The sequence below is a fragment of the Zophobas morio genome, unplaced genomic scaffold (genome assembly GCF_036711695.1).
Source record: "Zophobas morio isolate AGI-343-1 ecotype UQ-CSIRO unplaced genomic scaffold, CSIRO_AGI_Zmor_V1 ptg000014l, whole genome shotgun sequence".
Lineage (NCBI taxonomy): Eukaryota > Metazoa > Arthropoda > Insecta > Coleoptera > Tenebrionidae > Zophobas > Zophobas morio.
In genome coordinates, this window is record NW_026972119.1 from 17,611,459 (window position 1) to 17,683,547 (window position 72,089).

General features: G+C 32.2%; 1 protein-coding gene across 2 annotated transcripts; it reads left to right on the top strand.

Moving 5' to 3' along the window:
- Positions 1 to 5,762: 5,762 nt before the first annotated feature.
- Positions 5,763 to 52,992, top strand: LOC135128585 (uncharacterized protein). Of its 2 annotated transcripts, none has more exons than XM_064055480.1 (2): positions 5,763 to 6,110; positions 50,273 to 52,992. In XM_064055480.1, the coding sequence occupies exons 1-2, from the start codon at positions 5,940 to 5,942 to the stop codon at positions 51,545 to 51,547; spliced, it is 1,446 nt and encodes a 481-aa protein (XP_063911550.1). In that variant the 5' UTR covers positions 5,763 to 5,939; the 3' UTR covers positions 51,548 to 52,992. The 2 variants fall into 2 exon arrangements, with proteins under 2 accessions (XP_063911550.1, XP_063911551.1); XM_064055481.1 differs by lacking the exon at positions 5,763 to 6,110 and adding an exon at positions 48,485 to 48,541.
- Positions 52,993 to 72,089: the final 19,097 nt, after the last annotated feature.

Consider the following 72,089-nt stretch of genomic DNA (forward strand, 5'->3'; position numbering starts at 1 on the left):
TATAACCTTCACCTTGCTTTTTTTACATAAGCCTGTGTAATCTTAAAGCAGCCGCTTAATATCTAATAACAATTTACTATTAGCATGTTTAAGGAGTATTAGTGTCATATTTCTATCACACTATTTATTTCGTTGTCACATTGTAGTAGTGGACGGACAAACAGACACACAGACGGAAAGGGAAACACAGCAATGACAATCAAATGCGTGTGATATTTATTTGAAATATATTTTATCGTGGGTGTGCTTGAACGCAGCATAGCGCATTATCCGTTTTCCTGCTGCAACTTAATATAGCAGGAACACGCCAACAAAACCGAACAAAGTTCTCTTGTGATATTTCAGTCTGTTCGTCGCAACCACAGCGGTGCGGTCCACAAGCAACAAGTCAGTTTGGAACCTAAATAGAGCCATGACAACGGGGAAATTTTCCACAGAAGTGTGTTATTATTGGAGCTAAAGAGATTTTTCACAAATGTATATATATCTATATGGCCGAAATTTGATTTTATTTTGATAACTTTTATAAGCTGAAATAAAGAATAAGGACGAGGATATCAATTTGGATAGGTGTAGTGAAATATTAAAGAAAACAGAGGATTGTTAACAGCTCCTCTGCTATTGACGACTCGATTGCGCATTGACACAAACGCATTATTCTAAGAAACCATAGACTCAGAACATAAAAATTGTTTCGGCTTGTTTGACAATTTGCCTAATTTTTTAAATGCACAAAACTATTTCTTAGCATTTTGTAATTAAAGAAAAAACGAGATTTTCTTGACACAAAAATTGGTCCAATGTTATTTTCAGGGGACTGCGAAATTCTTTCAAATTACTTGAAAAACAAGACACATGGATCCCTCGAGATTTTTTCTAATTACATACTTCAAAAAGAAGACAAGTGTTCTCTGAAATTGTTTCAAATTACTTCAAAACCAAAACGAAAGGAGTCGAGGTTGTTTCAGACTACTTCAAGAACAAAACCAAAGGGGTCCTCCAGATTTTTTCAAAATACTTACAAAATACACATTAAAAAAACACAAGGAAACCCAAATTACTTCAAAGACAAGACAATGGATTCCCAACAATCTTTCAAACTACTTCAAATATGAAACAAAAATAATCCCCGAGAACCTCTACTACTGCAAAACCAGGCAAAAGATGTCCCCGAGATTCTCTAAAACTACTTCAAAAATAAAACAAAAAGGGTTCCCAAGATTCTTTCAAAATACTTTCAAAATTTCAAACTACTTCAAAACCAAGTCGTAAGTGGTCCAGGAATTTTTTTCAATTTGCCTTAAAAACAATACATACACAGAAAGATCCCCGACATTCTTTCAAACTACCTCAGAAACAAAACATAAAGGACTCCACAAATTCTTTCAAACTACTTCAAAAACCAGACACAAGTAGTTCTCTTGATTATTTCAAACTACTGCAAAACCAAGCAATGGTGTCCCGAAGATTCAAGCGAAAGGGGTCCCCGAGATTCTTTCCACCTACTTCAAAAACCAGACAAAAGTGTTCCTCGAGATTCTTTCAAACCACTTCAAAAACAAAACACAAGTGATCCCCGAGATTCTTACAAAGTACTTTCAAAATCCAGACACAAGGGGTATGCGAGATTCTTTCAAACTACTTCAAAAACAAGACGTAAGTGGTTCAGGACATTTTTTCAAATTGCCTCAAAAATAATAAACAGAAAGATCCCCGATATTCCTTCCCACTACTTCAAAAAAAAAAAAAAACAAAACAAAAGGGTCTCCAACATTCTTTCAAATTACTTCAAAAACAAGACATATGTGATCCCAGAGATTCTTTCAAAGTGCTTAAAAACAATCAATACACACAGAGATTCCCGAAACTACACCAAAAACGAAACAAAGGGTTCCCCGAGATTCTTTCAAACTACTTCAAAAACCAGGCACAAGTAGTCCTCGAGATTCTTTCAAACTACTTTTAAAACCAGATACAAATTTCCCCAACATTCTTTCAAACTACTTCAAAAACCAGACACAAGGGATCCTCGAGATTCTTTCTAACTACTTTAAAAACACAACACAAGTGGCCCCCAAAATTCTTACAAAATACTTTCAAAACCCCGACACAAGGAGTATGCGAGATTCTTTAAAATACTTCAAAAACCAAACATAGGAGGTCCCCGAGATTCTTTCAAACTACTTCAAAAACAAGAAGTAAGTGATCGAGAAGATTTTTTTCAAGTTGCCTTAAAAGCGATATACAGAAAGATCTCAGACGTTCTTTCAAACTACTTCAAAAACAAAACACAAGGGGTGTCCAACATTTTTTCAAATTACTTCAAAAACAAGACAATTGTGGGCCCAGAGAATATTTCAAATTGCTTAAAAACAATACACAGGGAGATCTTCGACATTCTTTCAAACTAGGTACTTCAAAAACAAAACACAAGGGATTCCAGAGATTCTTTCAAAATACTTCAAAATCAAAGCAAGAGGTACCCCGAGATTCTTTTAAACTACTTCAAAAACCAGACACAAGTAGTCCTCGAGATTCTTTCCAACTACTTCAAAAACCAGATCCATTATAATTAAATAAATAAATATAAATAAATAAAGAAATATATTATTAATATCCAACAGACCTTAGTGTCTAACAGGATTAATGTAAGAGTTATATAAATACAAAATATCAATATAGAAGACATATATAAATATAAAGAAGAATTAGCAAATAGTAACACATAAAACTACAAACTAACAACCAATGACGCTTTTACATTGTGAACAAAATTTTTTAATATCGTACGTAAATACAAGGGGTTCCCGGGATTCTCTCAAACTACTTCAAAAACAAAACACTTGTGGTCTACAAGTTTTTTTCAAATTACTTAAAACACACGAAATCCTGGTCCCGGAGATCTTTTCACATTGCTTTAAAAATAATACAAAGAAAGATTCTCTCAAACTACTTCAAAAACCAGACACAAGTAGTCTCGGACATTCTTTCAAACTGCTTCAAACCCAGACACAAGTGGTGGCCGAGATTCTTTCAAACTACTTCAAAAACCAGATACAAGTGGTTCCTGAGGTTCTCTCAAGCTTCTTAAGAAACAAAACACTTATGGTCTACGAGATTCTTTCAAATTACTTCAAAAACACATCAAAAGTGGGCCCCGAGAATCTTCAAACTACTTTAAAAACAGGATACAAGTGTTCCCCAAGATTCTTTCAAATTACTTCAAACACCAGACACAAAACAGACACAAAAAATCTCAGGGGTCCCTGAGATTTTTTCAAAATACTGCAAAATCGAACCAAAGGTGGTCACCGAGATTCTTTCCACCTGCTTCAAAAACCAGACAGAAGTAGTCATCGAGATTCTTTCAAACTACTTCAAAAACCAGACATAGGTGGTCCAAGAGATTTTTTTCAAATTGCCTTAAAACAATACACAGAAAGATCCCAGATATTCTTTCATGCAACTTCAAAAACAAAGCACAGGGGGTCTTCAACATTCTTTCAAATTAGGTACTTCAAAAACAAAACACTAGTGGTCTACGAGATTCTTTCAAACTTCTTCGAATACAAACACAAGAAATTCCCGAGATTCTTTCAAATTACGTCAAGCTAGACAGAAGGGATCTCCGAAATGTTTCCAATTACTTACTTCAAAAACAAGACAGGAGATCCCCAACATTCTTTTAAGCTAATTACTTCAAAAACACATTTAAAGTGGTCCCCGACATTCTTCAAACTATATAAGTGTTCCCCTAAATTCTTCCAAACTACTTCAAAAACAAATCAAAAGTGTTTCCCGAGATACTTCAAACTACTTTAAAAACAATATACAAGTGTTCCCCAAGATTCTTTCAAATTACTTCAAAATCAAAGCAAAGGTTGTCACCGAGATTCTTTCCACCTGCTTCAAAAACTAGACAGAAGTGGTCATCGAGATTCTTTCAAACTACTTCAAAAACAAGACGTAAGTGGTCCAGGAGATTTTTTCAAATTGCTTTAAAAACAATACACAGAAAGATCCCGGATATTCTTTCATACAGCTTCAAAAACAAAGCACGGGGAGTCTTCAACATTCTTTCAAATTACTTCAAAAACAAGACATTTGTAGCCCCAGAGAGTTTTTCAAATTGCTTAAAAACAATACACGGAAAGATTCCTGACATTCTTTCAAACTACTTCAAAAACAAAACACAATGGATTCCCGAGATTCTTTCAAAATACTTCAAAATCAAAGCAAAGGCAACTCCGAAATTCTTGCGAACTACTCCAAAAACCAGACAAAGGTGGTCCCCGAGATTCTTTGAAACTACTTCAAAACCCAGACGCAAGTGGTGTCCGAGATTCTTTCAAACTACCTACTTCAAGTATAAACACAAGAAATTCCCGAGATTCTTTCAAATTACGTCAAGGCAGAGACACAAGGTATCTCCGAAATTCTTTCCAATTACTTCAAAAACACATCAAAAGTGGTCCCCGAGATCCTTCAAACCTTCAAATTGCTTTAAAAAAATACACGGAAAGATTCAAAATCAAAGCACAACATTCTTTCAAATTATTTAAAAAATAAGACACTTGTGTTATAAATAACATACTCTTTTTATGTTATGTACGCCAACTAATATCATATTCCATAGGGTGTGGATATGTGGCACTAAAGTTTTCCGGAATTTTCATTTTCTTTCCAACTTACATTTTATATTCAGAGTATTATTTTTGATTTTGGAAAATTTTAGTTCGTCTATAATACTCTCTATACCTTAAAAAATATAGATAATGCCAGTCACACTGTAAAACAAAAAAAAGGACTCATGAGGAAATCGAACGGGCGACCTCCGGGTACTTTACGTTATTAACTCAAGGCGGATTCATAAACTACAAGTACAGGAGGAGTATAGTATAGTATAACACAGACATAAAACAATCGCTCCGCAAACGCCAGAGAAACGGACACGGAAGACTTATTTTTTTGTACTGTAAAGGCCACGAAACGTCATTAGGGTGTCATTAAAAAAATAGTCGACTGTTGTAAATAAAAACAAATGAAAAATTATTATAATAAAGTATTAAAATGACTTAAAACGACGTAACACATAATGCTGTACTCGGAGTAAGTATATCGTGTAGTACACATGATACAAATATTTAACGTGCTTTGATTCTCTTGGAAAATACATAAATAAACATTTCTTTGTTTTTTAATGAGAGGCAGACACGTAATGAACACATTACCCAATCAATGCTACACGAAGTACTTAAACATTAACGCACCAATCGCTTTCCTGCTGGAACTAAACTGAAATTTGAAAACACTGCAGAAAATTGAATTTTCCATACTTTTTAGCGCCACTGTATATGTTTTAATTTACGTTACGAAAAATGGAAACAGCTGTTCCGCAGATTAGAACGCACACCAAGGAACCAAATTTGGCCATTCACCGACTCCATGCCGTAACAATCCGCTTCTTTCGCCCTCCCTTGCGCCTACCTGCCACCCAACCCAGCCCGTTCCTGCTGCGCTGCAGGAACGCGCCAACAAAAACCCCGTTCTCTTGACCCTCTCGCGTCGTTTTTGTCCGTCCCGTGCACGAGCAACAAGTCAATCGCGTCCGAAAACTCGCAAAAGGGCATCGCGCCGCCATCGCCGCCGCCGTCCCTGGAAAAGCGAAAAAAGCGCGCCTTTCCAGCGCAGCTCGCGAATATTCTCGAGTACGCGGTACCGGCGCGAGTGCGCAGCCGCCCAGGTTCGGTCGTATCGCGAGTTGTCCGTTCTTCGGTGCTCTTCCCAGTGCGGCGTGTGGTAGCGAAACGTGTGGTAGGCCACGGTGAAGTCATCAGCTACAATCTTGCATTCTCATCAAGCGTGAAATTGTGCAGTGCCGTCCGCAACCTACATTCCTGCAGTGCCGACCGCCGGTGACCAGTTCAGTTATTGTGAGCATGGGCACAGAATTCAAGGATGTCGACGTGAACATGGAAGACTCCGGCAACAGCTGCGGAAGCAGCGTCGTCTCGGACTACAGCGGACCGTCGGACCACACCGACTTCGACGGAGATGGCGTCCAGGTCTCCGACCTGGAGGGCGACGCCGACGAGCTGCGGCTCCCACAGGTTCGTACGGGACTTTTTGCGCTTTGCACCAGGAGGCCGTCTTCACGTGCGGAGGCTTTCACGTGAGCGGGACGCGAACGCTGCGGTGCGGACGAGTCGAATTTCGTGTCATTGTGTCAAGGATCGGAAACGACACGAAATCCTGCTATCGGGGAAATTTTCGCGGGGCGATCAATCATCTCGGGCTTGAATTGTTCCAGACGGGTTAGGGTTTTCTGGGACGTTGCAGGAATTGTCCGTTACAACCTTTGCGTTCCACTTGCACTTTCATCATTAATTTTATACGTGACGAACACTTGGTGGGCCAAAATTTCGACACAACATCCATGTAAGTCCAAAAAATTCCAAAACCACTCAAGTCGCGTTTTGGGGACCCATTTTTTCAACCAATTTATCTTAAACAAAGATGTGAAAATACGGAAAGAAAAACTTCAACACACTTTTTATAGCCCATATTTATCATCTAATTTTGCTTTGCTTGGAAATTCCCCACGACAAGCATTTACACGCACCTTAAAATAATCAACAAGTGGCAAATTTGTTTGAAACAAAGGACTGTCTGTGCCTTTGAAAATGGGAAATGGTGGCAAAACCCCTTCACACCCCTTTGTCTTCCACAATCTTGTAATTTATTCATAACTAAAGCATACACACCAAGATGACTTCTAATTTCGTAAATTCAAATTTTTGACCAGCAGGACTTGGATCAAAATAATCAACAAATTTACTCAAAAACGGTCTTGAACCTTAATCTTCCAAATCAAAATTTTTGACCACCCGACTTCCATCTACTTTGGCATTTTTCTATCGATACCAGGAACTGAAGAGTGAAAATATCACCAGCCGGAATTGTCACACGCTTTCAGTTAACAATATTTCATGCATTCCAAGCATGCACCTCAGGAACTGAGCGATGATTGATTATTAGCACGCAGTCGTTGCAGTCCAGAACCAACAAAGTGAAAATAAATTTGAATCGTCTTCGAATTTCCAGTTTGTTTATTGTTACCAGGAGTTTATTTACGCTAAACCAAAAATAATACGTAAACAGGATGCGGTTTCCTAATAAAATCAGGTCGGAAATGGTCAAAAATAAGTTAGTTGCTGTTTTTGAGTATTTGTTTGATTTTTGGACAACAATAGGGGACACTCGAGTGAATTGGTTCATTTTTGAGTGGATAGCTATGAAGTGCTTGGAGTTATCTGAAGTTTGAAAAATTAAAAATAACAAGTGGAAAAGTTCAGTGTTTTTAGACACAGTTGAGCACCATTTATTTACTACTTGTCATTATTTTATGTCAACTGCTAAGGATAATTTGATAACGTAATCAAAAATGTTGATACGGATTATCAAAGTTACAACTCAATTATTACTTATTCAATTGTAAAATACAAAGTGTGAAATTACTGGTAACAATTTTTGACCGATCTTCTAACCTAACCTAGTACCTAGTATGATTAATTTCATTTTTCGCAGGGATCTCTGCGTATATACGAAATTGGTTGCCAACCATATCACCATATTTAAATGGTCTACAGTTGTCTACGGGTTTAAAACCCATAATTTTATGATAGTAACGCACCAAAGGTGATATTACACAAATAACCATACTCGTACTATTTTTTATCATTAGTCCATATTTTTCGCGGTTATTTTCGTTTTTATCAATACTTATAGAACACAATAAAAAAATCATGCCATGTTTAATTACACCTCGTTTATTTTCATAAGATGCGTTTCGCTAGTTGAAAACGCTCGAGTTTTTGCCATTTCATTACATTGATACAATCGGTGTCAAAAGAGTAGATTCTATTGATAGGCGGTCAAGATATTTTGATATATCAATTCTTGAAAGACATACCCATGCGATTCGTAGTGATAGCAAACAGGTGATGTACGATTTAAATCTTTCACTTATCTTATAATCTCTTATGATTGCTTTATTTTTGGCCAAGAACGCAGAACACAACATAAACAAATATGCGCATCGTCCCGACTCGAATTTTTTGTCGAGCTGCTGGTGTCAAATATGCGCAGATAATTCCAATGATGAATCATTTTTATCTTCTGTTCTCGTGGACATTGCTGCAGATAACACATCGACAAACAAATTTTTATTAGTCGGTATTTGGAAGATCTAGCTAAAAAATGAGGACAGATGTTTTTCGATGCAGATCAACTCAATAGCGACTGATTGCATTTATGAGTTGACCTACATTTATTATTTCCGACAAGTCATGGTTTTTGGTCAATTGATTCACACAATGGCGCCCAAGAAAACGCATAACATAGGTGATAGGTGATTATTATTATTATTACGTTAGATCAATGGAGACTACACCCACAGTTTTACAAACAACAACGGTATTTTTACTCATAGAGCGTCACCTTGTTTGTATTAATATATTTATAGATGAATATCCACAAACCCGTTTGCGTTTAGACATGAAGCACGTTGAAACCCGTGCCCTGTATATCCGATTCGCGCTCAAAAAAATTCAAATTTGATTACGTCCTGATGAATATTCAACGAAAACTTACTCAGGACGCGATTTTCATCGTTTAATTCGCACTACGCTTTCCCAACTTCCTGAAAATTTTCATCGACGTCGCGGCGCCATCAATCATTCGTTCGTTCATTCTAGTGGTATTGTTGTCACTTCGGGTCCCGCGATCACGTAGATTACAAGTCCAAATTTTCGTTTACGGTTGCAGGAACTAGAGTTCAGCAGGAATTCGCTACCGATGCAAATGAAGCGCATTTTTACAAGTAATCATTGCTTAGTAAATAATGCTGTGTTTGTTCGCCTTTTCAATCAGGCTTAGGGGTGTTTTTGGTGAAGAAAGCAAGCGTACGTTGGGGGTTGTTTCTGAACAAAAATATAATCCGGAGTAATTGTTTCGTTCCACGACAGACAAATCAATTCGGTGAGGGAACGAAGGCTGTTTTTGGCGAGGTGTTGAATTGACGTTATCTGAGGAATGTTCTAAAATACAGAAAAAGATGGAGAAAGAAGCGGAGATTGGGGTTTTTACGGGTGTTAAAATAATCAGAGGGTTTTATCAGTTTGGAGTAATAAAGTCAGTGAAGTCGCGAATTACCACTAAGATATTGTTCGAACCGTTAAGTAGTTATCTGTTAATCTGTTTAATTGTTTTATTTTTGGGTTGTTATCCTTCATAGCAACGTAGGACGAAAATTTTGAAATAACGAAGTTTTGAGAGCGAAGTGATTTTGTCAAGTTTGTTAGTATTTTGATCTCGGACATGTGATTTCTGGAGATGATAATTGAAAAACCCAGAAGTGGAATAACAATTCTTTATCGACTTTTTTTACCGTTTCGTAGATGATGAGTAAACAATAGATACGGTGTTCAACGATTACTTATCTCATAATCTCTTTTAATTGCTTTATTTTCGTACGAATTTTGTATTCGTCGTAGCAACTAAGCTTTACTTCGAAGATTTTATTCAAAGTTCTTCTTTGAAAATTTGTTTTATGAGTTTTGACGCCCCATAATTTTTTTTTTGTTCGTGATCGAGAAATTGAAAAATCAAGAAATTTGGAAACTGGGTTATTTGAAAAATTTTGAGATCGAAAAAATTCTATATCGAACAATCTAAAAATGAAACAAAAATAAAAAATTAATGGAAATAAAATTCGAGTCAATTTCAAGCTAGTGCACTCAATAGCCGTGACCTGTGTATGACGCTTCACTATTTTTTGTCGCACTAGTGCAACGGCTCTATTCAAACTCAAATTCCCATCATTCTATATACAAGAAAATCGACAATGCAAAATCCACAATACAAAAATAGACGCACAATTGTATCTGATTATAATTTATAACGTGACCGTTAGCCGATGCTATTATTCCGCCATCCTTGTCAGTCCATCGGATTTTCCTCATCAATCCTTGTCGATCTTGCTTGAAAAAAATTTGGCCGAACCTTACGTAAGAGCTTTCTTTCACCTAATTAACCCATCACGTGCTTTAGAAACAGAACGTTTCTCCATTCTATAATATAACGCATTGCGTTTCAATTTCATGTCAAGGATCCACGATCCGATTTTCTCCACCATCTCCAGTCTAATTCGTTTAAATCAATTAACTAACCTCGACAAAATTGTGACTCGGTAGATTTTTCCCGAGTTGATATTGTTTCAATTTTGGTCGTTTTTAAGGTTTCAGAAAGCCAAGGTAAAACTAGTGGTCCTTATTTTGAAAAAAAGTACAGATCTATCGGATAAATTAGAAAAGTGCACATGACCTTGTTATTCAGAGCATGTTTGCGAGTAATTCCGCGCATTTATTTTTGAAATAGAGTGTAGATAAATATTACCAAATTTATAGGCTTGTTTTCATCGGTGTTATTTTTTTAAACCCAGAAAAAACACTCTCACTGATTGAACCTGAAATTAATTCTATTTAGCCTATTTTAAAAATAAATGATCCACAGTGTCTAATTTGAATATTTTTTATTGTTCGTGAGTCAGCCTTGGTGCAAATTCGTGGTATGAATATTCAAAAAAAGCAGTAAATTTTGAATATTAATTAGTATCCCAATAAATATTTAGCACCTTTTTCATAGCTTTTTGATTTTTTCGCACCATTAGTCAACAATCGGGTGAATCCTGTATATATCTATGTATTAAAAAATAATAATAATATAAAGAAACTGTCGTATGACAAACAACTACTTAACCACTTGTCTGTTAATCTCCTCTAATTGGTTTATTTTTGTACACGAATTTTATTACCCTTCATAGTTAAAAGTTAGAACGCAAAACCAAGTCGCGTTTTCAGTTGGATTTTTCGCCACCTCGAAGGCAGTCGGAACCACAATTGACTCTCATAACCGTATCTGATTATAATTTATGTGTTGGCTTTTCGCCTCTACAATTCCTCAAGCCGCGATCTTTGGCAATTGATTCGCCGGTTTTCGCGGTGTCATCAATTCTTGTTGATTTTGCAAGCCGCCGCTCCAATAAAACACAGCTGTTGCATTAAAATATCGATTCGGCTTTCTTGCTTGTGCAACGTTCGGCCGATAAGGCGAATAAACGAAAACGTAACTGATAAGAGCCCGTTCGATTTCATTCATGCAGCTAAATTTTATCGGTTCTATATTTAAGTCCGGATGTAATTAGTGTTGTGCAGCACTTTTTCGCACTTTGCTCGAAATTCTTTTAGCTGTTATCGGCGAAAAATAGAGTTATCGGTTGCTTCGGTTTGGGTAGGAAGTGCTTCGACGGCAGCTGATAAGGATTCGGGATTGATAATAATCGAGCGTGGCTCATAAATTAACTTGATTTTTTCGGTCGGGGTTGTTAATTAGAATTTCGAATAAAAACGAGGTATTGAAAGGTATTGTAAGCGCACAGTCATTACATATTAATGCGATAATGGCCAGTGGTGGCCTGTGTTTTCGAATGTTAAATGCGCGGATTTGCTCGGTTTTACACCTATGATAAACCACCGATCGAGGAATAATTCACTGATTCGGTTTTTATTTTTACATTAAGCGACAATTTTGGTTGCTTAGTCGTTTAGTTGTCGATGGCCTTGGCACTTCCTACTAAATTGTTCAACTAATTCATGTTTATCTACTACATGGTGAAACGTCTTCATCGTTTGTTGGAAATTTGTTGGAGTTTTAAAACGTGGATTGACATAAGTCAACAGTTTTAATTAAAATAGGCAGCTGAAATAGTTTACATAATAAATATATTAGAGTACAGAGTACGACATAAAGAATGAATCATTATTTTATTTGCGTGTACTGAATAATAATGACACTTGAAAAGTTGATTTGGACGTCACGGAAAACACCCAGAACTCAAAGTAACAATAAATTGGTGTTTTTGTCTTACACTGGCGCCAATTCCTTGTGCAAACTATTACCTACTTGGCTGCGGAAACTACATAAAACTACAAATATGTTGTTTAAAAAAAAAAAAATGAATAGAACTTTGAAATATCTAGATGTCGAAGCTAAAAATCAGGGCGGATTAATAAACCACACCTATGGAAGCATATTGTTTTAGAAAATTTTAATAGTGTCGCCAACGATATGACATTTGAAAAATGTAAAGTTTTATTATTTGTGGTGTATGAATCCGCCTTGAATTTTTTCCCTACATATCCAGATTATCGCAAAAAAATCCAATTTGTGTAACACTTCATACATTCAGCAAGCGGCTCAGCTGGTTAAGTACAAGCTAATCCGAAAGTTGTGGGTTCGATCTCCTCATGGGCCACCTGGACTTATTGTATTCCAGAAGTAAAGGAAATTCTATCTAATAACACCAAACTAATTTTTAAGAACAAATTAGACACTTTGTAGTGGATTTTGATAGTTATTTTGAACATATTTCTTTAAAACGGTACTTGGGGTTTTTTATTTTATCTTTTTTATAGTTTGAATATTGGGGCATTTCTAGAACTAGAAATACATTTTATTTCTTGTTGTCAATTAAAACATTGATTTGGTTTTATTTTAACGCCTACATGCTAAGATTTAAAAAAAAATTTAAATGATACTTTAAATTAAAAAAAATAACGTATTGATGTACTTGTTGTTTATGAATCCGCTTCGAGTTTTTACCCTAAGCATCCAGATTTTCTGAACAACAAAAAATAAATAAAATCACTTCATACTAATGTAAGATGAACGTTCAGTAAGCGCCACAGATGGTTAGGTATGTACCAATACCGCGAAGGTCACGGGTTTGATCCCCTCATGGGTTACTCTTTTCCCTAAAAAAAAAATGGATAGGCTTATTAATTTCTGTACTTGTGGTTTATGAGGCCTCCTTGAAGTTTTACCCACTTTTTTCTTACATTGTGACTGGTATTAACTTCAGGGGCGAAGGAAGTTCTGTCTAAATAACCTAAAAACAATTTTTGATCATAGTATCCGCAATAATAATAAAATTTTAGATGATAAATACTATTTATTTTGTAAAATAACATACTTCTGTACTTGTGGTTTATGAATCCACCTTGAAGCATCCAGATTTTAGCAAAAAGTGGCCCTTTTTGTCTAAATTTCATTGGCGATGTAAATTGAGCCTAATTTTTAAGAAGAAATTACAAACTTTGTAGTTGATGCTGATAAGTTAACATTGTAGTTTTTTTTTAATGTTATTTTATGCTTAATCATTTTATTTTTGGTAATTTGAAGTATAAAAAAGTGAATATTGTAGTATCCTTACAACTGAAACAAAATACATTGGCCTAAAGCTATTTGGAAACCATTTTTTTAATGCCTACACGTTCAGATTTAAAAAAAATCGGAAGATTAATATACCATTTTCAAATAATTTACTAAGCAAACTTTTGAGATGATCATTTTTTATTTATTTATTTTTTTTTAAGTTTAAGTTTCTAAGATTTAAGTGTCTAGTAATTGAAGTTTTACCCACTTTTTTTCTTACACTGTGACAGGTATTAACCTAAAATTTTGCACAATAAATGCTACTTGAATTTATAAAATGACATACTGGCGTACTTCTGGTTTATGAATCCGCTTTGAGGTTATACCCATTTTTTTCTTACACTGTGACTGGTATTGTCAATGTATTTATTGTATGTTGTATTATTGGAATCGGAGATATCCCTCAATAAAATAATAATAATATTTTTTTATGGAAGTTACGAAATAAATTAAATACATTGATCATAGTATCACCAATGAGAGAAGTTTTATTGATAAAAAATCGTTTTTATTTTGAAGAATTTTAAAGAAAATTTGTTTGAAGTGGATCTTCATCTCCAGCAACAATTCGATGACTCAAAATTTTGGATAGTATTTATCCTATTTATTTTGTAAAATAACATACTGCTGTACTAGTGGTTTATGAATCCGCCTTGATGAATCCAGATTTTGGTAAAAAATCGACAATATTATTATATCTTATTTCAATATTTTAATTTGGTGCAAATCGATTGACAAACTTTGATTACTGGTTATCAGATTAATGATAACCTCAAAACGTGTGCTAAATTTAAGATAAATTGCAACATTTACTTGCATAATTTTTAATTTTTTACTTCCCAAGTCAAGTAAGTGTTTAATAGGGTCAATCCGGCGAATAACTACTTTCATATTTTCTAGACATTTCTTGACGATTTTTATTAGACGGACCTACGAAACTACCGGACCGATTGTTGTCAAATTTTATATATATTAGGAATTTCGTGTAAATTTTACATACTCCTGTATTTTTGGTTTTTGAAGCCGCCTCGTTTTTTTTTAACAGCAGTAAAGAATCGCAGTCCAATGCTCTCTTGCCTTAGTTGGTGAAGCGTCGTAGTAATAATCCGAAGGTCGCAAGTTCGATTCGCGCGTGGGCCACTTTTTTCCTACACTGTGACTGGCATATATATTTTTATTTTAATTTATAGGGGTTTATGATTTTTTTTTTTTAAATCTAGTAGAATTTTAATAGAATTTACTTTCAAATTTCACCATACTATGGATGAACAAATTTGGTTAGCTACACTATTAAAAAACCAGAAATTTGTATTTTTTTCTGTGACTTCTTGGCTTGTGACTAAAAAAACTGCAGACCAAGAAATTGATGGCATCACCTTAACATTTTGCATTTTTTGCAAATGCTGTTTAAATTTCGCAAAATAATATACTCGTATACTTGTGGTTTATGAATCCGTCCTGAGTTCTCACCTTAGGCATCCAGATTTTCTCAAAAAAAAAAGTATAATAAAACTTGTTCCAAAAGGATATATAAAAACTAATATATACAATATATTGTCAAAATTCGGTGCCAATACGTTTTAGACAAGAAATCTCAGTTCATGGAATATTAAAACCAGTTCATTGTGTTGCCACAATAATTATCACACCTCGAAAATTTTGCAAAGAAAACAATTTTATTAGTTACACCGTATTAAGCAACCCAATTGTGTGTTACAGATTGGGGTTATGTCGTCCGACAAATTGTTAATTAATAGACGTTTGTACAATGTCGGTGCCAGTTGTCAAAATTGGCACGTCGTCAAGTAAGTCTCCGACTAAAAACCGACGTTTTGTGCCACATAAAACAAATTAATTAAAATACTTTCGCATTTGAAAATTTCAATCAGACTGTTAAACGAGTCTAATTGCAAATTTCTAATCTGTTCTTTGTTGAAGCAATGCGGCTTTCTCGTGTTATTTTATTTTAAATGGCATTTGAAGCAAACGTACGATTTTGGTTTGCGTAAATAATTATGTAGGTCTAAGACAAACACACTATTATTTGAAAAATGAATCGTAAATAAGTACTTAGCGCTAATTCAATCTGTACATACTTGATATTTTCGCTAGACAAAATTTTCCTAAACACGCACATCTTTGAAACCGTATCCATCACCATAAAATCGCCCAATAAAAATTTTTCCGTTTATATCTTGTATATGTATCTCCGTCATGCATTTTGTTTTCGCAGACCACCCACTTTACATTTTCCGCGTGTTTCGTGCCATTTGCCGCACATTTTTGAAATGAAGTCACTTATGACGACAAAGATAAATTAATCGCTGCGATTGCATTCCTCGAATGGTTGCGGACTTACGCAATCGCGTCGTCCCATCTCCCATTTGGAATAATCATTAGATTAATTCAAATCTGTCGTAGAAAAAAAGCACATGGCCGGCGGAATTAGAAGTAGGCGACCGGGCTATTTTTACGCGGATTCACGTACTAAAGTTACCGTTCGATAATACAGGCTGTTGCTAACCAGGCCTAACACAACCTGCTAAAATTATCCTGGATGCAGGAGTCTCGAAACTGCAGTCTGGATTATTTCATTGAACAGCGAAAAATGATGTCACAACGGGAATACGAGAGGGTCTGTTATTTGCTGTAATTGAGAGCGAGATATTTGATCCTAGCAGAACCCAGTCGGGTCTTACCCATTTTATGGTACGAAATAAAAAGCCGCTAATTGTATTCTCTGATTATCGGCCATATTTTATTGGTCGTTACTGATCTCTCGCTCGGCTAGTTTGAAGTCAATTAAGCGAATTTTTTGCCCGACGAAAACAAGAAAACATGAATTTGGCACGTTGTTCGCCTAAAATTAAACGCAGTCTTGAAAGTTGAGGCGGGGAGACGCACTGCTACCTTGACCCATCGTAATAAAAGTGTAACGAAATTAAAGAGACTATTAAAAAAATTAGCCAATTTAGATGTTTGCGTTTCTGCGCTTATCTTCCTGGGCACATTGTGAAATGAGGGCTATAATCACGCAGAGGTGTGGGCTTGGAGGCGGTATTGCGGGATTTTTGCACCTTTTTAATACCAATGCCGCAAAAACGGGTGACAGGTTTGAATTAGTTTTTAACGAGTTTCATTCAGTGTGGTGGGTTTTGGTTTCGGTCTTCTGTTTTAATTAGTACGGTTAAAAATAGATGACTGTGTGGCTGGTATACAGTGTGGCCTCATTTCGACGTAATTTGCTAACAGGATCAAGAATGCAGTTTGATTCGAATGGATCAAATTGATTTTTGGACGAGATATCTTTGCTTACAATTAAAATCAGCGAATTAAATTTTTTTGTCATGATACTTTTTTAATGACTGCGAGAATAAAAGTAAAAAGATTCCTTCAAAATAAAACACCACGAATTGCCAATTTTTTTTTCTAATTCTATCAAGATTAAAACCGAATGCTTCCGAAAATTTTTTCAAATTGTGAAAAAAAACACTAAACGCACTCGAAATTGTTTCAAACTATTTCAAAAACAAAACATCAAGGGTTCACGAGATTTTTTAATTCTTTCATAAAGAAAACACCAGGGACCTCGAAATTTTCCCCAATTTTTTCAAAAATAAAACATTAGGTGGTGCCTAGATTCTTTCATATACTTTCAAAAATTTAACACCACGAACCCCTGAGAATTTTTCGAATTCTTAAAAAAAAAAACTACTAGATGCTTCCAAGATTCTCTAAAAAATAGTTCACCGGACACTGTCCTGATTCTTTCAAAAATAAAACACTAGGTGCCTCCAAAACTCTTACAATTCTTAAAAAACAACACCAATGTTCTCGAGATTTTGTAAATTTTTGTAAAAATAAAGCACAAAAACAAAAGGGCCCCTGAATTTTTTTCAAATTCTTTTAAAAACAAACCTAAAGGCCCCCAAGATTATTTAAATCCTCTCAAAAATAAAATATAAGATGCCCCTGAAATCCTTCCAACTCTTTCTTAAATAAAACACTAAATACCTTCAAGGTTTTCCAATTTCTTTCAGAAATAAAACACTTGATGCTCCCAGGATTTTTCAATTCTCCGATTTTTTTTTTAATTCATTCAAAAAGAAAACACCAATTTTTTTAAAAATAAAAACTATGCGTCCAAGATTCGAAATTCTTTAAAAAATAAATCACTAAATGCTCCCAAGATTCTTTCAAATCCTTTCATAAATAAAACACAAGATGCCACCAAGATTCTCTGAAAAATAGAACATTATATTGCCATTTCTTCAAAAAAAAGGGGAGGGCGGGATTTTTGAGATTTTCTAAAATTCATTCAGCAGAACACCAAGGAGTCCCAAGATTTTTTCAATTTTTTCAAAAATGAAACAGTAGGAACCCCCGAGATTTTTTTCAAATTCTTAAAAAACACCAGGATTTCCCAAGGGTTTCCCTATTTATTTCAAAAATAAAACACTAGATGCTCCCAAGATTCTCTAAAAAATAAAACACTAGACGCTTCCAAGATTTTTTCCATTCAATTCGATTTTTTTTTAATTCCTTCAAAAATAAAATACCAGGGCCCTCTGAAGTTTTTTCTAACTTTTTAAAAAATGAAACACTAAATGCTCCAAAGATTCTTTCAAAAATAAAAACACTAGATTCTCCCGATTCTTTCAATTCTTTCAAAAACAAAACGCCAAGGGTTCGAGAAGTTTTTTAATTATTTCACAAATAAAACACCAGGGGTCCCGAAATTTTCCCAAATTCTTTCAAAAATATAAAACGCTAGCTGCCCCCAAGATTCTTTCAAATTTTTTCAAAAAAGAGGCGTTTCTAAAATTTTCACAAATTTTTTCAAAATTAAAACACTAGCTCCCAAGATCCTTTCAAATACTTTAAAAAATTAAACATCAGGAACCCCTCAGAATTTTCGAATTCTTAAAAAAAACACTAGATGATTTTCTAAAAAATGGAAGACCAGATGCTCTCGAGATTCTTTCAAAAATGAAACACTAGATGTCTCCAAAACTCAACACCAATGTTCTCGAGATTTTTTAATTTTTTCAAAAACAAATCAAAAACAAAAGGGCCCCTGAATTTTTTTCAAATTCTTTTAAAAATAAACCCAAATGCCCCTCTCAAAAATAAAATAAAAGATGCCACTGAGGTCCTTCCAACTTTTTCATAAATAAAACACTAAACACCTCCAAGGTTTTCCAATTTCTTTCAAAAAGAAAACATCAAGACCCTTCGAGGATTTTTCTAATTCTTTAAAAAATAAACACTAAATACTCCCAAAATTCTTTCAAAACAAGAACATGAGGATTTTCCGAGGGGTTTCCAATTTCTTTCAGAAATGAAACACTAGGTGCTCCCAAGATTCTCTAAAAGATAGAACATTACATTGCCATGATTTCTTAAAAAAAAACGTGGATTCCTGAGATTTTTTCGATTCTTTCAGAACACCAGGGATTCCCGATATTTTTTTAAATCTTTCAAAAATAAAACACTAGATGCTCCCAAGATTTTTTCCATTCAATTCGAGATTTTTTTTAATTCCTTCAAAAATAAAATACCAGGGCCCTATGAAGTTTCTTCTAATTTTTTAAGAACATAAACAATAGATGCCTCCAAGATTTCAAATTTTTTAAAAAATGAAACACTAAATGCTCCAAAGATTCTTTCAAATTTTTTCAAAAATAAAACACTAGATTCTCCCGATTCTTTCCATTATTTCAAAAACAAAACACCAAGGGTTCGAGAAGTTTTTAATTATTTTACAAATAAAACATCAGGGGCCCCGAAATGTTCCCAAATTCTTTCAAAAATATAAAACACCAGATGTCCCCAACATTCTTTCAATTTTTTTCAAAAAAGAGGCGTTTCTAAAATTTTCACAAATTTTTTCAAAATTAAAACACTAGATGCTCCCAAGATTCTTTCAAATACTTAAAAAAATTAAACACCAGGAACCCCTCAGAATTTTCAAATTCTTAAAAAAAACCCCCAGATGCTCCCAAGATTTTCTAAAAAATAGCCCCTGAGATTTTTTCAAATTCTTCTAAGAATAGACCCAAATGCCCCCCAAGATTATTCCAAATCCTCTCAAAAATAAAATAAAAGATGCCCCTGAGGTCCTCCAACTCTTTCCAATTTCTTTCAGAAATAAAACACTAGATGCTCCCAAAATTTTTCAATTCTCCGAAGTTGTATTAATTCTTCCAAAAAAAAAGACACCAGGGCCCTCTGAGGTTTTTCCTAATTCTTTAAAAAATAAACACTAGATGATTCCAAGATACCAAATTCTTTAAAAAATAAAACACTAAATCCCAAGATTCTTTCAAATCCTTTCAAAAATAAAACACAAGATGCCACCAAGATTCTCTAAAAAATAAAACACTAAATACTCCCAAAATTCTTTCAAAAAAAGAACATGAGGATTTCCCGAGGGTTTTCCAATTTCTTTCAGAAATAAAACACTAGGTGTTCAAAAGATTCTCTAAAAAGTAAAACATTACATTGCCATGATTTCTTAAAAAAAAGCGGGGATTCCTGATATTTATTCAATTCTTAAAGAACACCAAGGGTTCCCAAGATTTTTTTCAAATTCTTAAAAAAAAACACCCAAGAATCTCCAAGGATTTCCCTATTTATTTAAAAAATAAACCATTAGATGCCTCCAAGATTTTTTCCATATTCAATTCGAGATTTTTTTTAATTCCTTAAAAAATAAAATACCAAGTTTTTTTTAATTTTTAAAAAAATGAACACTAGATGCATCCAAGGTTTCAAATTCTTTAAAAAATAAAACACTAAATGCTCCAAAGTGCTCTCAAATTCTTTAAAAAATAAAACACTGGATTCTCTCGATTCTTTCAGTTCTTCAAACACCAAGGGTTCCCGATATTTTTTTAATTCTTTCATAAATAAACCCCAGATGGCCTTAATTTTCTTCCAAATTCTTTAAAAAATAAAGCACTAGAAGCTTCCAAAATTCTGTCAAATTCCTTCAAAAATAAACCAGATGCCCCCAAGATTCTTTCAAATTTTCCAAAACAGAAGACACTATCCCTCAAGATCTTTTCCAAAATAGAATATTAGATACTCCCAAGATGCTCTTAGAAACAGAACACTTGGTGCCGCCAAGATTCTTTCAAAAGTAAAACACTGGGTGCCCCTAAGATAGGTTTAAATCCTTTCAAAAATACAACATTAGAGTCTCCCGATTCTTTCAATTCTTTCAAAAATAAACACTAAATGGCCTCAACGTTCTATCAAATTCCTTAAAAAATAAAGCACTAGACGCTTCCAAAATTCTGTGAATTCCCTTCAAAAATAAAACAGATGCCCCCAAGATTCTCTCAATTCTTTCAAAAATAAAACACTGGATGCCCCTAAGATTTTTTCAAACTTTAAAAAAAATAAGACACTATGCCCCAAGATCTTTTCAAAAATAGAATATTAGATACCTACTCCCAAGATGCTCTTAGAAATAGAACATTAGGTGGTGCCAAGATTCTTTCAAAGGTAAAACACTGGGTACCCCTAAGATTCTCAGTCAAATTCTTTGAAAAATAAAACGCTGGACAGTCCTAAAATTTTCTCCAAAAATAAATATTAGATGCCTCCAAGATTACAGATTCTTTAAAAAATAAAACACTACATTCTCCAAAAATTCTTTCAAAAATAAAACACTACATTCTCCAAAAATTGTTTCAAAAACAAAACATTAGATTTTCCCAATTTTTTCAATTCTTTCAAAAATAAACACTAGATGCCCTAAACGTTCTACCAAATTCCTTAAAAAAAAGCACTAGATGCTTTCAGAATTCTGTCAAATTCTTTCAAAAATGAAACAGATGTCTCCAAGAGTCTCTGAATTCTTTCAAAAATAAAGGACTGTAGGTGCCCCAAGATTGTTTCAAATTAAAAAAAAGACACCATCCCCCAAGATCTTTTCAAAAATAGAATATTAGATACTCCCAAGATGCTCTCAAAAATAGAACACTTGATGCCTCCAAGATTCCAAATTCTTTAAAAAATAAAACACTAAATCCTCCAAAGATTCTTTCAAATTTTTTCAAAAATAAAACACCAACAGTTCCTCATTTTTTTAATTCTTTCAAAAATAAACACTACATGCCCTCAACGTTTTTCTAAATTAAAAAAAAAAATAAAGCACTTGACGCTTCCAAAATTCTGTCAAATCCCTTCAAAAATAAAACAGATGACCCCAAAATTCTCTTAATTCCTACAAAACTAAAACACTAGATGTCCCAAGATTTTTTAAAATTAAAAAAAAAATAAGACTATTCCACAAGATCTTTTCAAAAATAGAATATTAGATACTCCCAAGATGCTCTCAGAAATAGAACACTAGCTGCTTTCAAGATTCTTTCAAAAGTAAAACACTGGGTGCCCCTGAAATTCGTTCAAATCCTTTCAAAAATAAATCCATAGACGGTTCTAACTTTGTTTCAAAAATAAACACTAGAGGCCTCCAAGATTCCAAATTCTGTAAAAAATAAAACACTAAATTCTCCAAAGATTCTTTCAATTCTTAAAAAAAAAACACCAAGGGTTCCCCATATTTTCTTAATCCTTTCAAAAATATAATAAAAATAAGCACTAGACGCTTCCAAAATTCAGTCAAATCCCTTCAAAATAAAACAGATGCCCCCAAAACTCTCTCAATTTTTTCAAAAATAAATTACCAAGTGCCCCCAGAGTTCTTTCAATTCTTTCAAAATAAAACACTCAGAGTCCCCTTGATTTTTTCCATTTCTTTTCACAATAAAAGCACGAGATTCCCCCCAAGATTCTTCCAAATTCTTTAAACAATAGAGCACTAGATGCTCCCAAAATTCCTCCATAAACACGAGATTTTTTTCACATTTATAAAGCAGAACAGATGGAACTCCAAAGATTCTTTCACCCTTTTTCAAAAACAAAACATCAGAAGAATTCCGAGATCTTTTCAAATTCTAAAAAATGTACACTAGAAGTCTCTCATTAATTTTATCGACACAAAGTTTTTAGTTGAGTGTATTTTTTTAATTTTTTCATTTTCTTGATATAGGTATCAAAAACAATAACAAAAAATCCTTGTCAAAATTTTTGAAGTATTTTGGTGTTTTCCGTAAAAAAGCGATCAAATTGAGAAAAGTTTAATTTCTACATGTTTGCTTTTAAAATATATAGTCCATATTAAAATAATACGGTTTTCATTAGACAAATTGGTATTCAAATCACATATAAAGTAAAGACCCGCGATACCGCTTATCAAAATTCCAAGGAAAGTGGAATAATTTTAAAGTACAATAAAATAAAGGTTGTTTTTTAAACCATTATCGTAAATTTATTTTTTCATAAATCATATTGTATACCATTGTATATATCATACAAATACGTTGTTACCCTTATTGAGGTGGTCAACAGGTGAAGATTTGTTGTTATAACAAACGCTACGAAATGCTGTATATCCTATTTTACACGTCTATCTGTTTGACAGTTGTATGAAAAATATCACAAATGTTTATTTTGATAAAAAAACATATGTGCTAATCTTTATGAATGCAGCCCATTCGAATTTAACGTCCTTCACTAAATCATTACATTTCTGTTGACATCGTAACATTAAACGTCTAAAAAATTTACAACAAACGTCCATAAAACATCAGGAATGTAATTCAATCAAATCGGCTATCAATAGTTCAGGAGTGCAGTTTGAAAAAAACTCGCAGCGATTAACGAATTTAAATTTATGAAAATTATGATATTATACATAATTTCGTAAATAAAAACTTTATTTTGGGGATTTAGATCTGATTTATAGGCTCGTAAAATTCTAGATGGCTAAATAAACCGAATATTAAAAAAACGAGCAAACTGATGCGGCCAAATTTAGTCCGATAAGGTCGTGCTGTAAACACTGGACATTTCTTTGGACGTGCTTCGGTCTATAAAATTTTCTAATAATTGGCAAGTTTTACGAAAAATAAATTCTAGGCAACCGAATTTTGATCATTTACAACCAAAATTTAACCCAGAATCCGCTCTTTTGTTATTAGTAGCCACCGTGACTACGCAATTTAATTTCTTAGTCTTGTAATTAAATCGTATTCCTTGTTGCGATCCTGATGGCCAAGGTTTGGAAAATTCCTCTCTCAGAAAGTGTTTTTCTTAATCCTGTTTGCGTTCCTAAACCTTTTTAATAAGTTTCGAAAACACAGGATTGTTTCAGGCAAATATTTGCGATTGTTATCTTGATACGGAAAGAGCCGCTGGTATTTACAACTCCACAATAAATTAAATTCACCTTTTGTAACAATCTCGGGACTACAATAAAGCCCGAAATTTGAAATTCCCCTTCTCGTCACCTAGATCACGTTATGCCTATGTGGGGCATTGTATTTAAATATTAACGACGTAAAAAATATGTATTGTTACGTGGAGATGATTGTAAATAGCGGACGTGACGTCCAGGACGAATAATATAATTAAACGAAGTAATTGTATGTCGTGTGTTAGTTCCTAATTTGACGATAATAATTTGATCCATACGTATCAATGAAAATGCTTCATTCATTTTTATCTACATTATCGGAAATTGCGTTAAAACTAAACATTTTTGGCGAATTTCGCTTTTGTGGTGTTAACGTTGTCAGCGAAGCCACATTGTTTGTTGATGAATTGCAGTGATTGCATTTGAATTGAATCAAAAGTGACGTCAGCACATAAATAATAATGTGACAGCCAATCTAAGGAAATTGGTTTTCCGAAAAAACGACATTGCGCTGATTGAATAATCTCGAAATATTGGCACGGGGTTTATTTAAAAATAATCCTCCATTGTACTTCGGTGCAATTCTGAGGTTAATTGACCAAGACGGAATTGTGCATGCGATGATTAGTTTTTCGAACTATATCATCATAAACCACTTACTCCACTCATAAATATCGGCTGCTACAAATTTGAATTAAATTCTCCTTCATTCAGATTCAAACCTGTCCCATTAAGATGTCGTGACAATAAAAATTATCGACAGGTTGGAAGTTATTGTGTAATGTTATATCTATTTGTATTGTAGGTTGTGAGTATTGACTTTAAAATAATCAATAATGAGCAGCTTTTAATAATGAATGGGACAACCCATGGCTGTCATCAAAAATTTATACGTTTCCAGTTTAAAAAATTAATTGCAACCAAACACAAAGATTAAACGACCTTGCAGAATATAAAACGAAGTCGATGTTTGTTTAAATTTGACTGTTGCACGATTAATACAATAGTTGTGACGTACATTCGATAATCAGAATCAGGCATTTCGCTGCTGGTTTGAAAGAAACGCAATTTTAGTCAATTACGCTGGAAATTTTCCTGAAGTGAGCGTTTCCATGAATTTCGTTTCATGTTTATTTCATCATCGAGGTATTCTTTAGATCTTAAATCACTTACAGCCGGCTAAAATATACACCATTTTTATTTACATTTGTTATTAGAAATTTTATTTTTAGGAGAGAGCGAAAGAACTGCCGAAAAACCGCAGTGTTGTGTAAATGAGCTGTATGGAAATTTTTCGTTCGAAAATACAGAAATTGTGTCTTGATAAAAGAAAACAATTAAAAAATGTGGTTCTGACGTTATTTTTTGACGCATGGTGTTATTCACCCAGGTGTTTTGAGATAAGGTTGTTACATGGGTTGTGCGAAAGTTGAATTTAAAGCCAGGGTCAGGTTAATGTTATGATCGATCGTATTATGACAAACTAATTTTTCCAGGAAATGTGATAAGGTTTTCGTGAAAATTGTGTGCAGATAATATGAAGTATGTATATTTAAAGCAGATAACCATCGGGAAAAAATACTTTTTGAAAAATCGAAATAACGAGAAAAACTGAAGAATTGAAACATCGAAAAAAAATTTAACGAAAAAATCGAAAAATTCCCAAATTCGAAATTTTGAAAATACGAGAAATCGAAAAATAGAAAAGTCGAAAATTTTAAAATCCGAAGTACCGAGTTATCAAGAAATCAAAAATGTGAAAAATGAGTTGTCGAGACCTCGAAAATTCTAAAAGTTTAAATTTTGAAAAATTTATAACGCGGGAAATCGAAATTGTAACATCGAAAAGTTCAAAAGTCTACAAATGTATAATTTAAAAAAATCGAAAAAATTGAAAAATCGAAAATTTGAAAAATTTGAAACATCGAGAAATCGAAACTTCTGGAAGCCGAAAAATGGAGAAATCGAAATGGCCCAAAATCGATAAATAAAAATCTGAAAAATTTAGAATCTAAAATAAATTATACATAAATGGGGAAATTGAACAATCGAATAATCGAAAAACTGAAAAATCGGAAATTCGAAAAATTGGAAGATCGAGCAATGGAAATATCAAAAAGAAAGTTTAATGAAAAAATCGAAAAAACTAAGTTACCAAGAAATCGAAAATTTGAAAAACTCAGTTGTGGAGACATCGGAAATTCTAAAAATTTAATTTTTTTTAAATTTATGGAACCGGAAATCAAAAAATTCAAAAATCTGCAAATGTATAATTTTAAAAAATCGGAAAAATGGAAAAATCGAAAATTTGAAAAATTTGAAACATCGAGAAATCGAAACTTCTGGAAGCCGAAAAATGGAGAAATCGAAACGGCCCAAAATCGAAAAATAAAAATTTGAAAAATTTAGAATCTAAAATAAATTAAATCTAAACTTTAAAAGCAGGAAATTTAAAAAATCGAATAATTAAAAAATCCTAACACTGAAGTGTTGAAAAATTCATTGATAAATCGAAAAATTGCAAAATGGGAATCTCAAAAAATTGAAAAGTTGAAAAGTCAAAAAATCGGAAAGCCGAAAAATCGAATAATCGAAAATTAACGACACAAATCAAAAAAATTGAAAAATTGAAGAATCGAAAAATTATAAAACCGTAAAACTGAAATATTCGAAAATTGAGAAATCGAGAAATCGAAAATTTGAAAATCCAGTAATTGAAGATTCGAAAAAGTGAAAAATCGGGAAATCAGAACATTCGAAAATGCAACAATAAAAAAAACTTAAATGGAAAAACTGTAACATATTAAAAAAACGGGCAATCGACAAGTCGAAAATCTATAATTTGAAAAAAAAATGGAAAAATTGCAAAACTGAAATTACCAAAAATTGGGAAATTGAAAAATCGAAACATCCAAAAATTGGAAAATTGAAACATCGTGAAATCGAAACATGAAACGATCGAAAAATAAAAACATTTGGAATCAAAATAAATCAATTAACGGAGAAATCGAAAACAACAGAAAAATTTAAAAACCAAAAAAAAATTGAAATCCCATTACTGAAACGTAAAATTTCAATAATCGAAGAGCTGAAAAATCGAGAAATCAAAAGTCAAAAAGTCGAAAAATGGAAAATAAAAAAAATAGAACAATTGAAAAAGCAAAACCTGAAACATTGCAATTTGAAAAATCAAAAAGGCGAGAAATTGAGAAATGGGAATATCAAAAAGCAAAAGTCAAAAATCGAAAATTTTTGAACGCCGAGAATTAAATAATGGATTAATTGAATCGAAAATTGGAAAATCGAAAAATAAAAAAATTGTAAAACTGAAATATTGGAAAATTGAGAAATCCAGAAATTGAAAATTAGAAAAAATTAAAAATTGAAAAACTCCAAAACTGAAATGACGAAAAATTGGGAAACGGAAAAATTGAAAAATTGGAACATCCAGAAATCGAAACACGAGAAGATGGAGAATTTGGGAAAAAAAATTAAATCAAAATAAATCCACAAATCGATAAATCGAAAAACTGTAAAAATCGAAAAATTTAAAAACCAAAAAGTCAAAAATTTTAAAAGGACGAAAATTCTAAAATTTAATAAACTGAAAATTTTAAAAATCGAAATGCTGAAAAATCGGGCAGTCAGAGGTCGAAATGTCGAAAAATTAAAAAATAAAACCATCGAAAAAGCAAACCATGAAAAATCGAAAAATTGAAACATTGAAATTTGAAAAATGGGAAATTTTTAGAATTGAAAAAGTGAAAAGTCGAAAAGTCGAAAAATCTAGAAATGGAAATATCGAAAATTTAGAAATGCCGAAAATGAAAAATTTGAAAAATTGAAGAATCGAGAAATTGAAAATTCGAAATATCGAAAAATTGAAAAACTGAAATGACGAAAAATTGGGAAAATGAAAAATTAAAACTTTGATTGAAAAATTGGAACATCAAGAAATCCGAACACGAAAACATCGAGAAATAGAAAAGTCGAAAACTCGAAATAACCCAAAATCCAAAAATTAAAATTTGAAATCAAAATAAATTAACAAATCGGGAAATCCAAAAACTGAAAAATCGAAAAATTTAAAACATCGAAAAGCCGAACATCAAGAAATCCGAACACGAAAACATCGAGAAATAGAAAAGTCGAAAACTCGAAATAACCCAAAATCCAAAAATTAAAATTTGAAATCAAAATAAATTAACAAATCGGGAAATCCAAAAACTGAAAAATCGAAAAATTTAAAACATCGAAAAGCCGAAAAATCGAGCAATCTAAACTCAAATCTACAATTTAAAAAATGTAACCATTGTAAAGCAAACCCTAAAAATCGGAAAACTGAAACATTGAAATTTGAAAAATGGGAAATTTGTAGAGTTAAAAAAGTGAAAAATCGAAAAATCGAGAAATGGAAATATCGAAAAATCAAAAGTAAAAAAATCGAAAATTTAGAAATGTCGAACTTGAAAAATTTAATCAAAAATAAAAAAATCGCAAACTTGAAATATCGGAAAATTAAGAAATCGAGAAACTAAAAATTTGAAATATCGAAAAATTGAAAAACTACAAAACTGAAATGACGAAAAATTGGGAAATTGAAAAATTGGGACATCCAGAAATCAAAACACTAAAATATCAAGAAATCGAAAAATCGAAATAACCTAAAATCGAAAAATTTAAAAACCAAAAAATCAAAAATTTTTAAAGAACGAAAATTCAAAAATTTAGTGAACTGAAAATTTAAAAAATCGAAAAACTGAAAAATTAAGACATTGAAATCTCAAAAATGGAAAAATTGTAGAATTGAAAAAGTGAAAAATCGAAAAGTCGCGAAATCGGGAAATGGAAATATCAAAAAATCGAAAATTTAGAAACTCCGAAAATGAAAAACCTGACAGATTGAAGAAACGAAAATTGAAAATCGTAAAATTGAAAAATCGAAAAGCTCCAAAACTAAAATGACGAAAAATTGGAAAATTGAACTATCAAAACATCGAAACACAAAAAGATCGATAAATCGAACAGTGGAAAAATCGAAATAGCCCAAAATTTGAAAAATCAAACGGATACATTTGTACTACGCTTTCATTAACGGTAAAACGTTTGCAAAATTCATATTTCAATTCTGTAATATGTTATACAATATTGATATTAATTCCAAAAATCTGAATGCCTAGCGTAAAAACTTAACACGGATTCATAAACCACAAGTAGAGAAGCACGTTATTTCACAAAATTTAAATAACATTTACTATTGTAAAATTTACAGATGACGTCATTTCATTGTTGGTCGAGATGATCGTACCAATTTTGAAAACGTGACACCTATTTTTTGGACTCCAGGGGTCACGTCGATAAAACATGAAAGTAATCAGTCTGTGGAGAAAAGTCTGAAAAATAAACAGTGTAGGCCCCTTTCAGAAATAGTGGACAGTAAATAACCGGAGAATTTTCATCATCTAGCCATTGATTCTCATAGAGCTTCAGCCGGCGCTATTCCAGCGTAGCAACAGCCTCAATTTAAATCCAGCGACTACAACATTACATACAAGCATGATTTTTTTTATTACCGTCGTAAATATAACGTCAACCACCGACTTTCTTTTAACCAAAATGATTTCTTGCATCTTTCGAACCCAACCAATTGTGATCAACACAAATCGGTTTTGTCAAACTCAAGAGTGAATTCGTAATTTGCTAATTATTGAACACGGAAAACTCATTTACGTGGACTTCGAGTTTCGAGTTTTCCGTGACTGTTTTTCAAACGTGTTTAATGATTTGGAAGAGGACACAATATGGTAACAAAATATTTGTCTTAAATTTAACACTAATTTACAAAGTTGATTAAGAAACGACGTGGAACAAAGAATCACTCGGGTTTTTATGTACGTCACTGTACTATCGATTTTTAGGAACTTAAGCCGGCGCTTCAGCGTAGCAACAGCCTTAATTTACCATTTTCATTTCATATTGGAAACTTGGAAAGTCGCTAAAATGCGGAAACAGTCCAAAGTTCAAAAACAATATAACGTGATAGATTTCAGGTTGTTATCCATCCTTCCTGGCCATTAACTCGCTTAAATTATGTATTGTGATGATAGCTAAATCCATGTCAGTTAGTTAATAGACGTTCGATTTGTATCATCCCTTAATTTGTCTTGTACATAGACAATGGAGCTGATCTCTGTTGTTCTAACGCGTGGTGGTTAGAACTGAATAAGCTAAAATTAGCCCCACTTTACCATTTTTCAGTCACCTATTATCTAGAACATATAACGACTATAATTATAGTCGTGATTTGGAAAATCTTTAATTCTTAAATGGGTCACTTTGGTTGGGTTTTTGGGGAAACACAGAACTTGCGGTTGTAAATTGACGCAATGTTGTGCAACATCAATGATACAATCAGAGATTCAACGAGATAAACCAAATTTGGTCAAATATTAGATCGGGTGACACTTCAAACGTATCAGTTGTCATCAGATAAGATCTAATTTAAATTACAAAAAAAGCCGTACAAGAACGTTGATAAGAATCCGAGTAAACAAGTTTACGTCTGTAATCACAAAAACAAGAAAAAGCACTTCTTGTCAAAATCCTATTTACTTTTTCGTCGTCTATTTCATGCTTCATTGTAACAATACAATATAAATAAACCCATTATGGTGCTTATTATTCATATTTTATTAAACTTTGAGTGAGTAGCTTATATCCAGACACCTGTTGATTGTTGATTTTTTAACACGATTGTCTCGTCCTTAAAGATTACATTTCGGTGTAGAGTTGCAGATTAATGTCATGGAATGACTCAATTTTTTGCATTTTTTCTGCTGATACATATATTATAACGGTCGCTAATCTTTACCATTTTCGCAGGATTTGCCAACACACAAATAGTAAAAAGTTTACGCCTTGACCTTACAGAATGTCATCCTTTCATGCATTCTTGACACAGTTAGTAAAGTCATAGTTACTGCTTCACTTACAATACCAATTTATCAACATCAAATGACTTGCACTAACTTTAATGTTCCCAACTAACGATCATAATAACAGATTATTACAACAGGACGTAACCTGTTGAGCTTCATTCTTTCCAACTTCTAGTAACTGATACGAGTTCGATCGCACTATCTTCGTCCTTTTTTAACAAATTTCAAGTGTCATCCAGAAATCATAAACAAATAATCTCGAGTTTTTTATCGCGTAATCGTCGAAATCATGTCAAGACTATTGTTTTGGAAGTTGAGATACTCGAGCTAATATTTATTTCCTAGTATCGTGGTTTTGTTGATTCTCGTTGTTCAATTCCTCTACAATAACAGAAAAAAATTTCCACAGAACTTTCCTCTCCCCTGAAGTGCAGCCCAAGAAATCCCGCTTCTTTGAACAATTTTGTTTTTTGCGATTTCTGTTGTCTAAAAACCTTTATCAAGTAAAAACCAGTGCCATAAATAACACACAAGTATAAATTTTTCAGTTTTTCGATTTTTCAACTTTTGAATTTTTCAGTGTTTTGATTTTGCAATTTTTCGACTTGTACATAATTTCTTGAGTTTTTTATTTTCCAATTTTTCGGTCTGCAGTTTGTCGTTTCGGTTTTTTGTCGTTATTTTATCAATTATTGGATTTTTCAATGTTCGATTTTATTTCTTCAATTCTATTTAATTTTTTCAGTTTTTCGTTTTTTTAGTTTTCCGACTTGCCATTTTTCAATTTTTCGCTTGTCTTCAGTTTTCAGTTTTTGCAGTTTTTCAGTTCTTTTTAATTTTTCATTTGTTCAAATGTTCATTTTGCAATTTTGCGATTTTTCAATTTTTCATTTGTCTTGTTTTTTCAATTTTTAGATTTTACAGTTTTTTGACTTAAAATTTCTAAAGTTTTCAATTTTTCGATTTTTTTTTTAATCTTTCATCTAGTCAAATTTTCAATTTGCAATTTTTAGATTTTTCATAGTTCCTATTTTATAATTTTGTGTTCAATTTCAGTTCTTTAATTTTTTTGCTTCCTTCAATTCTACAATATGCATCTCTTCGAGTTTTCATTTTTAAATTATTTAGTTTTTCGATTTTCCAACAAAGTTTGAATTTTTAGATTTTGCAATTATTCGATTTATAATCTCACGAGTTTTAAATTTTTCATTTTTCAGTTATTAAATTTTTCAATTTCTCATTTCTTTCGTTTCGGTTTTTTCTTCTTTATTTTTTCAATTTTTCGATTTTTCAATGTTCTGATTTTCTAATTTTCCTTTTTTTCAATTACGAAAATTTTCAATTTTGCGGTGTTTCAACTTACAGCTTTTTTAATTTTTCGTTATTTCAATTTTAGATTTTTCAGATTATTTTATATATATATCTAATAAAAATTAGAATTTTTAAAATTATTCGTTTTTCAATTGTACGATCTTGGAATTTTTTCATTTTTCAGTCATCGGATTTTTAAGCTTTTCATTTATTTGATTTTTGAATTTTTCCATTTTTTCCATTTTTAATTTTTCAAATTCCCGATATTTAATTTTTCACTTTTTCAATATTTCAACGTTACATTTTTAATTTTACATTTTTGACAATTCTATAATTGTTGAATTTTATGATTTTTGAGTTTTCCAATTTTTCGATTCGATTCGTTTTTTTCTATTTCTCATTTTTCGATTCATTAATATTTTTCTATTTGAGTTTTTTGAAATTTCAATTTTTAATTTTTCAAGTTTTCGTTCTGCAATTTCTCGTTTCCGTTTTTTAATTTTCTCATTTTTTTCTATTTTTCAATGTTTCGATTTTATGATTTTTGTTTTTTCAGTTTTATTTCAGTTTTTCGTTTCTTTAGCTTTTCGATTTGCGATTTTTACATTTTTTCATTTGTGTTTTATCTTCAAATTTTCGATTCTTTTTAATCTTTCATTCATTCAAATTTTCAATTTACAATTTTCCGATTTTTCAGGGTTACAATTTTTCAATTTTTCATTTGTCTTGTTTCTTAAATTTTTAGATTTTTCAATTTTTCGATTTAAAATTTCTCAAGTGTTCAATTTTTCGATTCATTTATTACAATTTTCAATTCGCAATTTTTCGATTTTTCAGGGTTCCGATTTATAATTTTCTGTTGTTTTAGTTTCAGTTCTTTCGATTTTTCGGGTTTTCAATGCAATTATTTTCTAATTTTCGTTTTTTTCAATGTTGACAATATTCAATTTTTCTGTGTTTCAACTTACAGCTTTTTTAATTTTTCGTTATTTCGATTTAAAATTTCTCAAATTTTTTCGACTTTTATTTTTAATATATATCTAATAAAAATTAGAATTTTAAAAATTATTCTGTTTTTCAGTTTCACAATTTTAGAATTGTTTCATTTCTCAGTTATTGGATTTAAAAACTTCTCATTTATTCGAATTTTCAATTTTTCCATTTGTAATTTTTCGATTTCTCAATATTTAATTTTTCACTTTTTCAATATTTCAACGTTACAGTTTATAATTTTACAGTTTTGACGATTCTATAATTTTTCAGTTTTAGGATTTTTGAGTTTTCCAATTTTTCGATTCGATCCGTTTTTTCCTATTTTTCTTTTTTCGAGTCATTAATATTTTTCGTTTTTTAGTTTTTCAATGTTTCGATTTGAGCTTTTTGAAATTTAAATTTTGAATTTTTCATTTTTGATTTTTCAATTTTTCATTTCTTCAGTTTTTCGTTTCGGTTTTTTTTCTTTATTTATAAAATTTTTGGATTTTTCAATGCTCTGATTTTCTAATTTTTCTTTTTTTTTTCAATGTTGAAAAATTTCAATTTTTCGGTGTTGCAACTTTTTTAATTTTTCGTTATTTCGATTTAAGATTTTTCAGATTTTTTCAGCTTTTAATTTTAATCTAATAAAAATTAGAATTTTTAAAAAAATTCTGTTTTTCAATTTCAGGATTTTAGAATTTTTTCATTTTTTAATTATTGGATTTTTCAATTTTTCGATTTATAATTTTTCGATTTGTCGGTATTTAATTTTTCACTTTTTCAATATTTCAACATTACAGTTTTTAATTTTACAGTTTTGACGATTCTATAATTTTTCAATTTTAGGATTTTTGAGTTTTTCGTTTTTTCCTATTTCTCATTTTTCAATTCAAAAATATTTTTCGATTTTTAGTTTTTCAATGATTCGATTTTGAAGTTTCAGTTTTTAATTTTTGAAGTTTTCGTTCTGCAATTTTTAATTCTGTTTTTTAATTTTATTTCTCAGTTATTGTATTTTTCCATGTTTCGATTTTTGTTTTTTCTTCAATTTGTAGTTTTTCCAATTTTTCGATTCATTTATTCACATTTTCAAATCGCAATTGTTCGATTTTTCATTTTTTTTTTGTTTCTTCAGCAAATGCATATTGTATTCGAGCTTTCATTTTTAAATTATTCAGTTTTCCCATTTTTCACAATGTTTCAGTTTTTTAATTTTGCAATTTTTCGATTTTCAATTTCACGTGTTTTAAAGTTTTAATTTTGCAGTTTTTGATGTCTCAATTTTTCATTTCTTAATTTTTTTGTTTACAGCTTTTTTAATTTTTGTTTTTTTTCCAATTTTAAATTTTTCAGTTTCTCGATTTTACAATTTTTCGTTTTTTCAATTTTTTATGCCCATTTTCTAGTTTTCATTTTAAATATGTGTCTAATAAAAATTATAATTTTTAAAACTTGTGTTTTTCAATTTTACGCTTTTAGAATTTCTTCATTTTTCAGCTACAAGGATTTTAAAACTTTTCATTTATTTGATTTTCTAATTTTTCAAGTTTTAATTTTTCAATTTGTGGATATTTAATTTTCCACTTTTTCGATTTTTAGTTTTTAAATTTTTCGATTTTTCAACTTTTCCAGTCAAAAAAAGGGAACATTTCAAAATTGTAAAATTGAAAAATCAGAAATTAAAAAGCCAAAAAGTATAAAATGAAAACTGAAAGATAATTGGAAATCACAATTGAAAAAATCGAAATATTAAAAATTGAAAAATTTAAAAATCGAAGAACTGCAAAATCCAAAAAACGAAATATTATAAAATCGAAATATGTATTGAAATTTAAAAAATTGGAAAATCGGTTAATTGAAAAATCAAAAATTGTGAAATTGAGAAATTTAAAAATTGGAAAATTGAAAAATTGAAAGAACATTTAAAGAACTAAATAATTCAAAAATTTTAAAATCGAAAGAAACATTGAAAAAATTAAGAAAATGGAAAAAGAAAAATCGTGATATTAAATCGAGAAAATGAAAATCAAAAAATCGAGAAAATGAAAAAGAAAAATCAAAAAATTGAGGAAAGTAAAAAAATTTGGAAATCGAGAAATTCAAAAATGGAATAAATTAAAATTGCAGAAACGAAAAATCGTGATATCAGAAAATTGGGTGGAAGGTAAATAAATCGAGATTTTTTTAAAAATGATAAGATTTAATTTTGCCAATTCTATTTTTTATGAATATCCATGTATTATTATAACGATATGTTTGTAATGTTATAATATTTTGCATATTTCAGAGAGGATTTACAAGTCAATATTTAGAGATAAGGTGACAAATTTTTTGGAAATTTAGATAAAACGAATTTCCACACACCTTAATATCTGGAATACCTTATTTTGTAAAAATGAAAACAAATTTACTAGTATAAATTTTGGAGAAGACGTCATTAAATTGATAGTGAGGGTGATTAGTCAATTCCTGGTTGTCATTTCACTATCTACATGATATTCCTAATATAAATACAAAATTTGACTGCAATCGGTCCAGTAGTTTCGAAGATTATCTATGTAATAAAAATCGAGACAGACGGCAGACAGACAGACGGACGGAAACGGGAGAGCAATTTCTTCGTACTCTGGGGGTTATAAAAGCTCGAGAAAGTATAAGAATAGATTACAATATTTCCTTAGCTTACGCTCGGGAGGTAAAAATTCCCCACTGTTGCCTCCAGTACCTACCATGTACGTAAATTTCCACCCCTAATGTTCCAAACTTACGATTCCTCCACGAACTCGCTCAATTCCCAACAATTTACACCGAAACTCGATTTTCCATATACCTTCTCCATGAACTTTTCACCCCTAGTCCCCGCCACGTGTTCGCACTAAATCCAGCAATTTCCGCTTAAAAAACGCACACTTGCAACCGCACCGTGCAATTTCCTCCCGTAATGATAAATAAACCCGCCAACGAGACAATGATTCAGGGGGAATTCATTGTTCCGGGCCTCCGGAGCAGGATTCCGGAAAGCCGACTCTCTTGAGTGTGTTAGTACGTCACGTATTGCCTCATAATCCGGTTACAAGTTACATTACGCGCTCGGTCAAAAGGGGGTGGCGACGCCTCCGTCGAGCCCCCAGCCGGCGCCAGTCTGGGGTGTTGCGTCGATCAAAAAATTGCAATTGTGGCGACGAATACATTAACGGCAAGGACGTGTGTGGAGGAAGAGGCGCAATTTAGATCAGCCTTGTTATTATTAATCATTGCGAAAGTTTCCACAATAGTGGGAATGATTAAAATTGCGCAGGGTCGGTCTGGCCCGGTTGCCAACTGCGCCCCCGGGCTTTAATTAAGACGCGTCGGGCGAGAATGTGGGGAATTTCGTCGCGGCGGATTTTTTAATTACGTTGACAGTGTTGTAAGCTGGAGGCATTTGGGGAAAACGGGGAGAAGCGGTTTCTTGGGGTTGTGTAAGCTGTATTTTAATTAACGGGGTTTCACCGTCGTGAAATGTGGAAATGAAAAGTCGAAAAGGTGAAATCGGCTTTTGTTATATATAAAAAAATTAACTTGGAGTTTAAATACTTGAATGACTTTCTAAAGTGCCGCTTATACAGTTGCATGTTTGTCAAGCAAGCTTGTAAAATGATAATCTAATGTGAACTGATTGCAACGACATTTTTATTTGTTTTTAAACTTGAAAAATAATCTTATTCACATCGTGTATTTTTCAGTCTCGGGTGCTCGCATACTTCGACCCTGGGGACTGAGTTTGTAAGCAGCGTGAAAAACGATATGGCTTTTAGTACACCATCAAATATAAATTCTAATGTTAAAAATGTAAAATAGAAATTTATAAAACTGGATCATAATAAAAAAGGTAAAAAGCTCTCCAAGATTTTCTCCTCAGGGCTGCATTTTGCGACTTTTTCTTTTTTGCGTTTTTACGACTGACGTACGTGAGTTGAAATTACTGCTTTTTGTGTTAAGTTCTACAGTTACTTATAATAACGCTGATTTAGATATTGTAGGGCGCAGTGCTGTGAAGCCAGGCTTAAATTAAATCAGGACGTATGATAACTGATAAATAGTCTTAAATATAATCTGTACTATTGTAAGATAAAGCAAGTTTGATTTTTTGAATGTAGAAAATCTTCCCGCGTATAATTTTTTTGAAATTGAACCCTCGAGTTAAAATTTTAACTATTTAAAAATTGAAGAGAAGAAGGTTAATGGGAAAGAAACTGAAATTAAATTAAAGAATAACCGCAGTTTTTAAGTTTTCCAAAAAAACATACGTTTTTGCGGAAATTTGGTAAAAATGATAAATTCGAAGGTACATTAAAATGGTTAAATGAAAGTTTATGTTCCAAAATGTTTATGTTTGTGGTTAAAAAAGCTTAGGTTCAATCTCCAAAATTTAAATCTTTTAGATGAATGGCGATAAAGAGATTTAAAAATGGACCCTAAAAGGTTCAAAGTCAAAGTTTTTAAGGTTAATAGGGACAAAACTAAGGTGGAATTGAAGGTTCTGAATTTATTGACCGCAGCTTTAAGCTGCGGTCAGAACATTAAAACACCGAAGGGAATATTAAACATTAACCTTGAATTTAAATTACAAAGGTATATAGTAAATAGTTCCACTAAAATCTGAAGTTTTGTTATTAATTTCAAAGCTTGTGCATTTTTAAAAACTACTTATTTATTAAAATTCTGTAAAGGTTCATCAATTTTTGAATCTTTGACATAGCAATATTTAAAAATTGCTCAAAATCAAGTTTTTGAGGTTAATGTGGAAGAAAGTGGCCGAATTGGAGGTTCAAAATTGATATCAGATTTAAGATTTTGTAAAAAAAAGGTATTGAACATCAACCTTGAATTTAGAATACAAAAATATATATATAAATAGTTCCACTAAAGTCTAAGGTTTTAAATTAATTTGAAACCTGGTACATTTTTTATTAAAGTTCTGTGAAATTTCGCCAATTCACTAACCACAATTAATGTACCCTTTGTGATAAAAAAAATCTTTCTGGTTCAAAATCTAAAATTTTAATAATCCATGTAACAATATTAAAAAATTGAAGCTTGGAGGTTCAAAATCAAAGTTTTTCAGATTAATGTGGAAGAAACTGGAATTAAAGGTTAAACAGAAAGTTCAAATTTGAGCGCAGCTTGAAGATTTTTCAAAAAAAAGGTAGCTTTTATGGAAATCTTTGTAAAAAATTAAAACATCTAAGTGGATATTCAACACCAACCTTGCATTTAGAATTCAAAGGTACATACATAGGTAAAATAATTTGAAAGCTGGTACATTTTCCAAAAACAACATTTGTGTGAAAGTTCATCAATTCGTCAACCAAAATTAATGTCTACCTTTGTTATTAAAAAATCTTTCCGATTCATGGTCAAAAATTTGAATCTTCAAGATTATAACAATATTTAAAAATTGAACCTTAAAAGTTCAAAATCAAAGTATTTAAGGTTAATTTGGAAGAAGCTGATTTTAAAGGTTTAAGTAAAGTTTCAAAATTGATCGTAGCTTTAAGATTTTGCAAAACACCGACGTTTTTATGCAAGTTTGCTAAAAAACTAAACACCGAAGTAGATATTGAACATCAACCTTGAATTCAAAATAAAAAGGTATATAATAAAATAGTTCCACTAAAATCTGAGGTTTTAAGTTACATAATTTGAGGCCGTAGATTTTTCAAAAACAACGTTTTTATTAAACTTATGAGAAAGTTCGTCAATTTACCAAACAAATTTTTTAATTGAAAAATCTTTGCGGTTCAAAGTCAAAAATTTTAATCTTCGATATAACAATATAAAAGTTGAACCGAAAAGTTCAAAATCGAAGTTTTTAAGGTCAATGGGGAAGAAAGAAACTGAGATTAAAGGTTCAATTGAAGGTTCAAAATTGACCCCGGCTTTAAGATTTTGCAAAAAAAGGTACATTTTTATGCAACTTTGGTAAAAAATTAAAATACCGATGCGAACATTGAACATCAACTTGTATTTAGAATATATAATAAACAATTCCAATAAAGTCTGAGGTTTTAAATTAATTTAAAAACTGGTACATTTTTCAGAAAAACAGTTTTATCTTTATTAATCAAAATTAATGTCCATCCTTTACGACTGAAAAATATTTTCGGTTCATCTAAAATTTTAATCTTCAATATAACAATATTTAAAAATTAAACCTTACGATTTCAAAATCAAAATTTTTGAGGTTAATTTGGAAGAAACTGATATTAAAGGATCAAAATTTTGCAAAAAGAAGTACGTTTTTATGCAAATTTGGAACCAAATTAAAATACCGAAGTGAGGTTGTACATTAATTTCAAAGCTTGTACATTTTTGAAAATCATTTTTATTAAAATTCTGAAAAGGTTCATCAATTCATCAATCAAAATTAATGTTTTCCTTTTGCGATTGAAACGCTTTTGGGTTCAAGGTCTAAAATGTGAATCTTCGAGTTAATATCTAATAAGATTTAAAAATTGCACGTTAGAGGTTTAAAGTCAAAGGTTTTAAGGTTAACGTGGAAGAAACTGAGATTAAAGATAGAAATTGAAAGTTCAAAATAGACGCAGTTTTAAGGTTTGATAAATAAATAAGTTTTTTGCAAATTTGGTAAAAAATAAAAACACGGAAGTGAATATTGAACACCAACCTTGAATTTAAAGTACAAAGGTATGTAATAAATAATTCCACTAAAATCTAAGGTATTAAATTAATTTGAAAACCTAGATTTTTCAAAAACAAAGTTTTTGTTAAATTTCAAAGAAAGTTCGTCAGTTTACCAAACAAAATTAATGCCTACCCTTTACAACTAATTGAAAAATCTTTCCGGTTCGAAGTCAAAAATTTTAATCTTCAATATAACAATATTTAAAAGTTGAACCTTAAAAGTTCAAAATTAAAGTTTTTAAGGTCAATGTGGAAGAAAATGGGATTAAAGGTTCAATCGAAGGTTCAAAATTGACACCAGCTTTAAAACTTTGCAAAAAAGGTACGCTTTTATCCAAATTTGGTTAAAGATGGAAACCCAGAAGTGAATATTGAACATTACCTTGAATTTAAAATACTAAAGCATATAATAAATAATTCCACAAAAATCTAAGGTTTTAAATTAACTTGAAAGCCTAGATTTTTCAAAAACAAAGTTTTTATTAAAGCTCCAAGCAAGCTCGTCAGTTTACCAAACAAAATTAATGTCGATCCTTTGTAATTAATTGAAAAATCTTTCCGGTTCGAAGTCAAAAATTTGAATCTTGAGTTTAACAATATTTAAAAGTTGAACCTTAAAAGTTCAAAATTATAGTTAATTTATTTTTACCCTTTATGATTGTAAAATATTTCCGTTCAAGTCCTAAAATTTGATTCTTCAGTATAACAGTATTTAAAAATTGAACCTTTGGGTTTCAAAATCGAAGTTTTTAAGGTTAATATGGAAGCAACTGAAATTAAAGGTTCAATTGAAGATTCAAAATTGACCGCAAATTTAAGGTTTTGCAAAAAAAAATGTACGCTTTTATGCGAATTTGGAACAAAATTAAAACACCGAAGTGAATATTGAACATCAACCTAGTTTTAAAGTACAAATATAATAAATAGTTCCACTATAACCTGAGGCTTTAAATTAATTCCAAAGCTTGTGCATTTTTGAAAAACATCAGTTTTATTAAAATTCTGAGGAGATTCATCAATTCATCAATAAAAATTAATGTCTTCCTTTTGTGATTGAAAACGCTTTTGGGTTCAAGGTCTAAAATTTGAATCTTGGAGTTAACGTCTAATAAGATTTAAAAATTTCACGTTAGAGGTTCAAAGTCAAAGGTTTTAAGGTCAACGTGGAAGAAACTGAGATTAAAGACAGTTCAAATTAGACGCACTTTTAAGGTTTGACAAATAAATACGTTTTTTTTGCCAGTTTGACAAAAAATAAAAACACAGAAGTGAATATTGAACACCAACCTTGCATTTAAAACACAAAGGTATACAACAAAGCTTGTACATTTATGAAAAACATTTTTATTAAATGTCTGTGAAAGTCATCACCGTAGGGGTTCAAAGTCAAAGTTTTTAAGGTTAAGATGGAGAAACCGAAATTAAAGGTTAAATTGAAGGTTCAAAATTGACCGCAGCTTTAAGGTTTTGCAGAAGATGTTTTTATGCAAATTCGATAAAAAAATTAATATTGAACATGAATCTTGATTTAGAATTCAAAGGTTGGAATTTAAAACTGACGTTAACCTTAAATCATCTCAAAAGCTGAATATCCCTTATCGTCTAGGATTTAAAAAAATTAAATAAAACCCCAATTTTTACAACCAACTCTTCTATAATTTTTTTGTGTTATTATTGAAGAAAATTAGCATTTTCGCAGAATTCGCAACATGTTCGCATGTTCTTTTTTTTTTAACGTTGAAATGAAAGATGAATGTTTCCGTGTGTTTTGCTTCTACATTTGCAATAAACAAATTAGAATTTATAATTTAAACATGAGTGTAACCAAGTTTATTCTTTTGGTGAAGGACACATTATTAGGTTTGGTTTTGAAACAGAAATAGTGTGTGGTATTTGGAATGAGGTTGAGCCAAAACGCCCGAAAGAAATCTCTATAATCTTTATCTTCTAGTTGTGTGTTTAAACGTATAATTTATTTCATTAGATTATTAACCTTATTCATTAGCGAGTTTCAAGCCACGAAAATCGTGTGTTCACCAACCTATACTGAGTCTACATCAAACATCGTTGCCCTAAATCTACATCTAACGCAAGCCTACTCTCGATAAATACGTCCACGTGACCCAAGAATATTCGCAAAAATTGTGTGTATTTTGAAAATTAGTGTGCACATAGTAATACAACATTTTGCTTTCAGCATGCATTTTAACTATGCAAACACTCGGGATAGTGATTAATTTTGTTTGAAATTGTTATCATAATATTGTTTATTGATTTATAGGGAATAATCGACTACTACATTTTAAAACAACACGACCGACTTTTTTATCGTGTGACATGAAATTCTGATTGTTGTAAATTATTACCCGAGGCAAGCGAAGGCGGTATTATGTAAGCTCCTCCATTATTATTAAACGAGGTTTTAAAATTGATATTATTAAAAATTCAAAGAGGCGGTTTTCCATTACATTGACAAAGAAATGTGCATAAAAATCGTGGGTTTTTATGTCTAGCAACAACAATTTTCGGACTGTGTGGATTTAATTCTTCGTTCGGTATTTTCGTGCTCCTTACCTTCGTTTGATGTTTATTTTGCTCTTCCACCCTGTTTATCGCCCTCTCGCTTCACCGCCTCTGATTTCATCGCCAGAGTCCGCCCCTTCACTCAGCCCGTAATTCGTGTGTTTGACAAACCGGAATCGACCTTTGATATGAATATTGTATAATTAAATGGAACAGCAGTTCTCGACTGGGTCGTCCTTTGTTCCGCTGTGTGATACAATTTGATATTGATTTTCGCTAGGTTATAGTTGATTTTAGATTGACCCATTAATAGTAATTACGCCGACAAAACGCCAAGATGATTTTTTTTCCACCAAGACCACTTAAAAATTTAAAGCCATAAATCGTTAATCACAAGAAGGCTCCAAGTTATTGCGCAACCCATTTTAGCGCTCCCGATTCGAAAACTTCCAGTAATTACAGATAGAATTTTAGTATACCTCAGCTAAATAATTCTCAACGTCGGTGTTTATTAAATGATAAAGTCGTGACGCGCGTCGAGCTACCGTCGAATTAATCCGTGTGTTAAAGTGTTAACTGTGTCTTCTGTTTTTCTACGCACGGTGTTGTTAATGCCGAAACCAAATATGTACACGGGCTGTTTGGTGGGCAAATAAGGTCAATACCAGAATAGCGCAGGTTAACCCAGGTTTCGTAAGCCAACTAGTGACTAGGTTATGGACCAAAAATGAATGGTCTGGTGCAGAAATCCGAATGACCTTAACGAGATTGATCGCCCGTCTAGCTATTAGGAGAATGGGTGGCGTCATTTGCAAATTGATTTCGTAATAAAAATGATGATATGCGAAAGGTCATGTTGTGCCTCCTCTCGATTACAGTCTTTGAACTCGCCTTTCGTTTTCGCTGCTTCTAAGCCGGAGTTAATTGCCTCTGCGTAGAATATTGGCGGGTTAATCATCTATGGGATGACATTTTCAAGCGGACCGAATTTTTCGTGTCCTTTTTTGCTTCCTGAGCGTAGGTAGATTAAGGAAGTGTAGGAATGGAGTCCTTCGGGCGACTTGTCATTTTCATATTTTCTCTACATGGTCTCTAGAGACTCTAGAGTACGAAAAAAGTGATCCCTTCTCCGTCTGTCTGTCAAACTTTGTATGTACGAGTATGTTTGAATATAATAACCTCTCTGAAATATGTAAAATATTTTGACTGTATACCTACTTGTTTATCACTCATACTTTTTAAAATTACTTAAACAGGGTGACTCAAAAAAAATTAATGAATGCGGCAATTTATTACACTGATTAAATCAAGAACATCTATTTTAATTGATATACGTATCCTTGCAAAATGTTCATGACGTCATCACAAAATTTTTTAATAGAACAACTCACTTGAAACACATAATTTTTCGAAAAATCTGGATTTATTTACTTTCTTCGACCAATTTTTTAATATCACAATTTTTTGTTTTTGTTTTTTATTTTTCAATTTTTCCATTTTTCAATGTTACGGTTTCATAATCTTCCGATTTTTCAAGTTTAATATTTTCGGTTTTTCAAATCGTCGATTTCCAAACTTTTCGGGTTTTCAGTTTCTCATTTTCAATTTTTCATTTTCCCATTTTTTTTAATTTCCAGTTTCTCGTTTTTATATCACAATTTTTCGTTTTTTATTTCCTTTATTTTGTCACTGTTTCGATTGTATAATTTTTTGTTTGTTTAATTATTCAAATTTTCACTCTTCGATTTTTCGATTCCTCGATTTTCCAATTTTTAAATTTGTCAATTTTACAATTTTTGTATTTCCGGTTTTCCGATTTTCCGATTTCTTTAATTTTCAAAATTTCGATTTTACAATACATATTTTGGTTTTTCGATTTTTAAGTTTCTCAATTTTTAATCTTGATTTTCGAATTTTTTTCGTTTCTTCCATAATTTTTATTTTTCACTTTCACGATTTTTATAATTTTCATTCTCTCGATTTTATATCACAATTTTTCGTTTTTTATTCATTATTTTACTCTTTATTTATTTCCTTTATTTTTTCAATGTTTCTTTCTATCTTATAATTTTTCGCCTATTTAATTTTTCAAATTTTCTGTTTCGATTTCTAAGTCTTCCAACGATCAAATTTGTCAATTTTGCAGCTTTTTTTTTCCAGTTGTCCGATTTTTCGATTTTGAAGTTTCTCAATTTTTAATCTTTCGATTTTAAAATTTTTCGCTTATTTAATTTTTTAAATATTCAATTTCGTTCTAGATTTTCCAATTATTAAATCAGTCAATTTTGCAGTTTTTTTGTATTTCCGATTTTCCGATTTCTTTAATTTTCAAAATTTCGATTTTACAATACATATTTTTGTTTTTGGTTTTTTAGGTTTCTCAATTTTTAATCTTTTGATTTTCGAATTTTTTCGTTTCTTCTATTTTTCAAGTTCCTAACTTTTAGTTTTCTTTTTCCCATTTTTTTAATTTTCATTCTCTCGACTTTCTATCACAATTTTTCGTTTTGTATTTATTATTATTTTATTCGTTATTTATTTCCTTTATCTTTTCAGTGTTTCTTTCGATTTTATAATTTTTTCTTTGATTTTTTAAATTTTCAATCTTTGATTTTTCGGTTTCACAATTTTCCAATTCAATTTGTCAATTTTGCAGTTTTTGTAGGCATTTGTAGATTTCCGATTACTTTAATTTCCAAGATTTCGATTTTAAAATACATATTTTGGTTTTTCGATTTTTAAGTTTCTCAATTTTTAATCATTGGATTTTCAAGTTCTTGATTTCCAGTTGTTAGATTTTTCAAAATTTTCATTTTAAACTTTTTCATTTTGTCGTTTTTGATTTGTCTGTTTTGCAGTTTTTCCATTTTTTTGATTCGAAAAGTTGAAAAATTGAAAAATTGAAAATTCGAAAAATTAAAAATCGAAAAACCAAAATATCGGAAAAAAATGAAAAACCGAAAATCTGAAAAAACGAAAAATTGCAAAATCGAAAAAGAGGAATATCGGAAAATAGCAAATCCATGAACCGAAGAAAGGAAAAATTGAAACATCGAGTAACTAAAATGGAGACAATCAAAAATCGAAAAAAATTAATGAATCGAAAAACTAAAAAACCCACAAATTAAAAATTATAGAACTGTCAAAATTGTAAAAAAAAAGTCGAAAAACTGTAACATTGAAAGATCGAAAAGTTGTAAAATTAAATATATATCGAGAAATTGAAAAATTAAATATCGAAAGAAAAGTGAAGAATTTTAAAAATTATAATTATAAAATATTTAAAAATTATAAGAATTACAAATCACGAATTTAAGAAACGAAAAATTGAGGGATCGAGAAACTGAAAAATCCAAAATTTAAAACCGAAAAATTGCAAATCTAAAAATTGAAAAATTTCACATTCAAAAAAGAAAAATTATAAAATAACATTGAAAAATGGAAAAATTGAAAAAATAAGGAAAACAAGAATCTCAATCGAATAATTGGAAAATCTAAAAAATGAAAATTTGAAGAGTTGCATGACGTAAAAATGAAGAAACAAAAAGTTATAAAATCAGAACATTGATAAGTCGAAAAATTGTAAAAATATAGAAAATAGAAAACCGAAACGAAAAATTACAAATCGCATATCTGAAGAAACTGAAAATTTAGGAATCGAAAAACTGAAAAAGTTACAAAATCCAGTAAGTGAAAAATGAAAAAAATTAAAAAATTATAACAATGAAGAAGTAAAAAACCGAAACGAAAAATCGCATCTCGAAAAATTGAAGAAACGAAAAATCGAAAAATTAGAAATTTAAATTTCCTGAAATTACAGATCGAAAAATTTAGAAATGAAAACTCAAAACATGCCGTAACATTGAAGAAACAAAAAAAAATTAAAATTGCAAATAGAAAAATTGAAGACATTATAAAACTAATAAAGTATAAAATCGGAACATTGAAAAATTAAAAATTTGAAGAAATGAAAAATTAAAAATTCGAAAAATGGAAAAATTAAAAATCGAAAAATTGAAAATATTGTCATTATTATTATTACATGTTTAAAATGAAAACTAGAAAAATTGCAAATGAAAAATTGCAAATGAAAAATTGAAGAAACGAAAAATTGAAAACTCAAAAATTGCAAATCGAAAAATAGAAGACGTGAAAAATTCAAAAATCGAAAAATTGAAAACTCGTGAAATTGAAAAATCTGAAATATCCAAAAGTTGGAAAAAAACAAAAAATTGAAAAAACTGAAAAGTGAAAAAAAATAAAGTCGGAACATTGAAAATTCGAAAATTTGTGAAAATAACAAATCTAAACGAAAAATTGCAAATTCTAAAAATTGAAGGAACAAAAAATGAAGAATTGGAAAATAGCGAATCGAAAAGCTGAACAAATCAAAGTTGAAAAACAAAATGTTAAAAAAACGAAACATTGAAAAATCAAATACATAATAGAAAAAATAAAAACCAGAAAGAAAATTTTCAAATCGAAAAATTGAAGAAACGAAAAATTAAATAACCATGAAACTGAAAAACCAAAAGGTAATTGAAAACACGAAAAATTAATAAATCTAAATGTTGAAGAAACAGAAAATTGAAAACCCAAAAATTGCGAATTGAAAAATATCAAACCGAAAAATAGAAGACGTGAAAAATTAAAAATTGGAAACTCCTGAAATTGCAAAATCTGAAATATCCAAAAGTTGTAAAATTGATAATCGAAAAACTGAAAAAGAAAACTCGAATAATTGCATATCGTAAATTTTGAAGAAACAAAAAAAAATGAAGAATCGAAAAATTGCAAATCGGAAAATTGAAGAAACAAACAATTGAAAAAACTGAAAGTGTAAAAAAATTATAAAGTCGGAACATTGAAAATTCGAAAATTTGGTACAATAAGAAACCGAAACGAAAAATTGAAGAAACAAAAAAATGAAAAATTGAAAAATAGCAAATCGAAAAACTGAAGAGACGAAAAACTGAACAAATCAAAATTGAAAAAACAAAATCGTAAAAAAAGCGAAACATTGAAAAATCAAATAATTGAAAAAATCAAGAAAATAAAAAACCAAAACGAAAATTTGTAAATCGAAAAATTGAAAACTTGAGAAACCCAAACCAAAAACTTGCAAAATCTAAAATTTGTAAAATTCAAAGGTTAGAGAAACTTAAAAATTCAACTCAAAATGTCTGCGAAAGTGTTATTTACGCCATCAGTTTTTACTTCTAAAGTTTATCAAAAAACAAAAATTGCAACAAAAAAATATAATTTTTCAAAAAAGCGGGATTTATTGGTCTGCACTTCAGAAGCGAGAGAAGTTCTCTCGAAATAAACTTCGACCAATTTTTTTTAATTTTTCGATAGCTCTTATCAATAATCGAGCATCTCCCTAATCCGCGTCTCTTATCTGAACAAAAGTCAACGTTATCTCCTATTGTGTCTAAAATAGCCTCCGAAGAATCTCGTTCTCGTAAAAACCCGATGTGTGTCACCGTCACAAACAAAAACGGAATACCATTAGAAACCGAAAGTGAACCAACAGCAACGTTACAGGTTATTCTACCTATAATCTGTTTACACTCCATTAATGTAACGGCATTCCTTTTTTTATCAATAGAATTATTTAAGAGATGATCTAAGTTGAATGAATTTTGTTTTGGTAATTAAATAAGTGAATAGTAGGTTACGTGGTTGACTGGTGCCATTGCGTAACGGAACAATGTGGTCGACCTTTCACTTTCATCCTCATCTTTATGTTTGCGTCGTCCGTACCTGCTCAAAACACCGTTTCGTTTCATCACATTTTCACCTTTTTTGCATTTTTCGGATGACGACGCGTCGACAATAACACCGCTTTTCTGGTGTTCTTGACACCTGCTAGGGTCAGTGTCGGCCCAAATGAACCCCTAATCGGATTTTAATCCCGCATTCAAATGTAAATGCAGAACAACTCAGCATGAAGAATCCATGTCTAGGTCAATGAATGTTTCGGATTTGCACATGTCCAAATAGCATGACAGCGAATTCGTTACGACGCTTTGTATGCCAGAATTGACGAATTCTTTGGCACCCGGATCGGTAACATAAAACTTGACCAAACCATTTTTACCCGTTGCGCAATCGACGATTTCGGCTGTAAATTTCGGGGAATTAAACGGGAGTTGCAAAGCCCAACGGAAGCGCGAAAATGGAGGGATCGACTAAATTCTACCGTAATTTTCCAATAGCGACGAGCTGCTAGAAAAAATACAAAGCGATATTGAAGTGATAGTGATCGTCAACTATTTTCTATTTTTATGCTGTTGCTTGTAGTGTAACTACTTTTTTGTTCAGTATAAGCTTGTTACTACATGCATAAACGCGCAGGATATAATTGGGCTCGTGTGCACCGATCAAACCTGCCACTGCATGATAAAGGTGCTTTGTTATCTTTGAATAAATACACCACACACGAATTTACGGTATTGTAGTGAACATGTGCACCTCGTTGCTGAAGCATTGGAATGCGGTAAAGTCTTGACTTTTAGTAATAATAGTAATAATAAATAATAATTTTTCGTGGATAGCTGTAAGTCGTTTACATAAATTATCGAAGAATCGATCCCTAATTATTACTTACGAATTGTATTGTGTCTTCTCATCGGTACACTGTTTTCGCACGTAATTAGCAGTCTTTGAGACCTGCCGGATACTAAGTTATGAAATCGAGCCACTCCACGACTACCAATACTACACAATTTAGACAAAAGAACGTCGTGCTTTAAGCTATCAAACGCCTTAGTCGCGTCGTGGTACATTCCGACGGGTAATAATTTAATCAAGTGATTTATAAATTGTAGTTTGCGTTGGCCGACCTTTTACAAAATCATATTGATAATTTGCCAGTAAGTTGCACTAGTTTACAAATTTCAATCAAATATTATCCCCAGAGATGAAAATAACATTTCTATAGATTTTTTGACCTGCGGAGTTCAAATTCATTAACCAAAGAATTCCGTCACGTGCTGCTATGAGTTAAAATAGTACACTGGCTGTCAGAGAATTGAATGAAACGAATTTCAGTTCCATGAATAACAAGCAACGTTTCATAACTCCTAGAATACGAAAACATAGGTTTCTCGTTTTCGTCTTGCTTGTTGGCGGTCTGCCATTACAAGCGCATTGATTTTCGCCCTAAAAATACTTTTATAGCTAAGTATGTTATTACTATAACTTAAAAGGGTTGTCAATTCGCTGCTGCAGGGGCGAGGGAACATTTTTTTCCCTAAATTTTCATTCATGCTTTGGGCATCGTAAGCATGAGATTCCTAATTTCAAGTAGAGTACGTTCTAGCGTTCTTAATGAGGGTTAACTTTTCTAATTACGTTACGTCGAAACGGGAGCCTAGAACTCCGCCACATTCTTCGGGGACCCCATACGAATAAATCAGTGGAGGGCGTAAACGCGTTAACGTGTTTTATCGAATCCCAGGATTACACCCTAACCCGGTTCTTGTTGCCTCCGATGATCTCCGTGTTCACTACTCATGACCGGGATTCAGTAGCGGCCATCAATAGTTCCAAGCCAATTCCGCCATTTCGCAGCACGCATTATGCAGTCGTGTATGCTCTAGTTGATCGTAACGTAGAGATTCCTTAGCGCTAAGGGTTAGTTTTGGCCCACTTTCTAAGTCCGCAGACGTTTCGCCATGTTTTCACCGCAATAGTTAACCAATCCGTTCGTAATTCATGCGACCTTGTTGCGATCGTTCGAGTATCCATCTCGTCTTTTGAATAAGAGACGCCGTCGCGACTTGTTGCGTTTATTTTGCGAGCATCCGTAGGGGTCCGACTCCAGTAATGATGGCGTCGTGACGTGAACGACGGCGTGCATTCCCACAATCGATAGCCGTGTTTGGGGCCCGGGGTTCCTTAGACGTAGGCGTCGTTCATCTGCACCATGCGCCCACGCCATCCATTCAAACCGCCCACGAGAGTACTATGACGTCACTCGGTTGTGCGGCGCCACCCCTCTCACCCCTTTCGTCATCCCGCAGTCTCCGAGTTCTGTTACCTAGCAACTGGTGATCTGCAGCATCGTGCACTAGATCGCAGAACAATCGCCGACACGCTTCCAGAGAGTTCGGAACGCGCGAAATGACCGCCCCCGTCGTCGACGACGCCTCCGGAAGCCGGACGGAAGGGGTGGGACTCCGATTGTTGTAATTAGGGTAGCTAACGTTGTTTGTTTTTGTTACAGTGCAGCACACCAGACGAGTACGGTGACTGCATGGCAGACGTGAACTACTTCCTCGAGATGGAGGAGAGGATGAAGAACAACAACAGCGGCGTCGGGGACGTGAAGAACATAGAATCTCAGCAGCGACTCGCGGTGCTCAGCTTCGAACAGGTCTGTCGCCTGAACGACGTCATGGACGAGGTGGTGAGCATCCACGGCCGCGGCAACTTCCCGACGCTCGAGGTCCGTCTGAGGGATTTGGTGAACGTCGTCCGCAAGAAGCTGGAGAGCGACCCGGCCTCCGGGGGAGCGGGAATGCGGGTCCGCGATATCCGCCTCAACGGCGGCGCCGCGTCCCACGTCCTGGCCACCGAGTCCCAGCCATACAACGACCTGGATCTCATCTTCGGCGTGGAGTTGTCCAACATGCGCAACTTCGACCGGGTCAAGTCCGCCGTACTCAGTTCTCTCTACGAAATGTTACCTGATGGCGTCAGCCGCAAACGCATGTCCACATGCAGTCTCAAGGAAGCTTACGTAAGCAAGATGGTGAAAGTGAATAGTAGTAATAACGATGGTGATCGCTGGTCCCTCATCTCCCTCGGTAATTCCCGCGGTCGCGGCGTCGAGCTGAAGTTCGTCGACAGCATGCGGCGGCAGTTCGAGTTCTCGGTGGACTCTTTTCAAATCATCCTGGACTCTCTTTTGCTCTTTTACGAATGCAGCGAGCTTCCGATCAGCGAGAATTTCTACCCGACCGTGGTGGGGGAGTCCTTCTACGGCGACTTCCAGGAAGCCCTGTACCATTTACACAAGAAGCTGATCTCAACGAGACACCCCGAGGAAATCCGCGGCGGCGGTCTGCTCAAGTATTGCAATTTGCTAGTCAAAAACTACAAACCCGCGAATCCGGACCACATCAAGAGCCTCCAGAAGTACATGTGCTCGCGATTCTTCATCGACTTCCCCGACATCAACCAGCAGAGAGGCAAGCTGGAGAATTACCTGTGGAATCACTTCGTGGAGCCCGAGGAGGAGGCCCTCAAACACCAGTACCTGATGCTTTTGCACGACGTCGTGGAGGAGTCCACCGTCTGCTTGATGGGGCACGAGCGGCGGCAGACCCTCCAGCTGATAAAGAGCCTCGCTTGGCAGGTCCTCTACCAGGACCAGCAGCGCATAATGACCCAGCAGCCGCCGCCCCTCATGTACGCCAACGGCATCGTCTACGCTCCCATCATCCAGACAAGTTGCTACTGTACGTGTAACACTTGGATGTCGTGCTGTTCGTCGTGATGTGTATAAGTCTGTGCGAGTCGTATGAAAGCGGGACCACCAGCATCTTGTCTATAAATTGTGTAGATTTGGTAGCTGTTGTGCGCCGCGCAAAGACTTTGACAAAATGGTTCCAATCTCGTACAGACACGAAATTACCGACTGAGGTTCCCGTTTTCGGAGCCCGTATAATAAACTCTCTGAATGCAGGCTAGACGCGTCGTCTCTAAACTCTACGAAACCATTCCGAAATTTTACACACATTGCTATTATTTGTTGATTTTGTTGCAACATGAGGCTGAAAGTTCTTTAAAAACATGTTGACGCATCGTTGGTGTGTGGCTGTGAGAAACACATTTATAATTGGGTTGTGTACATGGAGATTTAGCGATTGGAGCGTATTTCTCGAGAGATGCAGCAGCCTGAAGCGTCCGATACGTCGCTCAATTTTACTCAATATTGTAAGTCAGAAGGACCCTCTCGGGCTCTCCACCGCCACTCCTAGACCTCTCTTCCTGTTCTGGAACTTTGCCGTAATGCATTTTATACGCATACTATATACGTACATATGAATTTTAGCATATTTGTACTTTAATCACCGACTCTTCTTGTTTGTACACTTTACTTGATGCTTTAAAGAGAACCGTTTATTTATTTTAAGTTTTATCAGAGCAGTGTTATGTTACGTCATTTATTCCCCTACATTATTGTACTTTACATACTTATTATATTTTAATAGTGTATTGATGTTTAAGTATTGCATCGACATTGGGCCTCTTATTTATTGTGTATTTTAATTTGTTTGATGGTTAAAAGTGACCTTCAGGCTGCATACATACATATTATATTTTTTTAGAAATGCTGCAATCAGTGCAAACGTCGCCCGGTCGCAATAAGTATTAAAATGTACATATTGTAATATACAAGTCATAACTTCATATTAAGTGAATATTTTCAGAAATATGTATGTAGTTTGTCACAAGTAAAATTAGCAAATGTATGGATAGATAAATCAGATTTTTATTTTTTAGATATTTTAGAGAAAATTAAATACTTAAAAAAAAGTTACACTGAGCGTTAAATTAAAACAAACAAAAAAAAAACACGTATACGTGATCAGGCCTAATTTAATCGTGTAACGAGCCAGCTCAGTCTGACTATCTATAGTTAATCATAGACTGCTCGGTGACCTCTTCAATATGCCTACGAGTACTTATGTCGCGAGGGTGACTGACTGAAAAATTACATACATAACAATATTGGATCCCTAGGATTCGTTTTAAGCTATCGTCTATCATAAAAATTACAAAAAAAAAAACAAAATGTCTATTTTGATTGAAATGTATGTATGTTATTATGGGCTTAATTGTATATTTTTATTGTTCCATAGGCCCAGTAAGAATAAACTAAGGAAAATGTAAAAACCCAATAAAAATCAATAAAATGTGTAAACATTTCTGAAATCACCACCGTACTTTATTTATTCATCCCGCATTCCCCTCCTAGAAAAAGAAAGCTCGTAAAAAGAAATCCGTTGAACTTCTGAAGGAACGCCATAAGTTTACATTGCATACATAGCGCAACGTGACATCCGCATATCCTCGTGACGTCCATCGTAGGGGAACTCCGGCAACATTAGAAAAGTTCCGTTGCCCCACGCCGGTCTAGACTGCCATGGTGCCATGGCGGATCGACAGTAACCTACTTTATCGGCAGTACTTTTACTTGCCACAAGGCCGTCCTTGCCTCGTCCTGAATAACTGAAAACTGCTCAACGTTCAAATAGATTGTTGCATGGATATCGCACCGGATAATTCGCCTGATTACACCCATTTCGGCCGTCGACAATCCAAACAGCAATTAAATAACTCCGCCGTGTATTCCACTTGCAGATAGAAACCGGCGCACCGGATGCTCTCCATTAATTAAACATCTCTAATTAATACCGGACTCGAATTTCGTCTCACGGTTTAACTGCCCCAATTAGATACCCGCGACGAAATTAAGACTCGCTGCTGAATTTTGAACAGATTAATATTTCAAAAGGTAAAGTTTGCGGTAAAGTTCGGGGGATTTCTAGACGGCACTGGGACGTTTAGCATGAAACGCAGTTATACGGTATTGTGTAAGATGAGATTATAATACGGAAGGCTACAACTACAACAGTTTTGGCATCGACCACTAGTGAAAGTACAAAACACCGAGCCGCAATTACAGAGTAATGTAAAACGTCCATCAATGCGCGCTTATTTCACATACACAATTCTTCAAACGCGCAGGAATGTGAGAGTCACTTTATTATTGGAGATTTCGCATGGTTGCGACATCGCAAAGCGTCTTCCTCCTAGGGAGGGCGAAGCTGTGATGTAAATCGAACCCTAAGGTGAAAAAATCAAAATATGGAACTGCTGTTGTAGCGGTGCTAATCGATTTTACGCCTAATTTCGTGCGGTTTCTTCTCTTCCTAGTATCATTATTAAATTAATTAATAAACACACAAAAAGTAAGTGTAAAGAATGCAAAAAGACAAGCTGAGCAACGGTAAAACGAGTTTTATATTTATTACTTGCAGTAACAGTGTTGCCACTCATTTCGTGTTTTTTGCTTTATAATAATTGTCAAAATTTCCTTGTAACTTATTGTACAAAAACAGGGGAAAAACAAGTCAAGTTTGATTCATTTGTCTGAAAAGTTTTATAACTTAATAGCTTCTATTCTTTGTAAAAAAGTAGATAAAAGCGTTATCACGGATTTTCTGGTATCACAATAGATCTATTTATAAGCTGCTAAAGTTCCTATATGTAGTCGGATTTTTGCACAAACGTGCCGGGACGCTGTAAATGTGCATATGTCAATATGCATTTGTACAAACAAGCTTTACACAACTCTTTAAACGATGTTTTGTGTGTTTAGACAGACATCACTTTGTTCCGCTATCCTCTAATAAATCTTCCTAGACTCATTTTGGAGTTAACTAAACCTAAAACCGATATTTTTTGTTTTTATTAAGAACTATGTTAGTTATCAGAAAATTAATTGCATTTGATCATAAATGTCCGAGAAGGCGGAAGAGTGGAAACTACATTAAAATTTGTGTTGTACGGGTGGGAGTTACGAAGGAATCTGCTAGAAGGTTGGTATGTAATCGTTTGTCATTATCATTAATGACAAAATGACAAATCTGAACAAGCAAATGTAATTCGTTTTAATTAATTCTGAGTTGTAAGACAATCTATAGTTGCAGTTAATAGTTTAATGCTTCTTTCTGTATAATTTCCTTTTTATATTGAAGATTTTTGTCGTTAATAAGTTTTTGTGTCGATTTAAAAATAGTTAAAGGTCATTTTCGCTCAAATCGCAAATTATCGTTCCTGTTAAGTTCTTTTGTAGTTTTACGACAGGTTGTTCACTTTTCGACACTCGTACCTGTATGCTGGTGTCACAGTTCTTTAATTGACCCGTATCGTGGAAGATCGTAAACTTTCGATTAGAGCTTTCGGTTCAATCAGATCTATTCATTATACTTCTTTAAAAAATTGTAACTTTGATTTTGCAATTTTCGTGTTTGTGATAATCTGTATAAAGTAAAAATTAGAGGAATAAATAACACCAAAAATTTGCGCTCCCAAGTACAGACAACGTAAAATATATAACTTTAGTTCAAGTGTTTATGTTTATACATCGAAAGAATGTCACGTAGAAATTAGTTTGATTTGAATGAGTTTCGTCTCCTCAAAACGGACTAAATTTATTAAGTAAGCCACAATCCAACAGAATGTCCTGAATATTATAATTCTTAATTTAGCATTATTAAATAAAGACATTTTCGAAAAAATGCGGTGCCCCCTTCTTGATCAATAAAAAATTGGTGATGAGGTTATCAACATTGGTAATACTAATCATAGCACAAAAGAAAAAAATGAAATGCTATCACACTGTCTTAATTTTTTTGCGAAAATTTGTACGTTTAGAGAAATAACTCAAGCATAATTGTTGTATAACATTTAAATCTGTTGGTGAAGATGATTAGCCAAATTTTGGTTAGTCTTTAACCATCTACACGATACTTCTAATACATATACACAACAACAATGGGTCCAGTAGTTTTGCAGATTACGTGTTTAATAAAAATCGACACAGGCGCCAGACAAACGGAAACGAGAAATCACTTTTTCGTACTCTAGGGGTCATGAATCGTCGAGAAAAATGAAACTGGCAAGTCGTCCGATGCACTCAATTACTATACTTCCTTGGCTTGCGAACTGTGATTTGTGATAACTTCAATACATTGAAACAAATATAAATAAGTAATACCACCAGTAACAGTGTAGGAAGCTACAAACAATTTAAAAGAATTTCGGGGACCACTTTTGTTTTTGAAGTAGTTTAAAAGAATGTCGGGGACCTCTTTTTTTAGTTTTTGAAGTAGTTTGAAAGAATCTCGAAGACCCATTTTGTTCTCTTTTTGAAATAATTTGAAAGGATCTCGGGGACCATTTTTGTCTGGTATTGAAAGAATCACGGGAAACCCCTTTTGATGTGGTTTTGAAGTAGGGTGAAAGAATCTCAGGGACTCCTTTTGTTTTGGTTTTGAAATAGTTTGGAAGAATTTTGGAGTCCCTTATATCTGGTTTTTGAAGTGATTTAAAAGAATGTCGGAATTCTTTATGTCTGATTTTTGTAGTAATTTAATTCTCGGTAATCTTTCAATGTATTGTTATTGAAGCAATTTGAAAGATTCTCTGGGAGCCTTTTGTTCTCTTTTTGATTTTTTTTTAAACCATGAAGAATGTCGAGGATTCCTTGTGTCTAGTTTTTGAAGCAGTTTAAAGGATTCTCGGGGAGCTTTTGTATCTAATTTTTTTAAGTGGTTTGAAAGATTCTCAATTCCCCAATCTTGGAGATCCCGTGTTTTGTTTTTGAAGTATTTTGATTCGCGGGAAGCCTCTGTAGTTAAAGTTTTTGTAGTAGTGTCAAAGAATTTGCGGACCCCTTTGGTTTCGTTTTCGTAGTCATTAGAACGAACCCAAAATCCGAGTTTAGTTTTTGAAGTAGTTTAAAAGAATTTCTGAGATCCCTTGTCTTGTTTTTGAAGTAATTAAAAAGAATCTCCCAGATCATTGAAGGAATCTCAGGGAATCTTTTTGATTTGTTTTTGAAGTAGTTGAAAGAATCTTAGGGATCCCCTGTGGGTCTTATTTTTGAAGTGCTTTGAAGGAATCTCGGGGACTCGTTTTATTTGGTTTTCAAGCACTTTGAAACAATCTTAGAGATCCCTTATCCCCGATTTTTTAATAATAATAATAACAGATCATAACTCCACTTATAAGATAAAAAAAAAACATATAAATAAATATATAAAAATTAAACTTACATATTATATAATAAAAACAAAGTAAACCTAGCCTACATACTTGCGTAATTTTTGAAGCAGTTGAAAGCCTTCGAGGACCCCTTTTGTTTTATTTTTGAGGTAGTTTGAATGAATTTCGGAGATCCCTTTTCTTGTTTTTGAAGTAATTAGAAAGATTCTCGAGGACTCTATGTGTCTAGTTTTTGAAATACATAGTTTGAATGAACTTGAGAATCCCTTACGTCAAGTGTTTAGACTATTTTGAAACAATCTTGGGAACCTGTTGTGTCTGCTTTTTGAAATAATTTGAAAGAATGTCAGGGACTCTTTGTGTCTGGTTTTTGAAGTAGCTTGTCAGAATCTCTGGGACCACTTTGGTCTTATTTTTGAAGTAAATAATTTGAAAGAATCTCGGGGAATCCTTTTTGATTTGGTTTTGAGATAGTTTGGATCTCGGAATCCTTTGTGTCTGGGTTTTGAAGTAGTTTAAAAGATTCTCGAGGATCAATTTTGTTTTGTTTTTGAAGTAGTTGAAAGAATCTCGAGAACCCCTTGTGTATAGTTTTTGAAGTAATTTAAAAGGATCATGGGGAACATCTTTTATTTGTTTTTTTTTTTTGAAGTAGTTTAAAAAATCTTGGGGATCCTGTGTGCCCGGTTTTTGACGTAGTTTGAAAGAATCTCTGAAAACCTTTTGTTTGTTTAGAATTAGTTTGAAAAATTCTCCGCAACTCCTTTTATTTTGTTTTTGAAGTAATGTAAAAGAATCTTGGAGATCTTTTGTCCACGATTTTTGAAATAGTTTGAACGAATCTTGGGGATCTCTTGTGCTTAATTTTTTAAGTAGTTTAAAAGAATCCCGAGAACCTGTTGTCTGGTTTTTTAAGTAGTTTGAAAGATTCTCGGGGACTCCTTTTATTTTGTTTTTCAAGCGGTTTGAAAGAATCCTAGGGATCCCTTATCACCGATTTTTAATAATAATAATAATAATGTATTTATTGATTAACAGAACATAATTCCACTTATAAGACAATCAAAAAATATATCAATAAACATATAAAAATTAAATTTATTATATATCAAATTATCAAAAGCAAAGCAAACCAACCCTTGCGTAATTTTTGAAGTAGTTTAAAAGCCTTCGAAGACCCCTTTTATTTTACTTTTGAGGTAGTTTAAATGAATTTCGGAGATCCCTTGTCTTATTTTTGAAGTAATTAGAAAGAATCTCGATCACTCCATATGTCTATTTTTTGAAGCACATAGTTTGAAAGAACTTGGGAATAGTTTGCGCCCAGTTTCCAGAGTAGTTTGAAAGAATTTTGGGAACCTGTTGTGTCTAGGTTTTGAAGTAATTTGAAAAAATCTCGGGGATTCCTTGTGTCTGGTTTTTGAAGTAGTTTGAAAGTATTTCGGGAACCTCTTGTGTTTGGTTTCTGAAGTAGTTTGAAAGAATCTCGGGGACCTATTTTGTTTTGTTTTTGAAGTAGCTGAAAGAATCTTAGACATCCTGTGTGGCCGGTTTTTGAAGTAGTTTGAAAGAGTCTCGGAGAACCTTTTGTTTGTTTTGAAGTAGTTTGAAAGAATCTCGGAGACGCTTTTTTTTGTTTTTGAAGTATTGTAAAAGAATCTTGGGGGTCTCTTGTGCGCGGTTTTTGAAGTAGTTTGTAGAAATCTTGGGTGTCACTTATACCCGATTTTTCAAGTAATTTAAAAGAATCTCGCGGACGCATTTTGTTTTGTTTTTGAACTAGTTGAAAGAATCTCAGGGACCTTTTGCGTCTGGTTTTTGAAGTAATTTGAAAGAATTTTGGAGATGCCTTGTGCACGGATTTTGAAGTAGTTTGAACGAATCTTAAGGATCTCTTGTGCCTGATTTTTGAAATAGTTTAAAACAATTCCCAGAATCTGTTGTGTTTGGTTTTTGAAGTAGTTTGAAAGATTCTCTAGAACTCCTTTTGGTTTTTCAAGTAGTTTGGAAGAATCTTACAGATCCCTTATGCCGGATTTTTTTTACTAATAATAATAATAATGTATTTATTATCTAAAAGAATATAGTTCCACTTATAAAACAATCAAAAAATAGATAAATAAATATATAAAAATTAAACGTATTAAATAACAGAAACAAAGCAAACCTAGTCTACACACTTGCGTAGTTTTTGAAGTAGTTTGAAAGCTTTGAGGACTCTTTTATTTTACTTTTGAGGTGGTTTGAATGATTTTCGGAGATTACTTAGAAGTAATTAGAAAAAATCTCGAGAACTCCATGTGCCTAGTTTTTGAAGTACATAGATTGAAAGCATTTTGAGAATCTGTTGTGTCTGGTTCTTGAAGTAATTGGAAAGAATCTCGGAGACTCCTCGTGTTTTGTTTTTGAAATAATTTGAAAGGTCTCGGAGACCCTTTTTGATTTTTTTTAAGTAGTTTGAAAAATCTCGAGGACCCCTTATGTCTGGTTTTGAAGTAGTTTGAAAGAATCTCGGGGACCACTTTTGTTTTGGTTTTGAAGTAGTTCGAAAAAATCTTGGGCATCCTATATACCCGGTTTTTGAAGTAGTTTAAAAGAATCTCGAGGACCCCTTTTGTTTTACTTTTGAGGTAGTTTGAATTTCGAAAATCCCTTGTCTTGTTTTTGAAGTATTTATATTAGAAAGAATCTCGAGGACTCGATGTGTCTAGTTTTAGAATCTTGGGGGTCTCTTGTGCACGGTTTTTGAAGTAGTTTGAACGAATCTTGGGTATCCCTTATACCCGGTTTTTCAAGTAGTTTGAAAGAATCTTGGGGATCCATTTTGTTTTGTTTTTGAAGTAGCTGAAAGAATCTTAGGGATCCTGAGTGACGGGTTTTTGAAGTAGTTTGAAAGAGTCTCGGAGAACCTTTTGTTTGTTTTGAAGTAGTTTGAAAGAATCTCGAGAACTCCTTTCTTTTTTGTTTTTGACGTAATGTAAAAGAATCTTACGGGTCTCTTGTGCACGGTTTTTGAAGTAGTTTGTACGAATCTTAGGTATCCCTTATACCCGGTTTTTGAAGTAATTTAAAAGAATCTCGCACACCCCTTTTGTTTTGTTTTTGAAGTAGAAGGATGTTGTAGATTCTGTGTGACCGGTTTTTGAAGTAGTTTGAAAGAATCTCGGAAAAACTTTTGTTTGTTTTGAAGTAATTTGAAAGAATCTCGGGTACTCCTTTCGTTTTATTTTTGAAGTAATGTAAAAGAATCTTTAGGATCTCTTGTGCACAGTTTTTGAAGTAATTTGAACGAATCTTAGGGATCTCTTGTGCCTGATTTTTTAAGTAGTTTAAAAGAATTCCGAAAATCGATTATGTTTGATTTTTGAAGTAATTTGAGAGATTCTCGGGGACTCCTTTTGGTTTTTCAAGTAGTTTGGAAGAATCTTACAGATCTCTTATGCCGGATTTTTAATAATAATAATGTATTTATTATCTAACTGAACATAATTCCACTTATAAGACAGTAAAAAAATAGAAAAATAAATATATAAAAATTAAACTTATTGTAATAACAGAAACAAAGCAAACCTAGTCTACACACTTGCGTAGTTTTTGAAGTAGTTTGAAAGCTTTGAAGATCCTTTTATTTTGCTTTTGAGGTAGTGTGAATGAATTTCGGAGATTCCTTATTTTGTTTTTGAAGTAATTAGAAAGAATCTCGAGAACTCCATGTGCCCAGTTTTTGAAGTACATACTTTGAAAGTATCTTGAGAATCTGTTGTGTATGGTTTTTGAAGTAATTAGAAAGAATCTCGGGGACTCCATGTGTTTTGTTTTTGAAATAATTTGAAAGGTCTCGGAGACCCTTTTTGATTTTTTTTTTAAGTAGTTTGAAAGAATCTCGGGGGCCCCTTATGTTTGGTTTTTGAACTAGTTTGAAAGAATCTCCGGGATCCCTTATGTCTGGTTTTTGAAGTAGTTTGAAAAAATCTCGAGAACGCCTTTTGTTTGTTTGAAGTAGTTTGAAAGAATCTCGGAGATCCCTTATGTCTGGTTTTTGAGGTAGTTTGAAAGAATCTCCGGGATCCCTTATATCTGGTTTTTGAAGTAGTTTGAAAGAATCTAGGGGACCACTTTTGTCTGGTTGTTGAAGTAGTTTGAAAGAATGTCCGAGATCCCTTATGTATGGTTTTTGAAGTAGTTTGAAAGAATTTCGAGAACGCCTTTTGTTTTTTTTGAAGTAGTTTGAAAGAATCTCGAGGACCCCGTCTGCTGGTTTTTGAAGTAGTTTTTAAATTCGCGAGGACTCCTTTTGTTTTGTTTTTGAAGTAATTGAAAGAATCTCAGGGACCTCTTGTGTCTGGTTTTTGAAGTAATTTGAAAGAATCATGGGGACCCCTTTTGTTTTGTTTCTGAAATAGTTTAAAAGAGTCTTGGGGAGCCTGTGTGCCCGGTTTTTTGAGTAGTTTGAAGGAATCTCGTGAACGCCTTTTGTTTGTTTGAAATGGTTTGAAAGAATCTTGGATATCCCGTGTGCCCGGTTTTTGAAGTGATTTGAAAGAATTTCGGGGAATCCTTTTGTTTTGTTTTTGAAGTAATTAAAAAGAATTTCAAATTTCGTAATTTCGATTACAAAAAAGCACAACAAATAAAACCGACAAACTAAATCCAGAATTTATAACTCGTACGGAAAATCACACAAAGTTAGTAACTAAAATAAAACTAAAAAATTATCACTACAACAGAATTTGGCGTTAAATCAAAACTAAAACTGAGTATTCCTGGAACTGAAACTACATTAAAAGTGCATTTTAGTTGGAATTCGTGTTTTATAGTAAACGGTCAATTGTTGAGTAACAGCAAAAACTGTATTATAATTACAAAAGTTTCGTCCAAACAAAAAAAGAAAGAATTTTTAAACTACGTCATCCGGTAGCCGTCAAATTGACGCTGAACTGGTTGGATGAATAAAATATGAAAACAGATAAACTCGTTATACTAACACAAAGTAACCATCGCATGAAAATTAAATATATTAGCAAAAACTGCGGGGTCTAACACCGACAGTCGAAAAGACCCAAAAAATACAATAAATTATTACGTGTTTTGATTTGGAGAAACAAAAACGAACACCAATAAAAGGTAATAAATTAACCAGTGGCCACACCCAGGACTGGCGTACTTCCAAGAAACTCATTAAAAGTAATAAATGTGTAAGCAAGACGTATATTTTTATCAGTAATTGCTAATTTTGTTAATTCAGTGCTTATTGTATCCGCAATCACGGTGTATTTATGTGTTTAAATGATTCGTGTACAAGTTTATTTTATTTCTGCTATTCTGCACCTGACAGGTACTTCATAACCTGCCACAGCAGTGTTCATTTTTCGCAGTGAATTGGGTGTCATGAAACGCAGAGAGAAAAGTGAAGATTAAAATTACAAGTCGTAGAATGATATTCTTTATTTCAGTGAGTTCACATTTTGCCTTTATGACAACAGCTCATGCCAACAAGCTCATCATATATTAATCCGAGATGAAGTCAGCAGCGAGATTATATTTTATATGTCAGTGTCTTTATTTGTGAACATGTAGTGCTATATTTAAAGACATTTTATTAACTATGCAATACAGAAACATAAATATGTGGTTTATTTTTTAAATTTGGCGGGCTGTGACGTCACGTATCTTTCAATCCTACGCACAGCTGTCGCCATCAAGCACATTTCCGTCTAGTTACACTCTATTTACATAACAACATAGTTATGAACTTTGTTCGCAACGTGCTTAGTCAGTGATAATTTCATTACGTCACTGGACACACATAATTTCCTGATAAAAGACATTAATTATTAAATTGTTAAACGCATGCAGTTACGCACGACATAATTATCTCGAATTCGTCACTACTACAAAGATAATATTAAAATCTCGATTTTATGTATCGAACGTTGCTCATCAAATTTTTGCCGTGACTAATTCGTTTCGATTCTCCATATAAATGTAATCACAGCACTTTTTGCGCTTTTTGTAATTAAGGCAGCTTCTGAAGGGTACTAAAATGAAGCTCCAAGTAATATGCATAGTTTTAAAATTCAAAAGCTCGTGTGCATGTCACAATTTGAATCTATCGGTTTTCAAGGCTCCCGGTTATAAAAGTTTTCCCTGAGTCTCGTTTTAGGGGTTCCCTATCGATCCTAGTTTTTCCTTTCGTTTTCTGTTTTCTTAACGTACAGGGACAGAATACACTTAAAAGTGATGTTTATATAAGGGAAATTGTCGGTATTCTAACATTAGTGGACCGGCCAATGTATTATTTTTTATAACTAACCAAAAAAATTGGTGGAAGGTTATTTCGACAGAACTTCTCTCGTCTTTGAAGTATAGTAGAACAAATCCCACAAGTTTGAAAAATTATACAACTTGATTTTGCGTACCTTTATTTATGATAAACTCTATGCTTTGAAACAAATTATTGACAATACAAGTAATTAAATGACATCCTCTGAATGAGTTTTGACACCCTATAATCTTGTCTACGATCAAGAAGTTGAAAATTCGAGAAATTTGAAAATTCGGATAATCCAAAAATGTTGAGATCGAAAAAATTCTGTAATATCGAAAAATAAAAAAGTGTAAAATCGAAAAATTGAAAATTCGGATCCCTTAACGAACGAAAAATTCTAAAATAGTTAAACTGAGAAATCAAAAACTTGAAAAATTAAAATTAAAATTTTGAACAATAAATATTAAAAATTTTAAAAGTTGTAAAATTACAAAACTGAAAATTTGGATAATTGTAAGCTCGAAAATTTATCAAACTATAAAAATGAAAACTTATTATTAAAATTATTGAACTGAAAAATCGAACTGAAAAATGAAAAATTTGAAAATTTGTTAACTGAAATTCAGAAATTGAAAAACTGATTTATTAGAAACGGGTCAATTGGGAAATCAAATAATATTAACTGAAAAATTAAAAAATTGCAAAATTGCAAAACTAAAAATTCCTAAATTTTAAAATTAAAAAATCAGACAATTGTAAAAATAGAACAATTACAATATTGAAAAATCGAAAAATTGTAAAATTATGAGATGAAAAATCAAAAGCTTGGAAAATTGAAAATCGAAATTTTGTAATGTTCAAAATCAAAAAATTAAAAAATCGAAACAATGCAATTCGGATAAGTAAAAAACCAAAAACTGAAAAATCGGATCGTTTAAAAATGAAAAACTGTAAAATGATTAAATTAAACTAAGAAATCAAAAAGTTCAAAAATTAACATTGAAGTTTCGAGCAATTAAAAGTAAAAAAATTGAAAATTTGTACAATTATAAATTGAAAAATTGCAAAACTATGAAATTGTAAAATCGAATAATGTTAAAATAAAATTAAGAAATTACAAAATTTGATGATTGTAAAATCAAAAATTGAAAAATTAAAATTGAATAATTGAAAAAACGAAAAATTTTCAAAACGGACAAAATAAAACTAGAAATTGAGAAACTGATTAATTGAAAACCAAATACTGTAAAAATGTAAAATTGAAAAATAAAAAAAACGTGTAAAATCGAAAAATTGAAAAATCGGATCCTTTAATGAACGAAAAATGAAAATAAAATAAAACTGAAAATAAAAGCAGTGTGCAATTGAAAAGTTGGAAAATCGGATCCCTTGAACGAGAAATTGTAGAATAATTAAACTGAAAAATCAAAAACCTGAAAAATTAAAATTGGAGCTTTAAACAATTAAAAATAAAAAAAAATGCAAAATTGCAAAACTGAAAAATCGAAATTTTGAAATCTAAAAAAAAATTAGAAAATGGAAACAATGAAATTCGTACAATTAAAAAACAAAAATTGAAAATCGGTTCCCTTAAAAAAGAAACATTGTAAAATAATTAAACTGAAAAATCAAAAAGTTGAAATTTCGAACAATTAAAAATCTAAGAATTGAAAAATTGCCAAATTATTAAATTGAAAAATTTAACTGCAAAATGAAAAACCGAAAAATTGAAAGATCGAAAGATTCCAAAACCGAAAAATTGAAACATCGAAAAATCGGGAAATCGGATAATTTAAAAATCAAAAATTTAAAAACTGATTCATTAAAAACGAGACAGTTGGGAAATTGAAATATTGAAAAAATATTAAACTGAAAAATCGAACAAATGACGAAATTACTAAACTAAAAAGTCGTATAATTTTCAAATTGAAAAATCAGATAATTGTAAAAATAGAAAAATTACAAAATTGCAAAATTATGAAATTGAAAAATCAAAACCTTGGAAAATTGGAAATCGAAATTTTGTAATATAAAATTTCCTAATTTGTAAAATTAGGAAATTGAAAAATTGGTGAATTGTAAAATCCAAATTATAAAACTGTAAAATCAAATGGTGTCAAAATTGAAAAATTAGTAATCAAAAAATTGGAAAATCGGAACAATCAAATTCGGATAATTGAAAAATAAAAAATTGAATAATTGAAAAACCAAAAATTTTAAAAAAAGAAGATAAAATGGAAATTGAGAAATTGATTATAATAAAAGTCGAATATTGAGATATCCAAAAATTGAAAAATAAGATCCATTGACGAACGAAAAATTGTACAATAATAATTGCACTGAAAAATCAAAAACTTGAAAAATTAAAATGGAAATTTTGTACTATTAAAAATCAAAAAACTGAAAAACTGTAAAAATTGGATAATTGTAAACTCGAAAAAAAAATTTTGAAATATTGAAAATCAAAAAATTAGAAAATCGAAACAATGAAATTCGGATAACTGAACAATCGAAAAATTGTAAAATAATTAAACTGAAGTGAAATTGAAAATTTGTAAAAGTTGGAAAATTGAATAATTGTAACATCGAAAAATTATAAAACTCTAAAAATGAAAAATTGCAAAATTATTGATTATAAATTTGAAAAATTGAACAAAAATTATTATTAAAAATTACAAAATGGTAAAATTGAAACGTCATTAAGTTGAAACATTAAGAAATTGAAAGAACTGATAAGTGTAAAATCAAAAATTAAAAAATTTATGAATTTGAAATAAAAAAATTCTAAAATTCACATACAAACGATTGAAAAATGAAAAATCGAGAAGTTGAGAAATCTGATTCATTCATTGATTCATTAAAAACCGGACAGTTGAGAAATCGAAATCGAGAAATTGTAAAAATATAAAACTGAAAAATCAAAAATTGCAAAATTACAAAATGTTATTACACAATTCTGATTTTTTTTGTACAGTTTTGTGGTGGCGTCATAACATTGTTGGTGGGGATGATTAAACAAAGTTTGGTTAGTGTTACCATCTACACGATATCGGTGCACTAATTTCGAAGATTATCTGTCTAATAAAAATTGACACAGACGACAGACATACAGACAGACGGCAGTAGACGGAAACGGGTGACCACTTTTTTCGTACTCTCGGGATTATTAAACGTCTAGAAAAATGAAAATAACAATTCGCCTTCATGTATTTTTATTACGAAATTATGTAATGGTTGTTTACTTTATAACAGTTTAATGCTGAAATGTGAAAAAGTTACTTTCCTTTTTGTATCTTTTGTGTGGTAATGTAATATAATAGTGATTTCTTAGAAAATGTTGTACGTCAACTACAATAGCGCCACCTATGACATTTGCTGAAAACTTGAATGATCTGTTATCTCTCCGCCGACTTTGAAAGTAAACAAAATCGCCATTACCACACGAAAATTTCAAAACCCAGCAAAAATGGGCCAAATCGTTCATTTTATTAACACTTCGAGCTGTTTCTCACATTGCGTATAACAATATCAAAAACATATCAATATTGGTTACCCACCGAAGTTCAGTTTCTCGTATCCGATGAAAATTCCACACACTAAAACTTGAATGGGGCCAAGGATTTGTTCGGATCATGCACCTTCTTAAATGTATAAAGTGGTTCGTGTGGTTCTGCCTACGGCGACGATTTCTTAACACCGTCTGTTAAAGGCATTAGATCTATATTTATAACAGATATTTATCCGTTCCCACAAGCTAACCGCAAAGCGCTGACAAGGGTAACTTGTCCGCAAGTTATTTAGACGGGAGTTAGGTATCCCATCGATCGGACTCGTTGAAAAGGTCGTTGGTGAAAGCTCGGGAAAAGCGTGAGGTCCGACACAAAATGTTGTTTAAAAAAATATCGCTTCTGACAGCCAAAGCGAGGACCATCGGATCCCGGTTTTTGTAAAAAAATAATCTGCGGCGTTTACCGTTGCTAGGAGCTGGAGGGAGAAAAATGGACAGGATGGGTTTAGCAATATCGAACTGGCGGGAAAAGCATAGCGTGAAAAGAAAAATGTAAAACCGCCCAAGGGAAACAGGACAAAACCCTTTAAATGATTGTTTAAAAAAGGAAACTGGTTTATTTTTATGGTACGAGCGTTACATTCTCTTTGGCAATTGCTGCGACAATTAATATGTGGAAGTTTGGCTTATTTTACAAGTCTAAATTGTTTCTAGATGTTGTGGTATGATAATTAAATTTGCATAAATCGTACAGCTGTGGCTGCTAAATTAAGTGGAGTCTTGAATATCCTTAATCAAAGCACAATATTTCGCCGAAATTATAATCTAGAAGTTTCAGTTTAAATGGTAATTGTTGGTAATAAAAAAATCAGTGGCATTAGTTAAATCTCTAGCCAACAATAATTTGAAAAACATTTACAATTAGTGTAACAATTGTATTAATTTAAAGCACAAAGCGCATTTCCTCTCGAGTCAAAGCGTGTTCCAAATTTCAAAACAACTTCCTTGTAATTTCTAAAACAAATAACAAAATTTTGTTCTGGAATTTTGATTTCTCTTTTTTTTTACATGGTTACGGATTACATTTTACACATTTTAGATGGGATTTATCTAGCAAAATTTTGTGATGACGTCATCACGTTTGTGGAAGGGATACATACAAATCAATGTAGATTAGTGATTTGAAATAACCTTAAATCGTATGCAAGTTTTTAGAACACTCGGTTGTGTATTTTTTGATGTATATTTTCCAATGCTCTTGTACATGTCCGAATTTTAGCTGTCCAAAGTTAAAAATAATTTTTCTGAAAAATTGTTTAGAAAAAAACAACGGATTTCTAGAGATTTCTTGATTCAGAGTAATTTATAAACTTGTCCAAAACATGACTCGACGGATTCAAATAATCTAAAATATTGAGAGGGTTTGGAGGATCTAGATTATCTAAGGTCTTTGACTTATGCTCACCGTGTATATAAATTATTATTTTTTGGTGTTGCAGTTATCATGTCAGTCAGTATAATTTAAAAATGTATTTAATAAAAATACAATTGTATGTTGGTAACGTTGGTGGGTTTACGAGTTACGACGAAAACTTGATCCACTTGGTAGATCTATAATTTGTTATTTCACGATACTTGCATCACAAAATCAAAATTTTTAACTAAAATATCACAGTTAAAACCCGTAGAGTACGTTTGGTAGTGTCTAATACGCATTGGGTGTTTATTTTAATCAAGATTTACAGAATAACCATAGAAAACTTGGTGACATACAATTTGAATAATACTTGAAATTATACTAAAATTTGCAACACTTACCTTAAAATAATGGTAGGACTGGCACCAGGAACTATGTTTTCCAGTTTTACACAATTTTCGGTGATGTTTTTGATACTTTTTTCTGAAAAAGTTTTAAAATACAAGCACCAGCCGACTTGACCGAACCGCCATACCAAATGTCAAGAAAACTATAGTCCTGCCGTGTGGATAAACTTCTCAGTTGAAGAGGGGCTGTTCTTTGTATTTTAAAAGAGTCATTAAATTTTTTGGACATCTATCCTGATTATAACTAATAGAGTGCAGACAAGACAATATAAATATATGAAGTCGGAGCCAGGAAATGGAAATATTAAAAAATCGAAATATTGAAAATTGGAAAAACTGAACAATAGAGAAACGAAATATCAAAAAACCGGAAATCGTAAAATCGAAAAATTGGGTGATCGAAATGGTCCCAAATCGAAAAATCAAACATTTTAAAAATCGGACAATTGAAAAACCGAAAAGTCTAAAACCGAGAAGTCGAAAAATTGAACGATTTTTGTAACTGAAACAAAAAACTAAAAAAATAAATTTAAAAATAATATTGAAAATCTCAAAACTGAAATATCGAAAAATTGAAAAATGAAAGAAAAATTGAAGAATCGAAAAATTAAAAATTCAAAAATTTAAAGAATCGAAAAATTAGAGAATCCCAAAACTGGAGCATTGGTAAATTAGGAAATCGTAAAATTGAACAATGGAGAAATGGGGAAATCGAAGTTGAAAAATCGGATATTTAAAAAGTCGTAAAACTGAAAAATCAAAAACCTGAAAAATCGAACTGAAATATCGAACTATCCAAGAATTGAAAAATTGAAAACACGAAAAATCCACAAATCATGAAGTTGTGAAATCGAAAAGTCGAAAAACCAAAAAATCTATTAATCGAGAAATTGAGAAATCGAAAAATCTAAGAATCAAAAATTTAGAAACGTCAAAATTTGAAAAACCAAAAAATGTAAAACCGAAAAATCGAGAATCTAAACAGAAAAATCGAAAAATCGCAAAATTGAAAAATCGAAACCCCAAAAAACTGAAAAACTGGTCTAAAGTTGTTTCGACAGAACTTCCCTCGCTCCTGAAATACAATGATATTTTTTTGAGTCACCCTGTATACACATATCCAAAAAATATTAATGGAATGATAAATTACAAGTACAGACTCATCATATTTTGTACATTTTAGATAGTATTTATTCGGCAAACTTTTGAGCTGACGCCATCAATTTTTTGGAGGGGATAAGCAAATATATTTTGACTAAAAATTTATTATGCACTTTATAACCTTAAAACATCTGCAAGTTTTCGAAGCATTCGGTTTGTCAGATTCAAAATTAAATTGGAAAATGTTGTTTTATAATTTTGATTTTTTTTTCCAAAAATCTAGACGTTTCGGGTAAATAGTCCATTCGGAGTCATAAACTACATGTTTAGGACGATGTTATTTTATACAATTTAAAACCCATTTGATATGTACAATTTTGAAGTGACGTCATCACATCAGTGGTGGGGATGCTTAGATAAATTTTGGTTAGCGTTTTACCATCTACATGATATTCTTAATATAAATACAAAATTTTACAACAATCGGTCTAGTACTTTCGGAGATTATCTGTCTAATAAAAATCGGGGACGGCAGACAGACGGAAACGGGAGACCTATTTCTTCGTCTTCTAGAGGTCATGAAAGATCGAGAAAATGTAAAAGTAGAGAGTCGGCCGACGGACTCGATTACAATACTTCCTTTGCTTACGCTCGAGAAGTAAAATGCGAAGAATGTTAAAAATTCCAATGATGTGAAGGATTTAGATAATCTAACAGTCTAAAAGATTTAAGTAATCTAAATTATCTAAAGTGGACATAAGATAGCTAGCAAGAACCAAAAGATCACAAGGATTTAAAGGCTGTACAGAATCTACAGGAGTTTAAAAAATCTTAAATGTCTAAAAGATTTAAAGGATCTAGATGATTTGTTATGTAGGGAATTTAGAGGATCTAGACTTGCTGCTAAAGTCTTTAGATGACACAGACTTAGAAGGATTCATGGAACCTAAAGAATATTTATTTACATAATTTTAAATCTTCTTAATAATAAATTTATGTTAACGTCTTAAAATAACCATGAATATTGAATGTTCTATAGCATCTCAGAGATCTAAAAGAATTGAAAACCTCACAAATTTGAGGATTTGGAGGATATAAACGATCTAAAAATTAAGGGATTTAGAGGATCCAGAAGGATCCAAGGAACGTAAATAATCTAAGGTGTCTAAGCTATACAGAATCTTAGTAGGATCCCAGGGATCTAAAAAATATAAAGGATCTCAAAAATTTAAATGATGTTAAGGAATTAAATAATGTAAACAGTCTACAAGACTTCAAGAGTCTAGAGGATATAGAGGATCTAGAATGTCTAGTCTTTAGCGGACATACAGCATCTACACAGATCCGAAAAGCTCTATTATATCAAAACGATCTAAAAATATGAGGGATCTCAGGAAATTAAAAGGGATGAAAGACCTCACGGTTCTATATGAGCAGAAGGTTTTAAAAGATATAAAATGGTAAAAAGATTTAAAGGATATAGAGGATTTGGGGACTCTACATTATCAAGGGAACTAAGAAGATCTTGATTAGCTAAAGTCTTCAGAGGACATAGAAGATCTAGAAGAATCTTCGTTTTCAGTAAATTTCAATCTTTATAGTAATTAATTTACGTTGACGTGTGCAAAATATTTATGTATACTGCATTTTCTACTGTATCTGAGAAATCTAAACGTCGCTAATGTAAACATTCGTGGGATTTAAACGATATAAATGTTCAAGGATTTAGATTAGCCAAACTCTAGAAGATCCAAAGAACGTAAAGAATCTAAGAGATCTAATCTATATGGATTCCTAGTAGAATCCCAGGGAACTAAAAATGTGAAGGATCTCAAAAATTTCAATGATGTGAAGGATTGAAATAATCTAAAAATCTATAAAATTTAAAGAATCTAGACGATTTAGAATATCTAGACAAGGATTTAAAAACTATGACGGATCTAAAAGATGTGAGGTATCTGAAAGATTTAAAGAATCTAATGTGTAGAACATTTAAAGAATCTGGAAGATTTGTTTGTCGGGAATTTAGGGGATCTAGACTTGTTAAAGTCCTTAGATGACACAGATCTAGAAAGATCCAAGGAACCAAAGCAATCTTTATGTAACTAATTTTAAACATTTTCAGTAATCAAGTTAAGTTTACTGTATGTTGTACAGTATCTCATGGATCTAAATGATTTGAAAACCTCACGAATTAAAGGATCTGTAAGGTTTAAAAAATATAAAAAGTTTAAGGATTTAGGTTATCCAAATTCTTGAGAGGGCTTAGAGGATCCAGAAGAAAGAACGTCAAGAATCTAAGGCGTCTAACTTAAACAGAATCCTAATCGGATCTCAGGGATCTAAAAAATATGACGGATTTCAAAATTTTCAATGATGTGAAGGATTGAAACGATCTAAAAAGTTAAGGATTAGCCAAACTCCTCACATGACATAACGGATCTAAAAGAATCCAAAAGACGCAAAAAACCTAAGGAGTCTATAAGCTATAGAGAATCCTAATAGGATCCCAGGGATCGAAAAAATATTAAGGATCTC

Coding starts and splice junctions, on each gene's coding strand:
- LOC135128585 (XM_064055480.1), top strand. CDS start 5,940: ATGGGCACAGAATTCAAGGATGTCGACGTGAACATGGAAGACTCCGGC. Junction 6,111..50,272: donor ACGAGCTGCGGCTCCCACAG/GTTCGTACGGGA, acceptor TTTTTGTTACAG/TGCAGCACACCAGACGAGTA.